This window comes from Antechinus flavipes, chromosome 4 (genome assembly GCF_016432865.1).
Source record: "Antechinus flavipes isolate AdamAnt ecotype Samford, QLD, Australia chromosome 4, AdamAnt_v2, whole genome shotgun sequence".
Classification (NCBI taxonomy): domain Eukaryota; kingdom Metazoa; phylum Chordata; class Mammalia; order Dasyuromorphia; family Dasyuridae; genus Antechinus; species Antechinus flavipes.
This window is the reverse complement of record NC_067401.1, coordinates 65,127,040-65,191,116: the sequence shown is the minus strand read 5'-3', so window position 1 is coordinate 65,191,116 and position 64,077 is coordinate 65,127,040. Positions and strand designations below refer to the sequence as shown.

Here is a 64,077-nt window from a genome sequence, read left to right as displayed (position 1 = left end):
CAAGTTATATGCATGGGTAATTTTACAGCATTGACAATTGCCAAACCTTTTGTTCCAATTTTACCCCTCCGTCCCCCTTCCCCCTCCCCTAGATGGCAGGATGACCAGTAGATGTTAAATATATTAAAGTATAAATTAAATATAAAATAAGTACATATGACCAAACCGTTATTTTGCTGTACAAAAAGAATCGGACTCTGAAATATTGTACATTTAGCCTGTGTAGGAAATCCAAAGTGCTGGCAGGCAAAAATATAGGGATTGGGAAGTCACTGTAATGGTTCTTAGTCATCTCCCAGAGTTCTTTCGCTGGGTGTAGCTGGTTCAGTTCATTACTGCTCCATTTTTCCTTTTCTTTTTATGGGGTTTTCTTTTATGTCTTACAGTGCCTTATTGTAAAATTTGGTTAACTATTTATTTGGTCATAGACTATTGTCTGCTGGCTTTTGAACATTGTCTGCAGCTTCCATAAAACTCTTCAAAAATTCCTGTTTAATTTCTTATGCCAACCATTGATATATTGAAATTGCAGTAAGGAAAGTTCTGATGTGGAAAAGAGAACTATATGTAGCATTTGAGTTGAGCTTTATAGATTGGATGGAAAAGGTAGCAGAAGAAGGGTGGGCAAAGGCTGGGATACTATGTAGGAGAGATGACAAAGAAGTCCATTTTGATGAGAATATGTGGAAGATAGCAAATTGATAAAAAAGGATTGGGAATAGAAAATGGCTAAGCAGAATTGTAGAGGACCTTGAAAGTCAGTCAACTCCCCAGCCCCCAACTCCTTTCTGGTAGATAGTCCCTATCTCTGGGGACTATTCATTTCTTATGTCTTGCCTTTGTTCCTTATAGGTTTCTTTACTTTAAATACTTTCCCCTTTTATTGGTCTAAAATATACCTATCTATTAAAGTACCACCTTGTGGTGGTGTTGGAACACTCAAGTCCACACTGATGAATTCTCTGAACCACTGTACAGTATTGTGAAAAGGAGAGGAAAGTGCTTAGATTTGGCATCTAAGAACCTGTGTTCAAATCCTGTCTTAATATTTAGTCATCCTGATTAGTGTAAGTAATGAACCATTAGAAGTGGTCACAGGTACTCAAAGTGGTAATTATGTAAAATATGATCATTGCTTCCAACCCAATGGGAATATGTAATGCAAATTATTTTCACTAATTGGAAATTAGTTGTATCTTGTATGGCCTTGACAAATCATTTAATCTCTGGACCTCAGTTCCATCATCTTTGAAATGAAGCTGTTGAATTAGAGCTGACAGAACTAAATAGGTGATTTCTATCTTGTTAGTCTTTGCATTTAAGACTATTAGTTCCCTTAGAGACTATGTCTTTTTCCTTTATTGTTTCTTTCCCACAGTATTTGATGTGATTCATCAAACGAAACAGACATTCCTAGATATGAGGGAGCAGAAAGCATTCTCTTTTTATGTTTGAATGTTCGTACACCCATTTATTTCCCTCTCCCCCTACACACCGTACTTCTTGTCCTTAAAAGTGACTCATGGTGACAACACTGAAAAGTTAGGAAATTTGCCTAACAAAATAGAGAAAAGAGGCAGGTAAGAGAATTGGAAAAGTTTTAAGTCATATCCAATTCCTCATGTGAAGAATAAATCTCTGCAGCTAGGTTGTATTAGTAACTTGGATCTCAGATGAAATCCAATCACCTTTTAAACAACTCACATATGACAATGGCAATTGTTCCCAATTACAGGCATTTTCATTTCCCAGGGTAACATTCTTTCCATACTAATTCTTTCCTTAGGACTTGCTTATAATGTTCTAATCAAGACAGATTCTGCTTTGTTTTTAAACATAAAACATAGCCAGAGATGGGTGGGCCAAAAAGGGCATCAACCAATCAAAAAGCATTTGTCAGTTGTGTAAGGCACAGTGTGTATAGGCTCAGAGGATTCAAAGGTAAAATCTTGAAAGAACTGCTGGGAGGTAATTTATTCTTTTCTAGTCTTCAAATATTGAGTTCTCACGTGGAGTATGAATTAGACATACTCTGTACAATTTCAGAAGGCAGAACTAGGAACAATGGAATGCAAAAAAGAGTTTAGCCATATTGTAAAATGGGAATCCAGAGGTCATGAATATTCATCATTGGAAATCTCTAAACAGTAATCCACTATTGGACCAGGATATCATAAATGGGATCCATATTCTAGTTACTATTTAGATATGTCAAGATTCCTTTCAGCTCCAAAGGTCTATGGGCCAATCTACATAGCATGGAAAAGTGGAAAAAATGCCCGGACTCAAAATCTGGGGTTACTCTGTGTAACTTTGGGACAAATTACTTAATTTCTGTGCCTCAACTAAGTGATTTGGACTAAATGGCTGCTGTTATTTTCCAGCTCTAAATCCTCTGTTTCTTTGTTCTGAAGAAAAACATTGATGGGATTCTATTTTATACAGGCAATCTCTGCTTATCCAAGCTTAAGACTTTTAATTTTAAAATCTTGAATCAATTTCTAGTTTCATAAATAACCCTTTCAACTTTATTCAGTCTGTATGAAAAAAAAAAAAAAGCTAATGAAAGTAACAAAGCAGGAGAGATTGCTTAGTAAGTACTATGTCATATTAGAGCACCAATTTAAGACTATTTCTTAAACTTACCTTTCCATCTCTGCTTGCCCACTTCCCTGATATTCTTGGTACAGTATTCAGCTACATTGAAAAATATTTTATTTTTGGTCACTACAGGAAACTGTTGCCAGAATAGTGCAAAAAATGCTTTTTTGGGGAGGGGGATGGGGGAAGAGGTATTTCCCAAACCAACAAACACACAAAGCAGATTTAAAGGCAACACAAAGAGGATTTACAAGATGTTTAGTGATAGTTTGGGTGTTAAGATCATAGTAACTGCAGCTCTGTTGTTTAACTTGGAAGTTTTAAAAATGTCATTATCAACTAACTTTACTTGGGCTTTCAAAGTAGCAAGTAAAATGACAGTCATTTTATGTAAATATGAGATAAAGCTCATATTTACAAGGGTTTTAACTTGTTTTGAAATGTTACAGCTGTTTAGATGTATGCCAATAATTTCCATTTTTTAAAGCAGATTTTACATGGAGTGGTTTGGTCTCTACTGGCCTTGAAAACAAGAGGAGGTATTTTCTATGTGCAAAAACACTGCTAAGTGCTGAACTTACAAATAGAAAAATAAAATAGTTTTTGCTCTCGAGCTCACATTCTAATGGAGAAAGGATATTAGTTAGGTTTTAACTACAAGTCAGAAGGAGAGGACTCAGATTGATCAGGTACAGCAACAAAGATGGTAATGTTTCTTTTAAATGCCATTTTCCACTAAAAATCATTTGAGTGCCAAATGATAGTGCCAAAGACATGGGTGACAATAACTTGCTTTCCTAAGTCTTTAGATGTGGCTGTTGCAACTCAACAATTGCCATGCTAAATTTTCAAAGGAGTTGCTGATCAAGCCAATGGCTGTGGGCATAGGCTAGATGTTTGGCCTTGAGTATTGGGGTCAGGGTCTTAAGACTATCCCCACCTCGCTGAGGGAAAATGGTCAGGGTTATGGTGGCAACCTAACACGTCTGGATCCCATCTCTCTCCCAGGGTGCTTTGCTTTTAACCCAGCCAGCTTGCTTGCCTTGTGAATGGAAATTGGTTTTCAGATGGTGAGAATGGCCAGTCTCTCCTCTACAAGCAAACGAGCTAAGTGTTGGGCCTGAAGTCAATAAGTCCCGAGTTCAAATTTGGCCTCCACTATGATTCTAGGCTAGTCCTGCAGCTTATGCATCAGTTTCCTAGATCAGCTTTATCGCAAGTATTGTACTCAATTCTGGGAACCTCTGTGGGACAATAAAAGTTTTCAGAGAAGGTTAACCTAGATGGTAAAGGGTCTTGAGTCTGGACCACTGTCAGTAAAAAAAATAGCCTGCAGCAGAGAAGGTAAAGGACAATTAATTCTGTTTCCTTCTATTTAAGGAGTTGTAACATAGAGGATTGGACTTATTTTGTGTCAGAGACCAGAACTCGGAGCATTGGCTGAAGTTGTAAAGAGGTAAACTGAAGATAGAACTCTCCAAAAGTGTAATAGGCTACTTTAAGTAGAGGTTTTCTTTTTTCTAGAGATCTGTGGTTATTGTAATGGATTCTTTTCATGATGGGTTAGAATGGATGTTTTTTGAGATTTCTTCCAAGTATTAAATTCTGTGATTGTGTCTCATTTGAGCCATTCATTTGCCATACCCAGAGCCCATATGCATGTTGTTCTGCTGCTCCAGTCCCAAGACCTACTACTCACTGTTCATGGCAGCCAAATATCAACCCAAACCTGTCTTTATGCTAAAAGCCTGTCACTGATTCTTTAGTCAACAATCACAGAGTGCAAGTCTTATTTCCTTGAGCTTTGTATTTTACAGTTAAAAAGTTTCTGGTTTCATAACAGTTAACAGTATACAATTAGTACTGACCAGTTCCCCTTCCCTCCCCCAATTCACAGTTCACAATACATTGAGAAATGACTATCACAAGAATTATGTCATCTTAAACATATACAGAATACATTTTTAATAAGTTATATCTCTAAAGAAAACTAAGCAAACCACATGCCCAGCAACAGAGATTGGATGATTTGCTCAGACCTATGAGAAGAAACATCTATCTAGCTGAATTTGCATTTACCCATAAGTTACTACACATCACATTTAATGATTGAAATTACACAAGAGCATGGAAGCTGAGGTTCATAATAAATACTACTGTCAAAACACAACAAACTTGTACATAAATGATAAGATTTAATGAGTTCCACTGAATGATGACTCTTTAAACAGACTACGGTTGTGTCTTAAGTTCCTTCTTTTTCCGTAGTCAGTCTTTTGTCAGCATAAATGAGAAATATGGTATCCATTTAAAATCCAATGGCAACTCTATATGGCTGATAAAACATTTCCAATGTAACACATAACCCACGTATTGTAGCAAGCCACATAATTAGGGTGTCAGTTTAAATGAGACAGGCCAATTCAGATGGGTGTCACTTGACATGGTATGTGCTCTTGTACTTATAGGTGAGTGGGACTCAGATGGTGATTTTTTCTCTCTAAATCTTTCTCAGAGCATTATCTTTAATTCAAGGCAGAAAAATTCATCCTATACTTGCATAAAAAGACAAGCAATTACAGTGAGTGAAATGCTAGCAATCATTTACTTAGCTTTCTTCTAACAGCTGTCATTTCTTGCCTCCAAAAATGAGAGCGAGAATTTGTCAGAATGATTCATATTCCAGCTGTCCCTCTTGTGTTTTACCCTATAATTGCAGTCAAAGCAATTTTTAACCCAATTTCTTAAGTGAAGGAAAAGTTATAAAACCACTCTGCCTATCTCTATTACTTTCCTGCTTTGTCTGTACCCTCCTGCAAGCCAAGTTATCTTACGCAGTGGTCAAGGTGACACCAATTGATATTAACCTCAGAAGGAATGATGTGGCCTCTAATGAAACTAAGTTTTGTTAGATGAATTTATCTTCACTTTTTATTCATGAGATGGATCCAAATGGTTATCCATTTGTTTTGTCTTTTGAAGGTGCACATCTTTCTATATACATCTGACACTGAATAAAGGAAAGAAGCAACAGAGGCTATTAGGGGCAGGAGCTATCAACACTCGGGGTTTCAGAGTCATCTTCTGGCATAGGAAACAGTTTTAGCATTTCTGCCTCCAGCGGATGCAAATTTCCTGTTATAATTAATGAATGCAAGGGCCCTCCCAGGTCCACAGTACACATTTGCTGTAAGGTGCCAGCAGCAATTTTCTGCTCCTCAGATCCCACCCTGGCCAGGCCCACGCAGATGGTCTCCTCGGTGATAGCTATAAAATAAGAACAAGTATTTCAAACTGAGTCAGAATCTGAATCTCTTCAATAACCTGTCTTTAATAGCTACATCAAAATACCAAAGGTATTTTGTGCACACCTTCCATTTGTGTGTTTTTAATGTTCCCTGAACACATTTTAGCTTCTCCCTCAGTAACACTAAATGCCTCTTCCTGCTCATCTGCCTCAACGCAACTGTGGCTTTCATTAACAATCATGGAAAGGCCCACCCTCCTGCAAAACGCCATTCTTTATCCCTTCTATTTATCAGAACCTCTACCCTCTTTCTTTTGGAAGAATATAAATAACTTAAGGGCGAGGACTGATTAAGTACTTATAAATACTTACTGACCTGACTGAATTAAGAAATTGTAATGATTAAACTATTGATATGCTGGGTAGTTTTGTGCAATTGTAAAAAATTTCTTTTAAAAAGTGCTTTATCATAAAGGATGCATCTGTGGGAGGGAGTAAGTGGTAGAAGGAATATGATAAAGTGATAAGAAATAATATACATAAAATCTATTTATAAAAAATTTAAATATTAGGCAAAGAACTCATAGGAGAGAATGGATAAGGTTAGGTGGCCTGAGGAAGAAAAAAAAAAAAGGCCACCATAGGGATAATGAGCTATACAGCAAAAGAACCCACAGTACAGCATACCCAATAAAAGGAGAGGATGATGTACCTAGAATAGGGTTGCACATTGATTCATTGAATCTCAGAGAAGGAAAAGTTGCTGAATGGAGGTGAGAGTAGGAGGACCTATAACTGACAAGAGGAAGTAGAAGCAAGCCTCCAGGTCTGATATAGAGGGGATACAAAAGACATATGTAGTATTAAAGAGAATGGCCATGAGAGCAACATCAGGGGAATAAATTTGTCAATGAAAAGCAGATGGAAAGAACAAGAAAGAAGTTTTATTATGAATGGCAGTTCACCCCTGCCATATCAATTTAATAAACATTTAAGTGGAAATATGAGGATGAACAATTTAATCTCTACTCTCAAAAAACTACTGCTTCTCAGGCAATATCCTTAAATATAAATCTCCAATCATCTTAATTTTTCTTTAGTAATCATTCTCAGCTTTATATATCAGCTTTATATAAATTTATCTAATTGAAGCTTGGTTTGGCATAATTTCACTCCCTTAAGCTTATTGTTTCTCTATTTTTGCTCTTAAATTTACTTTCTTTTTTTTTTTTTTTGATATTCAATCTATATTTTAAAGAATGGGTAGAGTTTCCATAGGAAAAGATACAACTCCACCAAATTGGACCCAGGTTTGCCTAATTCTAAATCACCTCTTCCTACCTCCTTTTCTTTTCTTTTTTTTTTTTTTTAATTTTTTATTTAATAATTACATTAAATTGACACTCGTTTCTGTTCCGATTTTTTTTTTCCCCTCCACCTCCTCCCCTAGATGGCAAGCAGTCCTTTATATGTTGGATATGTTATTTACTTTCTTTTCTTAAAAAAAAATTCATCTTTTTACTTTTTCAAAACATATGCGTAGTTTTCAACATTCACCTTTGAAAAACCTTGTGTTTCAATTTTTTTTCCCTCCCTCGAAAACAAGTAATCCAATATAGGTTGAACACATGCAGTTCTTCTAAACATATTTCCACCTTTCTCAGGCTATGCAAGAAAGATTAGATCAAAAAGGAAAAAGACGAGAAAGGAAAAAACAAAACAAAAACAAGCTGCGATCCACATTCAGTTTCCACAATCCTGTCTCCAGAAGTGGATGGCTCTTTGGCTCTTTCCTTCACAATTCTATTGGAACTGCCTTGAATCACTCACCTCATTGTTGAAAAGACCCAAGTCCATCACAGTTGATTATCACATAATCTTGTTATTGTTCTATACAATGTTCTCTTAGTCTGCTCATTTCACTTAAGCATCAGTTCTCTCCAGGTTCTTCTAAAATTAACCTTATTATTATTTCTTATAGAACAATAGTACTCCATAACATTCACTTACTATAACTTATTCAGCTATTCCCCAACTGATGGACATCCAGTTTCCAGTTCTTTGCCACTACAAAAAGGGCTGCCACAAACATTTTTGCACATGTGGGTGGTTTTCCTTTTATCTCTTGGGACACAGAACCAGTAGAGGCACTGCTGGATCAAAGGATATACATGGTTCCAAATTGCTTTCCAGACCGGCTGGATCAGTTCACAACTCCATCAACATTACTGTCCCAGTTTTCCTACATCCCCTCCCAACCTTTTTTCATTTCAATTTGGAACTATGCCCAAAGGGCTATCAAACTGTCTATACCCTTTGACCCAGCAATGTTTCTACTGGGCTTATATCCCAAAGAGATCTTAAAGGAGGGAAAGGGACCCACATATACAAAAAGGTTTTTAGCAGCCTTTTTCGTAGTGGCAGGGAACTGGAAATTGAGTGGATGCCCATCAGTTGGAGAATGACTGAATAAGTTTTGGTATATGAATGTGATGTAATATTATTGTTCTATAAGAAACGATCAGCAGGATGATTTCAGCAAGGCCTGGAGAAACTTACATGAGCTGATGCTAAGTGAAATGAGCAGAACCAAGAGATCATTATATACAGCAACAAGAATTTACAATGATCAATTCTGATGGATGTGGCTCTTTTCAACAATGAGATGACTGAGGCCAGTTCCAATGGTCTTGTGATGAGGAGAGCCAGCTATACCCAGAAAGAGAGAGGTCTGTGGGAACTAAATATGAATCACAACATAACGTTCTCACTCTTTTTAATGTTGTTCACTTGCATTGTTTTCATACTCATTTTCTTTTCTTAACTATCTGCTTTTTCTTGTGCAACAAAAGAATTGTATAAATATTTGTATTTGTATTTAATAAGAACCTTTAAACTTAATATAATCAAAATTATCCATTTTGTATTTCTAGTTCTTCTTTGGTCATAACTTCTTTCCTTCTCCACAGATCTGAGAAGTAAACTATCCCTTATTCTAATTTGCTTAAAAGTTCACCCTTTCTGTCTAAATCATGAACCCATTTTGACCTTATCTTGGTATACAGAGTATATAGATATCTTAGTATCTAAGTATATAGATGCCATATTATTTTCCAGTTTCCCTAGCAATTTTTGGCAAATAGTGAGTTCAGAGAGGGAGTCTTTGGATTTATCAAATCCTACATAATTATAGTCAATGAGTTTATGTCTTGTGAATCGAACCTATTCTATTGATCTACCACTATTTTTAGCCAGTATCAGATGGTTTTGATGACTGCTGCTTTATAATATAATTTTAGGTCTAGTACAGCTAGGTCACCTTCCTTTGCTTTTTTTTTTTTTTAATTCCTTTGAAATTTTTGACCTTTTGTTCAAGATCAATTTTGTTACTTTTTTCTAGCCCTAAAGAAATAATATTCTTGGCAGTTTGATTGACATGGCACTGAATAAGTAGATTAATCTAAGTAGAATTTTCATTTTTGTTATATTAACTTGTTCTACCCATAAGCACTTGGTATTCTTCCTACCTATGAGCACTTGATAGTCTTCCAATTGTTTAAATCTAACTTTATTTGTATGGAAAGTTTTTGTACTTATATTCATATAGTTCCTGGCTTTGTGTTGGCCAAAATTTACATTATTTACAGTTATTTTAAATGGAGTTTCTCTTTCTGTCTCTTGCTGTTGGATTTTGGTGATAACATAAAAATGAAGATGATTTATGTGGGTTTATTGCAGGATATAAAATAAACCCACATAAATCATCTTCATTTTTATTTTATATTTATTTTATACCCTGCAACTTTGCTAAAGTTAATTTTTTCTAGTAGTAGTTCAGTTGATTTTCTGGTATTCTCTAAGTACACCACCAAATCATCTGCAAAGAGTAATGGTTTTGTTTCCTCATTATCTGCTCTAGTTCCTTCAATTTCTTTTTCTTCTCTTATTGCTAGTTAACATTTCTAGTATAGTATTGAATAGGAATGGTGATAGGGGGCAACCTTGTTTCACTTCTAATCATATTGCATGTTTCTAGTTTATCCCCATTATATACAATACTTGTTGCAGTCTAAATTTACTTCTTTCATGCTTCAAGGGCTTCCCTTTAGACTGAATATTCCAGGACATTTATCTTTACCCAGTCTATACAAATTACAAAATATATAGATTTAATTACAATTGTTCTCAAGAGTCTGTCTTTCTAGACTGAATGGTATTTGTGTAAATGACATACTTCAACAAATAACTTTCTGAAAGTAATAGTGGCTCAGGCTGACTTGAAAAATCAGATACTTCAAACATGAGACTAGTTAATTTCAGTTCAGAATTAACTACTAAAAGTAATTAATTCAGCATGACTCACTGGTCTTTAAGTTGAAAAAAAGAGATTTTTAAATTTTGTTAGTTAAGGTACAAAATCATCTTCTGATTACCCTACCTTCAGTCCTAACCCAAACTAGGTATAGTAACCAGTGTGAATTAAGCAATTTACTAAATTTGAAGACTGACTTTGCATGGAGTGAACACATTATGTAAATTATGAATACTGGAAACCCCAGCACAATGTTTGCATCATGAGGAACTAGTAATGGGAATATACTTAGCATCACCAGTTACTGAAAAGTTTCTAAATTAATCCCTTTTTGTAAGGGTGTGTCAGGAAATGGTGGTCAAAGTCAGTCAGCCATCTTACAACAGAGGTCACTAAGGGAAGCTCAATACAATGTTACTCCTGACACCAGGTGCTAATAACAAGAAAATAAAGCAAACATAATTTATAAGAACTATTCTTTCACATTGTTCATCCTCCAATATACTGTTTTTGGTGGAATTAGTTTGTAAGATTTGCATTAGTTTATGTATTTTAAGAATAAATTAAAAAGAAATGAAGTGACTGGAGATACCTTTTCTGGGCCTCAGTTTTTTCCTCTCTAAAATGAGGGTGATAAACAAGATGTTCTACAATATTATTTTCCTATAACATTCTAAGTCTCTATGAATACTATGAACAACCCTAAGAGCCAAAGACAGAGGAACAATGAATCTAACTGAAGTAACACTCATAAGACTGAAGTTAATGGGGTCAGTGACTGGGAAGTCCTTCAAGTTGAAGCAGAGGCTGGCTGACAATCTTTCAGGGATATTGGAAGAGGGATTCAAGCTGCATACTAGCTTAAAACCTGTGAAGTCCCTTGTCAGCTTTAAAGAGATCTAAGTAAGCACCTGGTTCCTCTCCGCGAGCTCTCTGGTTTTGAACAATCTCCAGAAGCTGCTGGGCTGCTTGGTTCACAGTCATGAATCGTGGAGGTTCATAGATCTTTCTTCCCCTACAAGTACAAACCAGATTTCACTGTTCTTAACGGTCAAACCACACAATACTTCATTAATGTAATTACTCTCCCACATCTCCCCAAGCACTACCCGGCCCACATGCTATCTGAAGTCTTTTGCAAAACCTGCTCTGGGGACACAGTGAACTGGTGAGAATTTTTCAGTGTTCTTTCTTATGCCTTTCAGTTTTGTCACTGGATCTCAAATTAAGCAGAAAATTCAAAACAATTTTCAAAAAGGTAGATGTAAAGAGCAAAATCATCCAAAATAAGTGGATGAATATACCAAGCTCAGCTTTGCTAAAGATTCTGAGAAACTTAACTAGGACAGCATTGATTTTTGTGATTATTTTAAAAGTCAAAATATTTTCCTCTTTTTTACTATTTTCTTCACTGGGTTAACTTAGGAGTATACTCCTAGATAAAAACAGAGGAGGTCATCTTATTTCAATGAGTAAATTAGTTGGGAAAAACTAAGACCAATGATTAGAAAATATTTTCCTAAATAGTTTTTAACTAATGAATAATCAAGTCCATTTTTTTCTTAACCAATTTCAATGCTTAAGTCCTTTTACATAAATAATGCAGAATAGAAATATGAAGATTCAAAAGACACATTCACATTTTCAAAGCAATAACTCACCTTATTAGATTTTCCAATGATCGTTCCCTTATTTGGAGGTCTGTAGAAAGGGGGGGGGGGGAGACAAGTTTAATTATGTATTTTATTCAAACATTATTAAACTCAGTTAATGGTCACTTGATTTTTAGGGTCCTACAGAGTCCAATTTTGCATAATAATATGGTTAAATAATAAAGAATGTTCATAGAAGACCTTACACACTTGCAAATTTGCAACCTCTAAAGGGAAGTTGCATGTTTTGCAGGCAAACATGTAAATGAAAAGTTGTTCAAAAGTCACCAAATGTGACGGCACAACAATTTTAAGCTAAAGATGAAAACAAATTGTGACTGGGACTGACTTTTGAAATAGAAAATTCCTTTCCTCTGCATTCTGAAGTGAATTAAACTTAACATATTGATCTGCCCTTTACGAACAGTGAATCTAAATTACTGTATTCACATGGCTGGGAATTCAACAGACCTAAATATAACCTTTTCTCAAAGATTCTAATACATGTCTGCCATATACATAACCTAAAAAAATAGTTAAGAATTGTGCAAAGGTTTCTCCAGTCTCCAGAATTTCAGCATCAACAAATTCAAAATGATATAAAAAGCCTAAGACACTTAGCTGTGTCTAATGAATGGAAGGATATAACTAATAGTAGAATTCAAACTATCACTTATCATAAACTTATCATGAAGGCAGCCTTTCACGGTTCTAACTTGCTTTCTTATAGAAGTTTTACAGAAGCAATCAGATACAATACAAAAACCTAAAATACAGTTAACATATAAACATTTAAGTTTTATTCATTGACTTGTCAGCTAAACTATTTGGTCAAAAGGGAAAAAAGGCAGACTCATTTTTTACCCTCAAAAGAACCCAACATGAAGGATGAGCTGCTTCTTATATGCATTTCAGTGAAAATTTGCTTTCACTAAAATAAATGAAATAAAAGTTAAATGAGAGATTTTTCTGTGTCGTCTAAATCAGAAATCAAAATCTTTCCATAAAAAAAATAAGTTAGCATAAACAGACACACAGAAAATTCATTTTAAGTAATAATTTTTAAGAAGCTTAGAAAACGCAGGGTGAAAGTTACTGAAGTTCCAAGTTCTACTTGTATGGTACACTTAGTATACTTATCTTCACTAAGTGGAATTCAATTAAAAAATAAATTCACAAAGCTTTTCATAACAATCAAGCAACAAAGGGTTTGAAATGGCCATTATAAAGTATTTTAATACAGTAATAGAGTTACTCTTTACACATTCTACATGAAACTGGAATCATATTGCACTTGTACCCAGGAATCACATAGTGCTTTTACCATATTTTTAAATGTAATATGCTACTTGGCTTTAACCTACTCCTAGCCTTATTTAATATTGTTTCCAATTATACATTTTATACTTCAACCACGCTTGACAATTAGGGATAGTCCTTAGTAACTATGAAAACATACTTCTTTCCCTTTTCAAGTTCCCATTATATTTTTGTATATCCTGGATCCAGAGAGACAGATCTATTTCATTTTTCATCTCTGTATTCTCAGTGGCTTGTAATCACTCAACAAGCATTTATTAAGGGCTAGACAATTATCAGGCACTGGGGAAATACACAACAAAAACAAAAAGTCCCTACCCTCTGGGAGTTACATTTGATGAGGAAGGACTACATTTATTACCTAAATAAACATGCATTAAATAAATTCAAGGAAAAAAATGAAGAAAGGCAAGAGGGATCAGGAAGGGCTTTGGGTAGGAATCACTTTTCAAAGGAGACAAAGAAATCTAAAAAGAGGAAGTGCATTCTAGGCATGGGTGATGAGTGAAATAGACAGGTGAAGCTTTCTCAAGAAGTTTATGAGACTAGGCCTAAGTCATATGAGTCTTATTCCCAGAGCTGGAAGATCAGGTCTTGGGCCCCAGGTTGCAGGAAGTCACATGATTCTAGGCCTAGCGGTCCCTAAAGGTCAGACTCTAAGTCAGGTACAGGAAGTGACATGACCCATAGTTAACAAACAACCTTAGTGACTACTGATCAAGGATGGTCACTTCCTTTTAGTCTATCCAACGAAAGGGCTTAGGTTTGTTATTTAATCCCTTTCCTATTTCTGGTTTGTTAGGTCCCTGAGCATGTATTGGGAGCTGAGATGTCTTCCAGGTGTGTTTGGGCCTCTCTCTGCAAAGACTAAATAAATGCTTTTTCTTTGTACCTGAAGATGTCTCTGATTAGTTAATTTGGGAAAGGAGATCTAGCACTCATCCCACACAATGGGACAAAGATGTTAAGTAGAATATGGGGTAAACATTTTGAGGAAGAGAAGAGGGCAAGTGTAGCTGGGCCAGAGTGTGGGAAGAGAAAATGTTCTGAATATAGTAAGGAACTGTTATGGCTTTTTAAGTTAAAAAAAAAAAAATGATGCTATTCTGTAAGCTTAGGTAAATAGAGATAAATGACAAAAAATTCTCTTAAGTTGGTATGTTCAACAAAATATAAAACTGATGTAAATTAAAGAGTGTCCTCTTCAGGGAGCTGATCCATTAAAAAAGGAAATAGCAAAATCAGTTTAAGATCTTTGCCATGGACAGTCCCAGAATGATAAAAGAGATAACAATGGAAGAGAAGCCCCTCGGGTCAAAAGGTATCCAATATACTACTGGAGAAGAGCAGAAGACAATTGCAAAGTAGTTCCAGTACTAATGAGGCAGATGGGCCAAGCCAAAAGGAAGCTTAGCTGTGTATGAATATGCCAAGAGGAAAATCTAATGCTGCAAAGATCAGTATTGTAAAGGAATCTGGAACATAAGATTTGTGAACTGAAGCAAGTTGGACGGAGTCAAACAAGAGATGGAAAGATTATATCACCATAGCCTTAGCTTACCTAAGCCTAGAGAATAGCATAATTTTCCATTATGAAAAAAACAAAAAAAAGCTACTATACCAAAATGGCTGTCTCAAGAGGTCTTACAAATAGCTGAGGAAAGAAGAGAAACAAAAGGGAAAGGAGAAAGGAAAAGATACAGCCAACTGAATGCAGAATTCCAGAATAGCAAGGAGAGGTTTTCTCAAATGAGCAGTGAAAAGAAATAGAAGAGAAAAAAATGGAAAAGACAGATCTCTTCAAAGAAAATTAGAGATATGGCAAAGTTTCATGTAAAAATGGGCATGATAAAAATTATAAAAGAAATTAAATGGAAAGGATTTAAGAGAACTGGAAGAAATTAAGAACTGACAAGAATACACAAAATAACTATACAAAGAACATTTTAACTTGTGGTACTGAATTAGAGCCAGATATCTGGAGAATGAAGTCAAGTGGGCTTTAAGAAGCACTGCTACCAGTAAAGTTAGTTGAGGTGAAGAATTCCAACTGAGTTATTTAAAACCCTAAAAGATGATGCTGTTAAGGTGCTGCATTCTAATACACACCAGCAAATTTGGCATAAAACTCAACAGTGGTCACTGGATTGGAAATGACCAGTTTATGTCCCAATCTAAAAGAAGATTAATGCCAAAGAATGTGCACCAAATAATTACAAGTCAGCAAGGTTGGGCTTAAAATCCTGCAAGCCAGGCTTCAACAATAAGTGAACCAAGAATTACAAGAAAAACAGGCTAATTTTCAAAAAGGCAAACAACTAGAAACCAAATTGCCAACATTTGCTGGCTTATGGAGAAAGCAAAGGAGTTCCAAAAAAGTGTCTACTTCAGCTTCACTGACTACACAAAAGCCTTTTATTAAGTGTATTACAACACAATATAGCATGTCCTCAGAGAGATGGGAGGATCATCAGATCATCTTACTTGTCTCTAGAGGAACCTGTATTTGAGCCAAGAAATAACAGTTAAAATTGAGCATGGATCTGATTGGCGTAAAATTGGAAAAGGAGTATGATAAGACTACATATTGTCACTCTTATTAACTTAACTTACAAAGATAAGTACATCACGCTAAATGCCAGACTGGATGAATCAAAAGCTGGAATTAAAGTTGTTGGGAGAAATCTCAGATCTGCAGACCATACAAATCTGAAAGTGAAGTGGAATTTTAAAAAAGCCTCTTGAGAGTTAAAGAGGAGAGTATAAAAGCTGGCTTGAAGATTAACATCAAAAAAATCTAAGATCTTGGCAACTGGTCCCATCACTTCCTGGCAAACAAAAACAGAAGAAATGGGAGCAATATCAGCTTTTATATTCTAAACTTCAAAGATCACTGCAGTTAGCAATTACAGCCATGAAATTAAAGGATGCTTGCTCCTTGGAAAAAAAGCTATGGCAAATCTGGACAGCATACCAAAAAGCAGAGATATTAACTTATGACAAAGGTCTATATAGACAAAGCCATAATTTTTACAGTAGCAATGTATGGGAGAGTTGAAGTATAAGGAAAGCTAAGAGCCACAGAATCAATGCTCTTGAATTATGGTACTGGAGTAGACTTTTGAGAGTCCTTGGACAGCAAGGAATTCAATCAATCAATATTTAATGAAATTAATTCAGGCACTGGAATGACAAAGACTGAAACTTAAATACTTTGGCCACATAATGAGCAGACTGGAATCCTTGGAAAACCCCGAGTTAGGAAATACTGAAAGCAAAAGGAAAAGGCAACAGCAGAGGATGAGATAGATAGATAGTGTCATGGAAAGAAAGAACATGCACTTGAATAGATTTCATGAGATAAGTGGAGGACAGAAAGATCTTGTATGCTATGGTCCATGGGGTCACTAAGAGTTGGACACAAGATAATAATGATCAAGATTCCTCTCCACTAAATTTGTTTCCTTTTTAAAAATCACACGAGTTAGCACTGAACCCTCAATTTAAGCAACACTATTTTATTTTTGTTCCTTACATAGGAACATGAGCGCGCGCACACCCACACACACCCACCCCACAGGAGTTTCTGTCTTTATGTGCTCATTTTCCTCCTTTCATTGCGATTATCTGGGACTACAGCTAAACCCCATCCCCAATTGTCACATAATTTCTCATTCCTGTTCCTTCATATGTGCTTCTGAACAAAGGTGGAGAAAAATCACATAGCTGTTTTGACTAGGCCCACCACAAATTTGTGTTACACAATTTCAGCTGGGCCTCACTGTTGTTAAGTAATTTTACCGCCTCCCTTATCAATTAATTATTCTCACTGAATAGTATCTCTTCTAACTTTTCATCCTTCCTCAAAGCTCCCATGGTTCCCCTTACACCCTGCTCTGGCCCAGCTCATATTTTACAGAAAAAAATTGATGCCATTTGACTTGAGCTTCCTCTGCTCCCTTCTTTTTCCTTTTATATCCTTCAGATGCCTTCTATCCAAAGAGGATATAAAAGAGGTAAAAGTACCCACATGTGTAAAAATATTTGTAGCAAGAAGTTGGAAACTGGATGCCATCAGTTGGGGAATGGCTGAATAAGTTATGGTACATGAAGGTAATGGAATATTATTGTTCTATAATAAACGATGAGCAGACTGATTTTGGAAATGCACAGAACCAGGAGAACATTGTACATCATCATAGAAAGATTGTGCTCTTCTCAGGAACACAGTGATCCAAAACAATTCTAACACACTTGGTAGAGAAAATGCTATCTGCATACAGAGAGACAACTACAGAGACTGAATGCAGATTGAACCACACTATTTTCACCTTTTTTTCTGCTTTTCTTTTTCTTTCTCATGGTTTTCCCCTTTTGTTCTGAAAAAAATTTGGAATTCAAAATTTTACAAAAATGAATGTTGAAGACTACCAATGTAATTAGAAAAAATACAATATTACTGAGGAAAAAAAAGTGGACTTACTTATATTTGCAAAGTTAACTTCTCTACCCATATAAGCGATCCCATTCCATCTTGCTTCCTGTTATTCCAGATCGCCCTGTTATTCCAACTTTTTCACTTATATTTTCAAATATACCCATCTTGTCTTAATCTCTGCTGATCTACAATCTTTTACTTCTTTTCAGATATTTCAAACTGTGTGTGTCCACTAAACATCTTCCATAACCAAAACTCTTTTCCCCTAAACCCTTTAACCTCCCAACTTCTCAATTATTAGGTAACACCATTCACAAATTTTCAAACTAGATGTAATCTGTATACTCTTACTCTCCCTCACTCCTCATATCCAATCTATTGTGAAAATTTGTTAATTTCACTTCTTAAACAAAACAAATAAAAAATGTTAATATGTTATACTTTCATGCAGTCAGTCTTCATAGTTCTCTCTCTGGATTCATATAGCATTTTCCACCCCAAGACTACTGAATTGTCTTGAATCACCACATTGCTGAAAAGAGCGAAGTACACTAATAGCTGATCACTTCATATAATCTTGCTATATAACTATGTACAATGTTCTCCAGGTTCTGCTCACTTCACTCATTATCAGTTCATCTAAGTCTTGAAGCTTCCATCTTTTACCTGTCTTACCTCAAATCCTTGCAATTTGGCTTTTGACTCCGATATTATGAACCTGCTTTCATAAAGATCACCTAAGTCTGTTCAACTGCTAAATAATTGTTGATTCCAAATTCATAAGCTCTCTGCAACATCTGACACTGCTGATTATTCTCTAATTCCTAGAAACTCTTCTCCATGTACTATGATGCTGTCTTCTGATTTCATTCTTCCTATTTGCTCATTCCTTTGATGAATTGGTTGATCCCTAATTCCTATACCTTAAATATAGGCAAAAAAGCCTGACTTTAAAAAAAGATAAAAATTCTTACCCAGTAAGCATAGCGTGTGCAAGCCATTTTGTCTGTTTGTCTTCACTCTGTCAAAGAAGCTTTCTGGTTTCCAAGTCCTTGTCCAAAAAACAATGGAAGCCACTTCTCCAAAATTATATAACTACAAAAGAAACAAAAGAATGACATGCAATATGCCCTGTTACTCCCAGTAGGGACTGTTGGAAATTTACTTTTAATAAAGGAAAGAGACACAAATATCACCTCTTATCTATATTCTCTGTCTGTCATAGCTGTCACAGAATCCAAGTTTTTTTGAGGTCCAGAGAAGTTTCACTTTTGCCTTTATATTCCCCTCACTTAGCAAGTGTCCGACATACTTTATATATATATATCTTAATAAATTTCTACTGATTGAGTTTAGATTTTTCATGGGAACAACTAAATATATATATTATAATTAATTAACAACTAAAGAAACTTTTATTTATTAATTAATTATAATATATATAATAATAATATAATTATTAATTCATTAATAATTAAATTTATTAATTTCCAGTTAGGAAATGTCTGGTACATTTGAATCTGGGGGTAGGAAGGATTAATTCCTTCTTTTTTCAAATTTTTAATCAGAGTATGTATGTATGTTTGTGTGTGTGTGTGTGTGTGTGCGTGCACACATGGTGTGTGCAGTATTGGGGGGGAGGAGAGAAGTATAACCAATTGCGTGGGACTTCTGAATCAAAAGACTGAGAAGACAAATACAGATCTAAGACACTGAGCTTTAAAATATACTGTCACTATAATAAGGGCAATTCCAGAGCATTTCATTACATCCTTGCTTCTTCTTTGTCTATATCTACAAGGAGGTCTCATGGTTGAAATTGATGTTTTGATTTGTTTCCTGCTGATCCATGTTTTCTACAAGTCTTTTGGAAAGTTATAAATCCACTGTATTATCAGAAATGTTGAGTAGGAATGAGATTGGACACATGCATAACATGAAAACTTAAAAAGGATTATAGATTGTTGGTTTTTATATTGGACAGTTTATTTTTCATGTTATTTTGTTAATGAGGAGGCAAAAGTATAAACTTCAGCCTTATCTGTAATATTCTTTTTGCTGGTGCCAAGATGACCTTAATAGACCATGATGCAATCTGAATACCGAAATCTGTACTATTTAACTAGGAACCAAAAGACCTGCATTCTAATATTAGATTTACTGGTGAATTTGTATGAGCTCTGGAAAGTTACTTAGACATTACATATCTTTAGATAATACAAAAACTATTCTCTTTAATATTTAGAACACATTCAACAAAAATTTTAGGTTATTATTTCAATGTTTCAGGTCATTAAAAAAAACATTCTCACTGTCTTAATGACAAACATAATAAGGAAATAATTATTTAATCACTAGGACAAAGTAAGGCATTCATATTACTATCCATTTTAATAATAGCATTTGTTTTATTGTAAAACAAAAGGTACATCTTAAGAGAAGAAATGTAGAAAAAGCAGGTGGTGGGGAATAAATACTAACAAAAGAAGCATAATTATCCACAGTACTGAAGTTTTACTTTATAACATATGGAAAAGTATAATAAGAAGATAAGGTAGCTAAACCGTCTACAGGAAAGTCAGATTGTTTAAAATTATCTCTAATGCTTGATTAGGTATTCTTTAGGAACTACAGAACTAAGAATACTTCGGTTTAGTAAGACTTTTGAGAATAATGGACATTATTCTTAGTTTTGGCCACTTACAATGTCAAAATCTAATTCATTAATCGTGACATACCTCTTCTAGTATACTAGAACTTCTCTGACACAGATGCACCTTAATAATTGCATCATAGCTATAAGCCAAATGCTTTCCTCTTGGATTGAGCTCAAAGACCACTGTAAAATGGGACTTTCTGAAGTACCATCTCCCTGATATGTTCCATTATTCAATACAGCAGCGATTTTTATTTTTGGAGGCATCTCTAATCAAATTTCAAAATGGCATTTTTTTCTCTGTCTAAACTTACTATGGCACTATCAGAATAACAACTTTTTTTTTTTTGGGGGGGGGGGGAATAATTAATGATCAGGTACAATAAATTAAGTTTATGTATTACATTTTTTAAACGAGAGTTCTTAACCTTTTTTGTGCAAAATCCCTTTGGCAATCTGGTGAAGTCTATGGACCCCTTCTCAGAATTATGACTGTTAAATGTATAAACTAAATAGGATTATAAATATTTATCAAAATATTTTTAAAAAATTCATAGACCCCAAGTAAAGAATGCCTGTTTCAGACAATGAAAGTGAAGCATTCAAATATACAATATAATATGCAATATTTCTATTAAACAAAATGCCTGAAAATGAAGCACTTTTTCTGGGAATCAAATTTTTAAAGAAAAGCAAAGCTGATAATCCATTTATCCATAAAAAGTTACAGCATTTAAAAAAGTATACTATGAACTAAATCTGATTAAAATAGGATTGTACATTGAGGAGATATATTTCTTTGTGAAATCTAAGCCCTGGAAGTCAGAGGCATTAGTCAAGAATGCATTGATTAAGGACCAAAGATTTAAAAAAAAAAAAAAAAACTTCCTATTATAGTGACAATATTAAATTTTAAGGCTCCTATCCATAGAGCGTGATTCAAAAGTCCCATACGGTTTATTTTTGGGGATACAGCAAATGGCCTATGTGAGATTTTTCTCTCCTCTCATTTACTTTCCTTATATGGTTTAACTTCTTACCTTCCATTTCGAATGTCTTGCCTTGCTCTCCTAACTAACTTAACATATACCATTTCCAGTCTCCAGTTTAAAAAAAAAAAAATACTTTTTTAGCACTAAAACTATTTCTCCACTTGGTTATATATCTTCTAACCCTGATTGGAATAATAATAATTGGAATAATAAAAAATTATAATCTTGAGGTCAGAAACTGTGAATGCTACAAGGATAGATCGCCCAGCATTTGCTATGATAAATATTTATTGATTTGACAATCAATTATTGATTGATTAATGAATGGTGAAAAGATGATAGTTGATAAAATTATCATTCTAAAGGCTTTGAGAAGAATGGGAATTTTGGTAGCAATCAAATTTTAAAAGAGATTTCCAAGCTTTTGTGTCTCATCATTCCAAGAAAAGTAATTAGCATAGTTTTGTAAAAGTATCCATGTTAACAATATCTGTATATATAAACAGAAGTTGCCATCATAGGCTTTGGTCATTAAGTCCCACAACATGTCTAATATCAATAAACACCCTAGTTCACATCAGTTAAATGTCATATTAAATCAGGGAGGCAGCTTGCCAAGAAAGTCACCACAAAACCACACAATCAAGAATTACTAATTTTCTCTTTCTGTACCTACTACTCTAGGGGTTCTTTCAGAACTGGCAACATGTGTTTCATATATTGTAGCACTAATTTTTGCTGAACAAGTTAAGAGTGTAACTATGTGTTAAAAATATACAATTATACTAAACACTGAAGTTGTTAAAAGAGGTAAAGGAGCAAAAGACTTTTCCTATAAGTTAATCAAATGAAAAATAGAGTTCATTAACTTTTACTAACAAGACAGAGTCTGAAATATTTGATAATGATGTTATTTCCTTTAGGAAGGTCAATTATTTACAATTTTTTTTTTTTATTTCTACCTACCCAGCAAAACTGAGTATAATCCTTCAGGGGAAAAGGTGGTCACATTCAATGAAACAAAGGATTTTCAAGCATTTGTAATGAAAAGACCACAAATGAATGGAAAATGTGATTTTCAAATACAGGACTCTGGAGGAGTATTAGGAAGGAAGTTTATCTGTTTACATTTCTATAGGGAAGGAAGCTATTTGTAACTCATTAGAATGTTCTCATTATTATGGCAGGAGCAGTATATATAGGCAGAGGGCATGGGTATATATTGAATATGAAGGGATAATATCTTTTTTTAAAAAAAAGATGAAATTAAGGGGTGAGAGAAGAATGTACTGGGAGTAAGGGAAAAGGAGAAGTAGAATACTGCAAACTATCTGCCATAAAAAAGAGGCAAGAAAAAGCTTTTACAGTGGAGGGGAAAGGGGGAAGGAGAGTGGGAGTGAATGAAACTTACTCTCATCAGAATTGGCTCAAATAAGAAATAATATACATATTCATTAAGAATATAGAAATCTATCTTACCCTGCAGGGAAACAGGAGAAGAATGGGATCTGGAAAGGGAGGGTGATTGATAAAAGAGAGCACATACTGGGGGAGGGAGTGATAGTAGCAAAATACTTTTGATGAGACACAGAGTAAAGGAGAAAGAGAATAAATGGGTGGGGAGGGGAAAAGGAATACAATTAGCAATAGTAATTGTAAAAAAATCTTTGAAGCAAATTTCTCTGATGGAATATTATTGTTCTCTGGGAAATAATGAGCAGAAGACTTTCGGGGGGGGGGGGGGGGGGGGGGAACACCTGTAAAGTCCTCCATGAACAAAATGAAATATACTGTATACAAAGCAATAGCAATGTCCTGGGATGATCAGCTATAAATGATCTTATTATTCTCAGTAGTACAATCATGCATAATTACTCTGAAGGACTTATGAAGAAAAATCCTATCCATACCCAGAGATGATTGAATTTGAATACAGATTAAAGCACTATCTTAACATGTAATTTGGGAAAAAATTTAATATAAATTTAAAAAGCAACAAACCAAAAAATTCAAACTCTTTGATCCTTCATCCATCAAAAATTGCCGCCTTCCAATTTAACAGATAAAACATTTTGTACTTCCCTGTGATATATATCATATTCTATCTTTTATAAGTAATTGATATACATAACTGAACTCTCTTACATTATACACCTCTAGTAAGAAGGGCCTATGTTTGATTCCATTTAATATTCTGACATAATAGGTATTCAAAGGATATTTAAATTTCATTCAAGATCAAAATAACATTTAATGCTTAGTATGACTGAAAGATAGGTGGGTTGATGGCAAGAAGTGATAACAGCTCCTAGATGTGAAGTGACAAGAGACAGAAGATAGCATGTGCCAACCACTACTACACCTCAATAATCATCTCCATTCGGATTTGGAGGAAGACTGTCTAGGATCTTGGACCATTGGTCCTGCTTCCATCCCTAGGTCCAGAAATATTATTTAGAGAAGTATTTATTATATTACTCAATATTTGTAAAATGGACATTGACTGCTACTGATGAGCAGGTAAATTCAAAAGCTGTGAGAGTAGCATCAACCCCCAAACCATCTGTTTTCCTAACCAGCATAGCCGTCACGTTGGAAAGCAACCCCTATGGATTATATATTTATATATAATAGTGTGATAACTACTGGTGCTGCAGTGAAGATACAGTAAATAATATTCTTGTCTCCAAAATTTTTGGCATTGTCAAATGATTCAACATCAACAACTGATTCTATTTTTACCAATGGAAATTATTCTAAATAAGATTTAATATTATGTGCATTACTGTTAAACATTAAGGATCAGGGGACTTTTCCATTTGACCAGTAGCTACAACCTTTTGTGTTGTTTCCTCTCCATCACAATGGTAACTCATTTAAGTGTAGAATGGAAGGAAGGAAGAAAAGAAAGAAGTAAATAAGATTAAGTACCTACCACATGCCAAGCACTATGGTGGATAATTTTACAAATTTTGCTCTTGCTATTATCCTCATTTTCCAATTGAGGAAACAGAGGCAGATAGGGCTTAAATAATTCACCCAGAGTCAAAAAGGAATAAAGCTGAATCTCAGATCTTTCTCATTCCAGGTCTGGCACTCTATTCCCTGGGCTACCAAGTGGTCTCTAAGACTAGGAGTTTTCCCAGCGCTTTGCACATACTAATGCTCATTCATTCATATGTATACAGACAAATTAGGTTACATTTCTTCAAGGTTACTCATGATTAAACAGAATCTTGGTATCTGGAATTCTCTATATGTACGAGACTAAGCTTTCTACTTTTCTGTTCAGGGTAATGATGGACCCTGAATAACAAACAAAGCAAATGAAAAGCTTTCTAGAACAAAAAAGGTAATAAGAGTTCAGGAATGGTAATATTAATTAAAAAGAAAATTACATATATTTTTCCAATGTGGAAATATATTAAACAGTGCAACATATGAGAAGTCAGTCAGTCATGCAACAGCAGCAGCAAAAAGGGAAAGTGGAAGCACTTCTCAAAATTGAGAAATTAGTCTGTTCCCTGAAATATTACTACAATTAGCCACAATGGTGATAATGCAATGTAGCCAAAAACATATCACAATTTGAATTCATGGAATTGTCTGGTTGATTTTATCATTTTAGATGTTTGAAAAATAAAATACAAAACAAAACAAACAAATAACACTTGGGTATTATTTCTATGTAATACCCCTAAAATCAAACAGATAAGCAAAATCATACTTGCCAATTTTTTAGTTTAATTAAATGAAGAGCGCCAGTAATTGGCGTAAAAGAGGGGAAACAATAAAGAAAGGCATTTTTAAAGTCATAGCTTTGAAGGAAGCAAGGGAACTAAAAAGGATGGGAAGAACTTTATTTAAAGCATAGGAGCATTCTTGCGCAAAAGCAAAGGGTAGCAGCCGGATTGCTACAGCAGACTAGTCAGCTTGGTCTATGGAATATGGAAGGTCGAGTAACACGAAAGCAATCCAGAAAGATAAATTATCAACATGCTATGAAGAGTTTTTAATGTCAATTTAGTAGTCACTGAAACGTTTTGAGCACAGGAATGACATTGTCAGACTCGTGCTCTTGGAATATATAGTGGGTGAATTAGAGAGTGGAGACTAGAGATAGCAAGTTCAATCCGGAGGTTATTGCTAGACTGCTAGTCTAGGGAAGAGGTCAGGATTGTCTGAACTAGAGTAGAGGTTATTTTAAGTAGAGAAAAGGGAGTCAGGTCAGAAGTCAGAAAATGTTCTGACAGTAAACTCAAAAAATTCAGCAACTATATAGAAATCCAGTGAGGGCAAGTTATGATTTGAGGTTCCAAGATTATGAACATAAGTTTTAATGAAGACAACTTTAGACTTGTCAAGTTCTCTTTCTATTATAGGCATTGTAGCAAATTGCTTTTACTTAAGTGACTTAAATTTTGGGGGCTCTTAAATGTATTTTTTAATCAGTCTAACCAATTCTACAAACAAATAGTAGCAATATCTTCCTAAAAACGGCTTTCAGAATGCTATGCCCATCGCTGAAACATTTCTAACAAATCTCCCATAGCCCACAGAATAAAGTCTTAAATTCACAGCATATTTTTCAAGGTTCTCCACAATTTGCTAAATTTACCTTTAGAAAGTTACTCATCTTTTATTCCCATTGAATATACTTGAACTGACTTGTCATTTTCTAAAACTTTCCTCAGAAACTTCACCTCCCTATATATTTTTGTTGAACTCTTTTACTTTTATACCACCTGTGTTTTTCTACATTATAACATAATTGTAACTGTACATAATTACCAGAACACACTATCTTTTCTATGCTTGTAGCACCCATGACTAAACACTTAAGTGCTGCTTATCTCATTCATCTTGAAAGCATAGATTTGATTAGGCCAAGACAGTGAGCATCTACACAGAGCAGAGGCTGACAGGAAAGACTGCTACCAGACACCACAGGGGTAACAGTCACAGACTTAGACCTGTAAGGGATCTCTAAAATCCTGTCTAAACCCCTCATTTGATAAATAAGGAAACTCCCAGGCAGCCCAGAGAGGTCTGTCCAAGGATACCCTTTGCTGACATAGCTGGCAGAGTTGGAACATGAAGCTGGGCCACTCACTCTACTCTTTCCAAAGTAACACAACCCTTCTCATCCCTATCTTCTAAGTCTTCTAACAACAGAAGTCTGTTACTTGCTCAGCCTAAAAGGTCAACAAGTTTGCAGCCATTTGTGGCTCTTCCTAGGAGAGCCATTGAAAGGGCTCTGGTGCCAGAAGATGATTGCTAACAGGCAGGAAGCTGATTCCTGCTTAATTCTAAGAGACAGTAAAAGAAACCAACCTTCCTCCAAGCACAACTGAGTACAGGAACAGTAGGAATCCTACTGGTGACAGTAGGGGTGAGAATGACTTTTAATAAATTGGCTAGTGCCCAATTCTCTTTAAAAAAACACTAAAAACTAAACAAGAAGCCACACCAAGACAAATGTTATTCAACAGACTATGAAGCATAGCCCAATCCTAGGAATTAAAATCAAATGCATTTGCAAATTTGTCTAAAATCAAGTCTCAGTAGTCTATAGAATAAACACATTTTTCATGAGATTTAAGAAATTTCAGACTTGTTGAAGAATACATTAATTCATAGAAGCTAGCTCAAAGAAGGAAAGAAATGATCAGCTAATTTAAACTGGTAATCTAGGGAAATTACAGATTGGGAGGGCTAATGGCCATTCAAAAGGTCATCCAAGTCAGCCTCTGCTTTACAGAGAAGAGGAAACTAAAGTTCAGAGAGTGGGAATGACTCACAAAGTCAGGGGGAAACCCCTGGCAGACTGACATTCAAGCCCCAATCCTCTGTCTCCAAATCACAAGCCTTTTCCACTGTGTCACACATCGATCACTATATAATGATTCAGATATTTGACTTGAAGATATTATAATAGTACACATTCAAGAATAACTTAGATTCTGGAACACTTCATGAAAAGGATCAAATAGTCTTGTATACAGTGAAATATACCAGCAATTTAGTGGCAGAGAAATATTATAGAGTACTTCAATAAACAATTAAGTTTTCTGAAGACAGAATTTGGCTACTCTTTTTATGCCAGCTGCCTAACAGATGCATACTCGGTTTTTGTTGAATTGACCACACATTCATATTTCTAACATATAACTATATTCAGACTGGAACTTGAGTTCATTAATTCAAGATTAATTAAACCATGACTGTACACAAAGTATGCTGGAAGTTTAAGGAGACACAAAATTTAGATACTTAGCACAGTGTCTTCATTGATTAGTCACACAATAAATGTTTGTTGAATTTGGCGCTGAAAGAAAAAGTTATTTAGTGTTGTAAGAATTTGTCATGGCTATTTTGTACACATTTAATTGTAGGGTGAGAAGTAAATATAAAATCACACAGAATTTTATCAACAATCTGTGCTTAATTGTACATATTCAAAGGAGAAAATTCAAGTGCAATTAGAAAATGAGAATGGTAAAGAAAGGTCACTTGTTTAAAACAAGCTATATAGCATTACCTGCAAACCACAGCAGCCAACAGCACTCAAGATGGAAGCATTATGAACAATTCGATATGGGATCCCCATCTTTACTGCTCTTAGAACAAGATCACTATGTGTTGTGGCACTATGGGAAAAAAGGAATGGGTTAGATTGAAACAATAGCCAGGTTAGAGTAACAAAGACTAAACAAATATGTTTAGAAAGTAAAATTACTCTGCACCATGAGAAATGCTATCAAATAGGTCAACTCAGCAGCAACCTTTTCCAATATGTTATGTACACAGCAGAAGACTTACTGCTTCTCTATAAGAACTGAAAATATGAACAGACATACACTTCATTAACCCAAATTGCTTTCTCACAAAGCTAAAACTGAAATAAGTGGTATGTTTATTACTTCTTAAAGCAAATTTAGCAGCTATTTAAATGAGGAAAGTTCACCAGTCCTTTGCTCTGCATACACCTGCAAAAAGACATCTGTTGAACAACAAAAAATTAAGTTTTTAAACACAGCAACATAACTTCAATGTTCTCAATTAAAGGATAAGATTCTTCCTTTACTTTTTGTGCAATCTCCCAAAATACAATACAAAGCAAACATTCTTATATATTGTCATCTTTATATAACTTCAAGATGTATATATTTAAATTTGATATCTGAAAACCATCATTGTTTAATTGTAATTAGTTTTCACTGTAATATTTCAATAAGTGCTACTATATATAATACTCCTCATTGTATTCATGTCCTGCCTGTCACCATTCCTTCCTATTTCTTTATTCATATAGACCTATAACTACAATCAACCCCCTCCCCACAATCCCACAAACAAACAAATGAAAGTGTTATGTATGTGCTACAGCTATTGGAATTGTAAAATGAAAAACATCAATTTAGAATTGCATTTACAGAGCAAGCCTTTTATTTTTCATTAGATATGAACTCTAAGGCCTACTGAGCAAAGCAACATTAGCATGTATAAGTAACTACATACAAAATAAGCAGAATCTGTCAACTGGTCAATGCATACTAAGTAGCAAGATCAAGAGCTTTTACCCCATGAGGCAGGTGGAAACAGATGAACAGATACTCACTAGGGAAAAAGCCTATTTAGCCACATACATAAAGCAAAAATTAATCCAAAAAAGCAACCAATAAGTGACTTGCTTTGCCCTGAGTTTTGAAATTACACACAAGCTATTTGTAAGGAATTATTTCAGCATGAACTTCAGCAGAATCTCATTATTTCATAATGTGAAGTAGAACAAATGCCTAATAATGATTCTAAAGCAGTCAGCCGATAAAATAGAAGTGCAGCAAAACTGGCTTAAAAATAATTATATAAGTCTTTACCCCAAGATTACTTAACACATCAACTGGCTCTATTACATGGGCACTGAAAAATAACAATTTAATAATGACTTGCTAATATATAAAGTGATTTTTTTAAAAAGAAACTAAAATATGAAAGTTGAAAATTTTCTGTTATTGAAAACTGGGAATGATGTTGAATTTATTAGTTTTTGAGTTTATTAATAACTAGGTTCAAAATTCTCAAAAAAGGATGTAAATTGAGGAGTATAAGACATCTGATCAACATTAGTGATTTATCACTTTACTCCTTCACAGGACTAAGGAGACTGCTTCCATATGAGTGGTAAGGAAAATGCAAAAGCTGACTACTGTTTATGATACAGAAAAAAAAGATCCCATGGTAAAAGTAGACATGTTTTCTATAGAAAAGTAGATTTGTTTAAAAGTTTAGAGAAATTAAGGAAAATGAATGGATGCCCATCAATTGGAGAATGGCTGGGTAAATTGTGGTATATGAATGTTATGGAATATTATTGTTCTGTAAGAAATGACCAACAGGATGAATACAGAGAGGCTTGGAGAGACCTACATGGACTGATGCTAAGTGAGATGAGCAGAACCAGGAGATCATTATACACTTCGACAACGATATTGTATGAGGATGTATTCTGATGGTAGTGGATTTCTATGACAAAGAGACCTAACTTAGTTTCAATGGATAAATGATGGACAGAAACAGCTACACGCAAAGAAGGAAAACTGGGAAACGAATGTGAACTATTTGCATTTTTGATTTTCTTCCCGAGTTATTTTTACCTTCTGAATCCAATTCTCCCTCTGCAATAGGAGAACTGTTTGGTTCAGCGAATATGTATTATATCTAGGATATACTGTAACATATTTAACATATATAGGACTGCTTGCCATCTTGGGGGGGGGGGTGGAGGGAGGAAGGGGAAAAAACGAAACATAAGCGAGTGCAAGGGATAATGTTGTAAAAAATTACCCTGGCATGGATTCTGTCAATACAAAGTTATTATTAAATAAAAAAAAATAATAAATTAAAAAAAAGTTTAGAGAAATTAAGCTGTAATACATTATGACAACAAAATTGAAAATATTCAGAAAAGGAAAAAAATGGGGAAGTATCTAAAAAGAGTGAGAGCTATGCAGGGATATTGTAATTTTGATGTGCCATTAAGAGGAATTCACTTAAGAGTTCAAATTTAAAAGGATCATTCTAAAAATGGAAAGAAGGGCATATAATAAAGTTGATATAAAATAGTACTGACAGATCTGCTAAGAATACTGCCCCAAAGCCTAGAAATATGGTTAATTTGGACAAAACGCTAGGGACAATTAAAAAAAAAAACTTTTTAAAAAAGAGCAAGAACAAGGAAAAGATGGACCCACTACTTGGGACAACTAACAGAAATCAGAAGAGACATTCAGCTTTTATTTCACTTCTCTATTTAACTGACTATAGGCTATATGGAAGAGAGATAAGATTTGTGCTGTTGGTCCAGATTGTAGAAGTTGGAGAAAGGCAAATTAAGGGAAGAACATGTCCTAACAATTAAAAAAATCCCAAAGTTGAAGGGGCTAGCTTAAGAGTCAGGTCTTCAAGGAGAATCTGCATGACTGCTTTTCTGGCATTTTTAGTTCAGTTACAGATGAGTTCAACTAAATACCATGAATTACGTTTGCAACCAAAATTCTGTAACTTTGAAATTCTGCTTCTAAAGCTGGAGCTTCCAGGAATATGCAGGTGACAATTCCTCTGTCTGCTGCTCTGATCAAACCACTTCAGGAACACTGAGCATGATTTTCTAGGTATCAGAGTTAGGAGAGGATTGTTACTCTGCAAAGTAATCAGAAAATGACCACTGCTAGGAAGGTAAAGGACTCTTGACTACAATACATCTAAAAGCTTGTGAAATAACTGGCAATTGCAACAAGAAGACTATATAATGAACAATTCTGGTGGACGTGACTCTCTTCAATAATGAGATGATTCGAACCAATTTCAACTGTTCAGTGATGAAGAAAGCCATCTATATCCAAGGAGAGAACAGTAGGAGCTGAGTGTGGATCACAACATAGCATTCTCAATCTTTCTGTAGTTGTTTGCTTGCATTTTGTTTTCTTTTCCAGTTTTCTTTTCCCCTTTTGATCTGATTTTTCTTGTGCAGCAAGATAACTGTATAAATACATACATATATATATGCATATATTGGATTTAACATATATCAGACTACCTGTCATCTAGGGAAGAGGGTGGGGCAAAGGAGGGTATAATCTGCAACAGAAGGCTTTGCAAGGGTCAATGTTGAAAAATTACCCATGCTTATGTTTTGTAAATAAAAAAACAAAGAAAGAACTGTCCTTCATTTTCGAAGAGGACTTTGTAAGCAAAAGTGGCTTAAAAATAATTATATAAGTCTTTACCCCAAGGTTACTTAACACATCATTTGGCTCTATTACATGGGCACTGAAAAACAATTTAATAATGACTTGCTAATAAAGTGATTTTTAAAAAAAGAAGCTAAAATATGAGTAAAGAGTCGAGTTATGGTTATTCCAACTATGGCTGATCAGACCAATACAAGCTTGGAATACTCTGCCATAGTTGGGACACAAATCGTCCACATGATCGTTTGAAATGGCTTCTCTAACTCTGTGCATCTTGCATTTCTCCTGAGCTAATTCAATTCTGTTTTGCTCATAGAGCACACCTCCTCCTCTGATGAGGGCATGATATGGTGGGCGATCTTGTGGCAATGGTCTCCCAAGTCATACAATCAATTCTAAAGTTCTTAAGGAGACCTTGAGAGTGCCCTTGTAAGCACTTGCCCTCTGTCAGTTCTTAAAAAAATTTTTGGCAAGTATACCTTTGGCATTTGAACAATGTGGGCCCCAACAGAACTGTGCTCTCTCTCTTTTTTTTTTTTTTTTTAGTATGATGAATAGTATTCAAATTCATACTATTTGAAGTTTTTTTTTTAAATTTTAATTTATTTTATAATAACTTTTTATTGACAGGACCCATGCCAGGGTAATTTTTTTTACATTATCCCTTGCACTCGCTTTTGTTCCGATTTTTCCCTTCCCTCCTTCCACCCCCTCCTCTAGATGGCAAGCAGTCCTATATATGTTAAATATGCTGCAGTATATCCTAGATACAATATATGTTTGCAGAACCAAACAGTTCTCTTGTTGCACAGGGAGAATTGGATTCAGAAGATAAAAATAACCCGGGAAGAAAAACAAAAATGCAAATAGTTAACATTCATTTCCCAGTGTTCTTTCTTTGGGTGTAGCTGCTTCTGTCCATCACTGATCAATTCAAATTGAGTTAGGTCTCTTTGTCAAAGAAATCCACTTCCATCAGAATACATCCTCATACAATATTGTTGTTGAAGTGTATAATGATCTCCTGGTTCTGCTCATTTCACTTAGCAAGAACTGTGCTCTTTGTAACAGAGTTTGAATGCTTGGCAACTTAGTTTGAGAAAGGATCTCAGTGTCTGATATCTTATCCTGTCAGGTGATCTTCAGAAGATTCCTAAGATCTCCTACCTGGAGACATTTAGTTTAGTGAAGAGAATGTGAGAGCAATTGAGAACTATCTTTAATTATTTAAAAGGATACCATATGAAAGAGTATATGTTAGATTTGGTCTTTCTGGGCCTTTGGTTAATAGCCATGAGCAAAGGAAGTTGCAAAAAAAAAAAAAAAAAAAAAAGCAAATTTTGATTTGGTAATCTCAGGAAAAATTATTTGCTCATTATAGCTGTGCATATAAAAAACTGCTTCAAATCACTAAGTCAAAAATTCAAATAAAAAGAGCTGAAATTTCACTTCAGGTAAAGCAAACTGATGGAAACACTTAATGCAGAAGAGACTCTGGCCATATGGGCATACACTGCTGAAATTGGGAATTCAATATGGAAAAAAGCTTAGCAAATGACAAAAATATCCACTAAAATATTCTGACCCAGAACTCCCAGAGAAAGAACACTCTCTTGTCCTCCAAAATATTCAGAGGAGCCTTTTTTGTGTTAGCAAAGAAGAGGAAATAAAACGGATGTCTATCAACTAAAATATAACTAAAAAACTGTAGCACACAAAGATGATGAAATTTTACTGTTATTAGAAATGATGAATAAGATGACTTTAAAGAAGTATACAGAGAAATAAAATGATGCAGGAGATAAGTAAACAAAATCAGGAAAATATCATACATGATGATCACAATAAAGAAAATAACAAAACGAAACCTGAATAATCATAATAACCAGGAATGACCTGGAGAAGAGAGAGAACATGGATGACCAGGGGTGTGAAACACTGCATTGATAACTGCTTGAAAATGAAGCTAGATAATGAAGGGAATGAGAGAGATATTGGGAAATGGCCATATAACAAAAAATACTAACAAAATGTCTCTTATAACCAAACAGGCCAAAAATTTAATGGGGTGCATTAGGAAGTAGAGAAGCAGAGAATGAAGGACTATTTGTTGACTATGTTACAAGGGAAAGAGGGAAGATTCATTTTGGATAGAGGGTTTGACTTGATGGTGTGAATTCCCTTCTAATTCTGTAATTCCAGCTTTTAAAGTTATCAACCAGGAAAAAAAAAATCAGTGATGTACTTCATCATTCTTCGTTCCAAATTATACCTATAAACTGAAGCAAACAAGAAAGACAATATCCCGGATTTCTTTCAGCACAAGTGGTATGAATTCACATATTGTATGCTGTAGCTAGGTAGAGACATTTTTTTCACAAGAGCAAATAATAATCTGATCAGAGGTAATGGATGAAACAGAACTATTATTATTTCTTCTGACTTTCTGCAACTCCAGATCCTCATCTCTCTCCCCAGCCTTCTCCAACCAACTGTCCTTCAATATCTATTATAATCTAGACCAATCAAATAGTTTCTTCATAATTCTTAACTTCCTTGTTAGCTGCAATGAAAAGTATTACATGTTTAATGAAGTTACCTTTAGCTTCTATGAACTACACTTTTCTATTTTCCTTGTCTTTTTAAATAATCCCTTTCTTTGATCTTGTTTTTTTAATTAGAGCTAAGACTGAGTACTTTAACCATTAAATCTCTTCAATAAGCTGTATTAACTATGTTCAGGCTTTGATTGCTATTATCTTTGTTAACTCCCATAATTAAACTAGAGGTAAAAGTAACATGACTTCTACATGTCACATTTAACAAACACTATACAGATTTACAAACATTATGCATTATTTCATTTTTAATCCTCACAGAAACAGCATTAGGTACTTTATTATTTTTCCTCTAAAAACCTCTTCTTTCTTCTTACCTCAATGACCATGGCAAATTCTTCCAGTAACTCAAACTTGAAGCTAGAAGGGAGCATAGCACAACAGAAAGAGAGCTAGCCTCAAAGACTACAAAACTGAGTATTGCCTGTATTGCCTTCAGTGTATCCTGACTATGTGATCCTGAGCAAGCTAAGATCAGTGATCTGGGAAACTCTGACTTCAAGTTGTTGAGAAGAGGCTGGCTTGCATAGACAGTTTCCTCATTTGAGAGTTTGCATACAACAATTAAATCACAGGTTGAGTATCGCTATTCCTTTATCTCACAATCTAATCAGTAGATAAATAATAGAGCTCCCTATAATTGCTCACCTGTATTACTTCAACAGACATTCATCTCCTTCTCCTGTTTTATCTCACTCTAATCTTTCCTACATATTGCTGCCAGATTGATATTCCTGGAAAACCAATCTAAGCATGATAATCATCTTCTAATTCAAGTCTTCAATGGCTCCCATTATTTAGTAAATAAATCATCGTTTTTGCTCAGCTGGCTCAAATAATACCAAAACTTCAAGGGACCATATTTAAATGCCATTCATAATTTTCTCTAACCTGTTTTTCCAGTCTTATTAGTTCTCTTCTTCATAATACTTACCATGCTAAACACTAGCCAAATTATAAACTATGTTCAGTTTCCTCAACATGCCTCCTTGCTTGTTTGACTCTGGTCAGATGAAAATCAAATAAGAATATAAGGGAGGTACAGAGTCCAGGTCTAGGGAGAAAAAAAATTTTGTTTTTGAAGGTCAAAGAGGGGAAAGATATTCTCTAGCCTTCTGGCAATTTCTTTCTACAGAACTTTAAGGATGATCTCTTTCATACATTCTTCCCTGGACTCCTAGCTGTAAAGATCCATCATTTTTGTGAGTATGGGACTTTGTAACTCCTGCTACATTGCTCCTGTACTATAGTTGCATATATATCTTAGCTCTAATGAGAACTGGGCTGATGATATTATCCTTAGATGAAGGCATTATGTGAGGCCTAGCATAGTGTCCTTCAAAAACGAAGTACTCAATATTAATTGAATGACAAGAACAATTTACAAATCGTAAAACTGTAATCTGTATCTAGATTTGTAGTCAGAATGACTAAGTTCAAATCTGGTCTCCAACAATTACTAGTTATGGGAGCCTGAGTAAGTCACTTAGCCTGTTATACTTTTCCTATCAGTAAAATGGAAATAACACCTTCCTCCCAGAGCTGTTGTGAGAATCAAATGAAGTAATATTTGTAATGTGCTTTGTGAACCATGAAGCTCTATGTTAAGTACTATTATTATTTTAACTCAAAATCACCTTTTTAATATATTCATTCTTCTTGGCTTTCTTTTTGTCTATGTGGTTTATGGCTAACTTCAAAAGAAGATATTGTAGATTTGAGTAAAATTTTAATTTTACAGGCTATAAATGTCAAAAAACAATCAAAACTCTAAGCTTCCCCATGATTATTTACAACCAAGTTCAAGTATAATGATAGACCTTCCCTTGTGACTTGTATTAATGTAAATTACTCTCTTTCTGACAGACACATGCACATGTAACTCCTTTCTTTCTGAAAAACATCCTTGGTGGTAGGCTCACAGTGATTTAATTGTCCTCATGCTCCTTAAAGCTGTGACATAAATCATGGGTCGCCAGCTGGAGACAAAGAATGCTTCTGTATGGCTTGACATGGGAGATTGATGATGCTTGACTAGACAAGCAGAAGTGCATCCTTCTGGTAATAGGAAATGCCATAGCTCCCAATGGATATAAGAAATTGAAATCAGCAGCTTAGGAAGAAAATGAATCAAGAACCTTGGCAGATTCTAAATTTGCACAATTAAAAAAAGGAAGAAAACAGTTAAATATTCAGTATATGATGCAACCAGCCTAGAAAAAGGAAAGGGAAACATCTTTTTTTTTTTTTTAAATAAAATACAACAAATCTAAAATCTCTGTAAATGATAACTTAACTTTTGATTATGTAATAATCTATGTCTTCATAAAAAAGATAATTCATTTAAGATAGCAAAATGACCTTTAAAGAGAAACACTTCAGACATCAATAGATTTTAAAGCCTAATACTTAATAGCTATAGGATGAATATATGACTAATGTATGTGCTTTATTGGACACCTAAAATAAAAAAAATTAAAAAAGGTATAGATAAGAGAAACGCAAAGTAAAAGTTAAAGCAAAATTTGCAAAGCAAATTTTAATTATATCTAATTTGATGAAATGGGATCTTTAAACATAAATTACTCTGAACATATCTTGATTTTTTTTAAAAAAAAAAGATATTAAATATTAAAAAGTGGATATTAATATTTGTAACTGAAAGTTCTGATTAGTAGGGAGTGTAACAAACTAGATTCACAGTACTTAAAAAAAGATTTTTGTTTTACATGAAAATATACACATTTGCCTTGTCTTACCCAAATGGATCACCAACAACAAGGAAGGCAATATCATTGACATCAGCATCTTTTATAATTTGTTCTATTTCTTGTTCCACTGCCTGTCTGTCAGCAGTAATCAATGGTCTTCCATAAAACTGCTCCTAGAAAATTAAGCAAAATACTACCATGAGAAAGAACTAGAAATTGAAAATTAAAAAAAGCATTTCCCCTCCCCATTATCATCCCTCATTCCTTTTACCTCCAAAATAAACACATCTATAGCCACTGCTACTGAAAATCTTGGCAATCATCCAACATAGAACAGTATATAACTATACAAAGAACTTGTGTTCTATATCATGTTGCAATTAAATTCTGTCTTTAGGCCTATCTTAATATCCCAAGGGGAAGCAGACCTTTTAACATCTGATGCTTTCTTTGAATTTTAAATTTATCTCTGAATGTGCTCCTCTTAGATGAAGGAAGAACAGAAAAAAGCTAGTAGAAATAATCCTAACTTGTGAGTTGTAATTTGTAACATGCTACTGAAGAATATTAGTACTATTCAAGATTTGGTACAAACATATTTTAGTGTTTTGGTTTTATGTGCTACATCTATCAACATCATCTGTAGGAGTTTAGAAAGACCAGAGTTATCAACAAGAAACATAAAGCCCACATGTAGTCCAAGCTTTTGTAGTATATATTTCTAGGCTGTTCCAGGAAAAACTAATCTTTTATAGTTTTTGTCTCAAAAGACCTCAAAACTAGAACATATCAGAATAGAGGTAAAAATGCCATAGACAAAGATGTTCCTCACAGAAACTTTGGTCATAAATCACTTGAATTTGAGTAAAGTCTAGGTAATATCAAAATGAATTAGCTTTATAAGCAAGTAAGCTATGGGGCAACACTAATCAATTTTAGATATTCATACTAAAGTGTGAAGATATCCATGTCCTTATTTTGTGAGATTGTGAATTTTTTGCTTATTTTGTTTTTTCAATATGAGTAGCTAATTTCCTAAGCTTAAGAGATTTTAACTACATTACTCAATTTATCCTTACAATATCCGAGTTTTAAGCTGCAAGTCAAAGAGATATTGACTTACAGTGCTTAAGCTTAGATACAAACCCAGGTATTCCAATTCTAGATCCAGTTCTACTTTTACTATTTATGGATTTTACATATAAAGAAAGTGAGGCATAGATAGTTTGATTAATTTGCCATCAATCAATAAGCAAAAATTTTATTGAGGACTTTAAATGCTAATCACTATGCTAGGCCCTAGGAGTTACAAAGACAAAATGAAATTAGATTTTGCCCTCAATGAGCTTAATGTACTATTAATGGAAGGAGAGCATGGAACTAAAACTCTCACCTTGTCCAATGTTGATCCCTCTATACTATGAGAATGAAACCTAAAAAAAAATTACTTATTAAGTAAAATCTAAGATCGCAAATGATAGTAAAATATAATATACTGGGTTGTCCTTTTTCTTTAAAAAAACAAAACAGTGATACTACTGACCAACTTCATGGTGTGCTTTCTCTCCTCTACTCTAGACTGTTTTATACTGAATGAGGTATATCCTTTCCCAGTTGGGTTCCAATTCATCCTACCTATCACCAGATTAATACTTTTAATCCCTCAATGTGATCACATCCCTTTATTGATTTTGGGCTGCCTAACAAATTAAAGTTCATACTCATTAGTATGGCATTAAAGGCACTCTACAATCTGGCTCCAACTACCCTTTGTTTTCAATTTTTTCTTAAAGTAATTCCCTCTTCACTAATTCTACATTCTAGACAAAATGAAATATTTATCTAACATATTCTGTGCTTACACCTGACATTCCTCACTCCATTCTCTAAACCCAAACACCATCTTGCCCCACCCCACCTTCATTTCATTCACCATATACATTTATTAAGAGTTTATGTGCAAAGTTCTATATTAAGCAATAGAAGAGATCCAATTTAGAGAAGATGTGATTGGTCACTGTCTTCATGGGGATTATAGTCTAGTATGATTTTTAAAAATCATATAAAAAGTATATTAGTCACAAAATAAAGTGCTGATGCCTAAAGGGAAAAGTTACTACTAAGTGAGAGAAGTAAAGGAAAGATGAATTTGTTCAAAGGTCTGGCTACTACCCACTCCTATGTCTTTGGGTTAAGCTACAAAATCTCTAGGGCTTCAGTTTCTTCAGTTAAGATGAGAGTATGTGTAGCCTAGCTGACCTCAAAAGGTCCTTCTGAGATCTAAATATATGATCCCAGAAGCATTTGAATTGGACTCTAATTAATAGAAAAGGAAAGAAGGACATTCCAGGTATAAGAATCAGCAAGATCAGGGACATGAAGGGGTGAAAGTTCAGGGAGCAGAGAGTAATATAATTTGGTTAGACTTTAAAGTGAATGTAAAATAAACCCAACGACTAAAGTTTATGGAATAAGGACTTAGAATTTGACAAAAATGTCAGATAGAAATTCGGTATAGCTCTACATCTCATACCCTATGCCAAAATAAGATCAAAATGAGCACATGATTTAGGTGTAAAGGGTTATACCATAAGCAAATTAAGAGAGCAAGGGATAGTTTATCTATCAGATCTTTGGAAAAGGGAGGAATTTTTGGCAAAAGAAGAACTAGAAACATTATGAAATGCAAAATGGATAATTGTTTTTGCACAAACAAAACCAATGCAACCAGAAGGAAAAGAAGGAAAGCAGAAAACTGGGAAAATTTTTTACAGCCAATGTTTCTGATAAAAGTCTCACTTCTCAAATATAGAGAACTCACTTAAATGTACAATACAAATCACTTTTCAACTGATATATAATCAAAGAATATAAAAAGAAAATTCTCAGATGAAGAAATTAAAGCCATCTATAATCATACAAAAATGCTCTAAATCAATATTAGAGAAATGCAAATTAAAACAACTATGAAGTATCACCTTATACCTATCAAATTGGCTAGGAGGACAGGAAAAAATAATATTAAATATTGGAAATATGGGGAAAAGCAGGACACTAAATATTTTGTTGGTGGAGTTGTGAAATGATCCAATCATTCTGGAGAGCAATTTGGAATTATACTCAAATGGTTATAAAACTGTGCATACCCTTTGATCCACTAGCACTGCTACTAAGTCTCTATCCCAAACAAATTATAAAGGAGGGAAAAGTACCTTCATATGAAAAATGTCTGTGGTAGTTCTTTTTGAAGTGGCAAAGAACTGGAAATTGAGTAGATGACCATCAATTTGGGAATGGCTGAATAAGTTATGATATATGAAAGTAATGGAATATTATTGTTATACAAAAAAATGACGAATGTTTACTTTAGAAAACCCTGGCAAGATTTACAAAAACTGATGCTGAGTGAAGCAAGGACAATCAGGAAAACACCGTACACAGTAACAGTAGGATTGTGTGATGATCAACTATGACTGACTTGGTTTTTCTCTGCAGTTCAGTGATCCAAGGCAATCCCAATAAACTTTGGATGGAAAATCCCATCAATATCCAGAGAATTATTTTCACCTTTTTTTTTTCTTCCTTGTAGTTTTTCCCTTTTGTCCTGATTTTTCTCTCCCAACATGATTCATATGGAAACATGTAAAACATGAATGTACATGTATAACCTAAAAAAAAGAATTGTTTTACATGTAAATGAGGAAAATAAAAATAATATAAAAAATAAAGTGAATGTATGTAAAATCAAACTGAAAAGATTTAGAGGGATGTTAGAGCATTGCCATGTAGAAAAATTTAGACTGTGTGGCACAGTGGGAAGTGCACTTAGAGCAACACAGTCAAAGAAACCTTTTTTTAAGTACCAAGTACTGTGACATAAGTTATCTAAATTCATTGAGCTTGATTTTCCTGATCTATAAAATTAGATAGTTCTTTTCAGCTATAAATCTAAATGTTATAAAACAGAGCATTAAAGATTCTGAATAGCAGAATAACGTGATTAGGTTTATGAATATAATATTTTGGCAGTGGTATAAACCAAGAATGAATTGGGAAGGATGAATAGGAAAATCTTGTCTTCTGTATTTGTATTAGCGCTTAGTACAATATCTGGTACCTAATAGATACTTAAAAGATCTTTCTATTGTAGTGGAATGAGGAAGTTTTGAAAGTAAATCTGGACAGACGGAAATGAGAGTGTGTGCTAGAATAATATTGTAATGGGCCAGAACTCTGGAGAAGTATACTTAAAACAAGGATTCTTACAAGGTGTTAACTTAGTGGTTATCTAGTTTAGCATGATGCTTAATAGTTCTCTAGTTTAGTATAATTGAATTAATCTTATAACAAATAATGGTTCCCTAGTGATATAATGATTGGCTTATACTCAATATGATGAATGGATTTAATTGTAATAAGAATATTTAAGAATCAGATCTAGAGAGTGGATAGAACAACCTCAGAGTCAGACTCAGTGAGGACAGAGGACTGGAGGCTGGAGCTCAAGTCCTCTGACTAAGAGAGACATTCCATTTTTCGATCAGGCTCCAGGTAGCTCTCCTGCTTCCTCCACTGAGACCAAGGCCCATCTGAAGGGCCTCCAGAAAGCTAGCCCAGGCCCCAGACAAGGAGACAATGAAGACTTTTGGACTTTACCCCTGACTATTCTCGTGGTGATTACCCTGCTGAAACTAATGCTTGTCCCAAGACCTCCAGAAAGTTAACCAGAACACTACATAATATGGATAGAAAAAGAAGCCTTCCTAGTTGCTCCAGTCATTCAAGTCTTCTTCACTAAAGTTACCTTTTTACTCAATATCATTATCTATTTAGAAAATGTCTTTTCCATTATTATGTACGCTTTTAAAGCAGCCCCCTTTTTTGTAGGCCCAGACTAAGCACATCATAAGTATTTAATAAATGCTTGTTGAAGGACACATGGGAAAGATGTTACAAAGGTAGAATGAACAGTACTTGGTAAATGACTGGCTATAGAGCTAAAGGAATGGAAAGAGTCAAAAATAATTCTAACAATAAAATACAGTAAGTCACATGAAGGTGATACCACAGAAAGAAAATTAAACCATAAGAGTTATTTGCCTAGAACATTCTTTTAATGTTATCTTTGTGAGCTTCATATTGTAATTAAATAAGTATATGTTCTATCACTCTCTTTCACCTTCTTTTCTAAACTGAACATAAGATTCAAAAGGACATTATCTATCTTAAAAAAAAAATAAGCTATGTAATGTTTTATACATTATACATACATTAACAAATGCTGAATTGAAAGATAAGTTCATATTTCTGACTGAGTTGCTGGTGGGATATTCAGGAAGGGAGACATTATAGACAGTAAATATGGATTTGAAACTCCAGAAAAGTGGCCATAGATTTAGGAATCATCTGAACAGAGGTAAGCACCCAAAGCCAAGGGAATTACAGTGACTGCCACAGATGAAAGAACAGAAAGATGAAAAGAAAGCTAAGAACAGACCCTTGGGGAATACTCACATTATAGGGCTGAGAAAAGAAACCATTAAAACAAAAACAAAAGAAATGTATTTATGAAAACTAGAAGGATGTGGTATGCAAAAGATCAAAAACAAGACAGTATCCAATAGAAAAGATCATTTTACAAAACATTTACTACATATCAGACATTATATTAAGCACTAGGAATACAAATACAAGCAAACAGGATAATCTCTTATCTTTAAGGAGTTTACATTCAAAGAAAGGAGCAAGACAAGTCATTAAAAAATCATGCAAAATGAGTTGGAAAGAGTGACAAATATGAAAAACTATAGACATTAAGGATGAAAACAGAAAAAATAAAAGCCATTGGATTAGGCAATTATATTGTACTGGTAACCACAAAGCATAGGTTTCACAGAATGGTGGTGATAAAGTGGTCAACAAAAAAACAAAAGCATTAAGATACAGAACTTTTTGAGAACAGTTTAGCATAGAAAGAGAAGAAAGGTGAAGCCAGTGGATGGTAAAGGGGAAGGCTTCTTTTTTTTTTAGGATTGAGAAAATTTGGGACATGTTTGAGGAAGAAAGAAAATATCATTGGTAAAGAGGTATACAGAATAGCAAAGAAGATGAATGCTAAAAGCAAGATCACGGAGGCAGGTCTGAATAAGGTCCAAGAACTTATTCATATTAATAAGGTCTAAGGATCAGCCTTATTGAAAATTAGGAAAAAGAGAAAATGAAAAGTCTGGAGGAAAGGAGGGAATTAAGAGAATTCAAACTAAACAGTATCAATTTTCTTGGTATAGCTGCTAGTCTGTAAGAAGGGTATTAATTGGAACAGTTGGAAACAAGAGATGAAAAGTTTTAGCAGCAAGGTAGAGATGAAATTGGGTACTAATAATATGTTGTAAATGAAATCAGCTCAATATTGTGATTTTCTACAGCTATAAAGAAACCAGGTTCACAATGTGAGAATGGTACAAAATCAAGGAGTCATCTAGGATATTGGTTAGTGAAACAAAATAGGACATAAGTTGACATTCTAACCATCTCTTAAGACATAACTTAAATAACTCTTCATGTCTTCAGTTTAATGAGATCTCTTATCTGATTTCCCAGTACCACATAATTTTTGCTTATTACATTTTATTAAATATAAGCTTTTATTAAATTTATGTAAATGGCTTCTCTTCTAGGTATATATTCTCTTTGTATTTATCTTTATACCTACTATAGGACAGCGCTTTTAAAAATTTGTTCATTGCTTTCCATTGCTGACAACACTATTTGGAAGTCAATGGCATTTATTATAAAACATGAGGACCACTGGTAGACTTCCAGGCTCTTTATTCATGTCCCTATATAAGGACAAACACACCACTACCACCACCTTAATTTGCTCTGAAATGGTAGCAGAACTTCTAAGGTCCCTTCTCTTGTGATATAAAATTGTGAAAAGTATTGCCTCCTCATAGGGTTAAAAAAAAAGCACTTTGCAAATCTTAAAAACTTATATAAGCCTGATTTTTACTTACCTTTCTGATCTTTCATAACATTTGCTGATACTATTAATTTAGGAACTATCATATTAAATACATATATATGCATACATATATAAAACATGACAGTTACTAAATAGTATACAGTATATATAAAATATATATAGCTATATACTTCTTTATATCTTTAAAGATATAAAGGGATGGGGACAGCTAGTTGGTGTATTAGATAGAGCACCAGCCCTGAATTCAGGAGGACCAGATCTGGCCTCAGACACTTAACACTTCTGGTTGTGTGATCCTAGATAAGTCACTTACCCTCAATCACGTCAGCAAAAATAAATAAATAAATAAAAGAGATATATAGGGATATCTTTATATCTTAAAGAATCTTATTACTGAGTTACTACATAAAAGTCAAAATCCATTAGTAAGAAAATTCAAATCATCCAACCCCAGAAGCTAGTAATGAAAGAACAAGTCACAAAGTCATTAGTTTACAGAACCAGTAATTGAAACCAAATCTTCTATCTCCATATACATTTATTTTTATACTACAACTGGCTTCTCTGGCAGGCCTATTGTTTTAAGCCCTCCTTTCTTCCTTAAAAAACAAACAAACACTGACCTATCTACAATCCTTCTCCCCTCTCCTCTCCCCCCCAAATATCACTGCTTGTAGCTCAACCATTTCATATGTGGACCTGGACTTAAGTGCTACCTTTTATTCTCTTCAAGCCTACCTCTATTTTTTTTGCTCTATCCTTACCAGTCTGTACGTCAGCAATTCAACCAATAATTCTAAAAAACTGTTGATTTTTGATTTGATTTTTCTTGCACAGCATGATAAATGTGGAAATGTTTAGAAGAATTGCACATGTTTAACCTATATTGGATTACTTGCTGTCAAAGGGAGGCGTAAAAGGGAGAGAGAAAAATTTAGAACACAAAGGTTTTGCAAGGGTGCATGCTGAAAACTATCTTTGCAGGTATTCTGAAAAATAAAAAGCTATTATTATTATAAAAAACAATAATGTTGTCTTACTTTTAGCTTAGTTCTTTTAGCCAGCTTTTTCAATTACTGATGATTCACTAGCTCTCCTTGGTTACTACTAAAAGAGAGATATTCCTTAAAATATTTTCCCTACTGTTCTGACATTTTTTGTTATCACCTATTTTTCTCTAAGACTTGGTCCTACTGAAACAAGAAAAAGCATCAAACATCTTCTGCTTCAAGATGTCAAATTCTAATTCTGGGGCTTTCAGCCCCTTCAGCACATCTAGACATCACAGGATTTGAAAGACATCAATCTCTAAGAAGGTATGGAAGTAGGCGGCCAACTCTCTTGTTAACTTTTACCACCTTCCATTATGTTGTAGTAATTGTTAATACAAATTGTTATTTATAACTTGAAAGGCATATTTCATATAACATTTCACTTGAACCTTACAATAAGTTTGTTTGCAGGTTATTACCTGCATTTTCAATAAATAAAGCTTTTATATTAAGCACTTATTATGGGTCACTTATGCCAGGAGCCCACTACTCAAAGACATTATCTAAAAGGGAAGGGGAGGGGGCGGGGGATGGGGATGTGAGAGGAGAGTGCGGGTAAAGAGTAAGGTATAAGAGTCAAGGCTGCTGGAAGGATGTGGAGATATCTGGAGAAGGGAGCCAGAAATGAAGAGAACATCATTTTCAGTCCTCACAAAATAGTCTTGTGAACTAAAGATTCAATATATCATGAGAGTAGGCTCCAAGGCAGAGTTACCTCCAGTGTGGAATGACTGATAACCTGGAATAGAAAAAATGGGGGAACTAAGGGGCCTCATAACTCCTAAGTGTCTGAGGTATGATACAATTTCATTTCATCTTCTTGATCCCAAGTCCTGCTTGATGCTCCCAACATATATTAGGCCCACTAGATCTCTTTCTCAAATAATTTCTGGCCTTTTCTAGATAAAGGGTGTTTGACAGTAAACCAACCATATTTTCAAAGTGAAGGAAGATTTCATAGTTTGCATAGTACACTACGACATAACCTATGGAAATTTATTCCTGTCCTTACTAACTACACAAATGTGGCTTGGGTTAAATCCCAGTGGGGTATATGAGCTTAAATAGGTAAGATCTGTCTGGATATAATTCAGCCAGAAAAGATTAATACTCCCCAAGGAGTACTTCAAAGGGGTAAACCTTATTGCTTGCTATTTGAATATGTAACCCCCTGATTAAGCCTGTTTTAGCTCCTCATTAGCAGACAGCTCAGATTTTTAAGCCAGTATCTTAAAACAAAAGAGTCCCAGGATAGAGAATAATTTTCCTTTTCTTTTTTTTTTTTTTTAATTGAAGACTTTCAGAATTGGGTTTGTATAGCAGGACAAAGCACCTTTTCATTTTGTGGGTCACAGGGTTATGTCACTTGGGACTAAAACCCAAACCCCCTACATGATTTCTATTCTTATATTACTCAAGCCTTTAATGAATGCAGAATGCGTTTTTACAGACTCCATGGAGCAAAAATTAAAACCGTGTTCAATTTAACTTAGCGAAAAGCAGATGGATGGAAGCAGCTTTCTTCCCACGGGTAGGTGGGTGGAGGAGGACGCGGGATGAACCTACCAGCCTTTCCTTTTCCACCGTCAAGATGGAGGTGTACGACTCCAGGTACACTCGGCTACATTTCTTGACAATCTCCAGCCCTTTCACGGTGATGTCCGCGGCATCCCCCAGGCCCAGGCCAATCAGGTACAGCATGGTCAGCACCCACGGACGCAGATGAGGCGAAGAAGCAGAGAACGGGTCTGGGGACAAAATCACAAGGGGGGCTAGCGGGAAGGAGAGGCAATGCTAACAGACAATGCAAGATTCAAAGGGGGAGGCCCTGGGTTGGAATCCTGGCGTTGCTTCGAAGTGTGGAGAAGTCAGAGGATGACGTCATCTCTTTAGGCCTCGACTAAATGACCTCGGGGCTCAATCTCCTCCCCAGACTCGATGATCCCCGGGGGCCCTTTCAGCTCTAAGGGTAGAAGACGCTAGAACTACATGCCTGGGTCTCAGCGCGCGGCCCGGGCTTTAAGCAACGTATGCGTCATCCATTAAAAAGACCCCTATTCATTGTTCAGCCTCCTTCCCCCCCACATCTTTAGAAGCTAGAGCACTCGACCCTCCACCCTCCTAAGTCGGAGAAGTAAACAAAGACGCCGAGATTCAGGATGCCCAGCGGGGAGGAGGGGGGGAGGGGAAATGGGGAGGGAAGGGCAACGGCGAAGCCACGGCTCGAACCCGGGATCTCCGACTCCGAATATCTCTCTCTATACTCCCCCCCGTCCCTCCCGTTTCTCTAACCAATGTCTTGGCACCCTCTCCCTCCCCAGATTGCTCAGAAATGGAGTGGGTTACCCGCTGACGGATTCACAAAGACCAGGCCTCAGGAACTGCGACAACTTGTTTTAGGAAAAGGCTTCAGATACGACCCCACCTCCTCACGCAGCCCGATTCTGATTTACGGCGCCGCAAAGCGACAGGCATTTTGCAGCGCTTTTACGTCTCAAGGGCGGGGAGAGGAGTGGAGATTGAAGGAGGAGAGAAGGACGCGGATGGTTTATAAATTGGGACTAGACAGTAAAGGAGAGGGCCGAGGAAAAAGCGGTGTATCCTTTCTGAGCGGCTTCCCCCTATATCTACCACTCCCTTCCTGCCTCCATTAGTCCCATTTGCTAACGGTTTAAATATCCCCGTCTTAGGCTTAGGAGAGCGAAGGCGCCGCCGTACCGAGCCGAGCGCGGGAGCCATTAGCCCGGGCCACCAGTAGAGGAAGGCCGCGTAACCCTGGGGGCGGGGCTCAGAACTTCCCCAGCCTCTCTCCCACGTGGGGGTGCAGTCGCGCCTCGGTTCCAGAGGTTCCAGGCATTCCTGGCGTACTAGGGTCTGTCCCGGGGCTACCCCTTCTCTCCGCCTTTTAGGTACCTCCTCTTTTTAGACTTCGAGGCGGTGGGGTGACTCACCTCCCCTTTCCCCTTCAGGACATCAATGACCTGGTTTCATTTGCCGGGGCAGAAAAGGGAGTGCCCCGTTGCAGTCATCCCTCAATTTCTGGACGTCCCCATGTGTTCCTGTTTTGGGGAAGCGACCCGTATTTCCCCTCTACCTTCACTCACTCAGGGATTCCCCACTTAGATGATGGTCTCCGATATCACAAAATTTACTTTTAGCTTTAAAAAATTCCTCGATTCAAATCGTCTGCAGCAGAAACTAGACTCTTGGTCATAGGTTGTGGTGGCCAGGGAAACTGATCCTTAAACAGCTGTTGATGTAAGAGAATATATTTTACAAAGTAGCACTGTAGAACAGAATTATGAAGGACAAACTTAACTGATCACTTTTTGTGGTTTCAGCTTTTAGAGTTTTTTAGGTGTAGAATCTCTGGCTAAGAAAAATTTGTTTAAAAAAAAAAAAGTAATACACAACCAGCTTTCCAGAGAAAGTACAGAAGGAAAAGTTTTTTCACTCTTTTCGAAATGGCAACTTTCTCCCAATGTCCTTTTTATTTTATTTATTTAGAGAGAGCAAAACATTTATTCAATTGTTTCAGACATTGTGACTCCATTTTCTTGGCAAAGAAAAGAGTGGTTTGGCATTTCCTTCTCTAGTTCACTTTACAGATGAGGAAACTGAGATAAACAGAGTTAAAAGCTATGGGTCATTCAGATGTTAAATATTGGAGATCTCAAGAAGATGAGGCTTCTTGACACTTTGCCACTTATATTCTCCTTCATCCCTCACTGATATCCTTCATTTTCTTTCAGAAGCATTGGGGAACAGTAGATAAGAGAAAGGTGCTTGGGAGAGCCTATCTACTTGATCTCCCCAATATTTTTTAATAAAATTTGACACAGATGGGCAAATATTTTGTCCAGTATTTATTTGCAGATTTATTGGATGTGGTCATTTTTTTTTCTTAATAATTTAAAAGTTTTAGTTTTCCTATCTGTAAAATGGGGTTATTAGACTATTGACTTTTCAGCTCTAAATCTTTAATCCTATTATCCCATGATAATTGCATTTTGCAATTATGCCACAATCCCTAACCACACACACACACACATATATATATATATGAATGATTAAGTAAAATAATTGTTTCCCTTCCCTAAGGTTCTACAAGTTTTCATTCTGGCTTGAAGGTAACTCCATCCTGGGTTTTCTAAAATTACACAAATAGATTGTAAAAGGATGAAGTGAAAGCTACTCATTTTAGATTTTCTTTCTGTCTTCCTGTCAAGTAGATGATCATTAGGCTGGAAAGAACAGAATCAATGTAGCTACTAAGGAGTTCAATCAAGCAATACTTACTAAGAACCTAGTGTGCTCAATATACAAAAAGAAGCAAAGGATTGTCACTGATTTCAAGAAGTTTACCATCTAATAAATGAGTTGATGAGTAAGGTGATTATAAGATCCATTCAGCAAGTATTTAAGTGTTTACTTTGTACTAGACCCTATAATTAACAAGGGATATAAAGAGATGCCAAAAGAACCCCTACTTTTTGGGAACAGAGGAGAACATGTGAATAACTAAGTATATGCAAGATATACACAAAATATATGGAAGGCTATCTCTGAGAGGAAGAAAGAAGAGGCTGCAATAGCAGCTTCAAGGAACTTTGGAAAGGCTTCTTACAGAAGCTAGAATTTAAACTGAATCTTGAAGGAAACCAAGGAAACAGGCAGAGGTCTTGAAGTAAAGATTGGGAGAGCACTTGTCAGGCGTGTTATGGAGGAAATTCTTTTTCAGCAACAAGTCAGATAAGATGACCATTGTGATTAATTCCTTCCAGTTCTTGGGATTTGGGATAACACGTTAGACCCATAGTATATAACATATAATAATATTGCAGAGACTTGATGTATTGTTGGAGGTAGCATGGTACAATGGAAAGAACAATGAACTTGTAGTCATAGAACTTGAGTTCAAATATTGGTTCCTTTGCTGTGTGGCCTTGGGCAATTACCAGATTTATTTGGGATTTAAGGTTTGAAAAGAACTTTGCCTGGATTCTATAATTTGATTATCTTGGTGACTTCTAGAGGTAGGTGCTATTATCATCATTGTTTTTTATTTTAGTTTGCTGAGGCAATAGGGGTTAAATGATTTGCCCAAAGTCACACAGCTAGGAAATGTTAAGTGTCTGAGGCCATATTTGAACTCAGGATGTCCTGACTTCAGGGCTGTTGCTCTATCCACTCCCTATTTTATAGGTAAGATTGAGGGAGAATAGATAATTTATCTACAGACAGATAGCTAGTAAATTTCTGAGGTAGGATTTTGAGTCCAGGTCTTAATAATTCCAAGTCTAGTATTTTATCCTCTATGCCACATTGCCTCACTGAGCCTCAGTTTCCTAATCTGTAAAATGAGATTGTACTAGAGGAACTTTAATATGCTTATCTACCTCTTAGGATATTTTCATCCAATTTAGATTGATTTTGAGAATTTTATTTTCAAATGATTCCAAAGGGAATTTTAAACAAATATAATAATGATGATCATATGATTTATTTGCCAAAATGGTTATAGAAAATTAAAATGTACAAAGCAGATCTATAGAAATGGTGGCATCAATAAAATACATTACCTGGCTTAGCTAAGTTTAACAAATAAAACCATTAACTAATAGAATGACAAGGAATGAACCTTAAACTCATCTATCATACGTTTAAACTAAATAAAGCATTTATTAAGCACCTATTGTATGTCAGACAATGTACATCATGCTAGGAAAGTGTAAAGAATAAAACAATCTCTCCTGGCAAAGAGCTTACATTGTAATGGGAAGACAATACACAGAGATATACAAATCACCGTAGACTTGGAAGAATTGATGCTTTTTAAAAAAAATTTTTGAAGCAATTTTTTACTAATTTAGCCAGTAACTCATTTTAAATATTTAATATCTACACTATTGAAAATTTATTTCTTTTATCTGATCAGATCCCTTATAATCATATGTAAGGAGATATGCAAATAGTTGAGATGTTAATGCTTATTAAAGTGAATTTGATGGCTTTTCCTCCATTTCAACCACACAAAAGTGTTATGTTGTACTATAAAATGGAATAGCACAGCATAACAGAGCATTGAAATCACATTCCAGTGAGAAAGTTGTCTTTCAATACTTCTATCTGAGATTATTATTGGTCTATTAAAAGGATGTCAGTGTGTTCATCTAAGCTTTCTATGACCTGTGTATGAATAGAGAATATAATTTTCTTATGTAGCTGGCCCCTTAACCTTCAAATTCACAGTGAGTCATTTTTTTAGGAGAAATAATGATTTATATTTTTAGTTCTCACATTGATATTCAGTACAATTTCATCAAGAAGTCATAATTAAAGTATGATGTTGCTTTAACATTCCTCAAGAATTTAGAGAAATGTTAAAATTGCTATATCATATTTTCATTAAATAAAAGCATAATTTTCATTAAAAGTTAGTGTTCTAGGGGCAGCTAGGTGGTGCAGTGGATAGAACACAAGCCCTGAAGTCAGGAGGACCTGAGTTCAAATATGACCTCAGACACTTAACACTTCTTAGCTGTGTGATCCTGGGCAAGTCACTTAATCCCAATTGCCTCAGGAAAAAAGAAAGAAGCTGGTGGTTTCATCTCATTAGCATATTATATGGAAACGTGAAATGTATACAGACAAAATAAAGTATAATGTGATTATTTTCCTTCAAGAATAAAAGATTTGTCTACCTTAAAGTTTGAAATGATTAATACAATAAATATAATCCTTACATTAACATTAACATAAGCACAGAATTATGGAGTTATATGAAATTCTAAATGTTATTATTCCTTTAACTAAATTTAGGAACAAAAGACTATATTTTCTAATTCTCTTTTTTCATTCTGTGTTATATAGTGTAATATTCTCCACATAGTGGCCAATAAGGAAATGTTGACTGGTTGATATTAAAATCCAAATACAAAAATTGGCCTATTTCCAAATGAGCTTTTTCCTATCTCTTTGGCAATCAAAGTTGACTAACTACAGAGATAAAGTTTATTTGGGACTTAAATTTTTAATGATAAATTCTTAGTGAACACAGGAAGATTTATAGTAATGTTTGTCACTTTTTATTCCATTGAACAAAATTGGAATCAACATCTATGTCATTAATTTAAAAAAGAAATAAAGTTCTTTCTTTCTGAATTCAATAAAAATACTTTTTCATCTGCTACTCTTGTGTTATTTAAGCCTTAATGGGTATGTATATACACAAACATATATATAGATGTATATGTGTGTGTGTGTGTGTGTGTGTGTGTGTGTATGATGGGATTTCTTTACCAAAAATTGGGTTGGGGGAGTAAGTATATTGGGGTTATGGGCCAGTGTCAGAAAGTGTCTCAAAAAATTTTATATGCTTAACAGGAGAGGGGAATGTTCAGCCCTTGGCCTGTTTAAAGCAAATTGTTAAAACAACCAAGGTAATGATAAAAGGCACAGCAACCACTGAGTTCTAGAACTTGATAATTTTGTATGGTCCAAGAATGATATTAAAAATATCCAAATGGCCCTTGGCAGATCATCCCTGGCTTAGATCATCTCCAAATCAAGAGGTGACGATTTTATTATGTAGCTAACCCTGAGCTAATTCCAGTGGGAAGATTCCATTAAGGTACAGCAAGTTCCTAATGAACCCTCAATTCCATAGGGGGGGTTGCTAAATTCCTAAAGAAGTTTAGCACCCTAAAAAGAGTTAGCCAGTTAGCAAGTGTATTAACCCTAAAAAGGAGTATGGGAGGAAGGATGGTAGGTTTGTTGTTTTTTTTAAGTAGGGGAAATATAACCTCAGGGATTGACATCACAACTTGGATTTCTGATTGGATAGAGTAACTGTGGAGTTTTAATGGTTTTGTTAATGCAAAGAATTGGCTAATTCAGTCCTACAACCTGGGGTGGGACTGTATTAAAGATCCACTTAAAGATAATAACAGGCTCATTTAATATCAAAAGGTCAAGATAATTAGTGCTCCTCCCTGCTTGCCTTAGGGAATATCTTGGGCTGTAAAATTCTGACTTTTTATAGATTTTACAATTGAGGAAACTGAGGCAGACAAAATTTAAATTATTTGGCCAGGGTCATATATCTATAAGTGTCTGAAGACTATTTTGAGCCTGATTTCAAGCCTAGCATTTTATCATCTGGGCCACCTAGGTACTGTTAATTTAAAAAAAAAATTATTCCCATTGTTATAGCAAATAATTTTTTCCATTTAACTGAGAAAATTGAGCACATCCGTCCTGAATTCTATATTTTCTGCTTGCTATACCTCAAAAGTCCTCTATATCTTAATTTATCTCTTTATAAAGATTAAGCCTATTTTTGGAATCTTAATTCCATTTTTTCTTATTTGACTTGGAAGTTTGTCTAATAAGTTCCTCTCTTTTAGTCATTATTTTCTCCCCACCTACACAGTACAAACATACCATGGTCTTCCATCCTTAAAAAAACAACAACAACAACAAAACAACTTTCACTTAACAATTCCAATTCAACAACAATCATCCTATATCCCTCTTCTCATTTGCTCTTAAAACTAGTAGTAAGAGTTTTATTTCCTTAATTTTTTTCCCCATTATTTACTCACTTCTTATATCCTCCTACTATCTGGATAATGATTTTACCAACCTACAAAAACAACTTTTTCAAAGATTATCAATCATTTCTTACCTAATAGACCTTATGGTCTTTTCTCAGTTCTTTGTTGATTTCTGTGGATTTTTCCACTGTTGATCTCACATAATTTTAAAGTTCAAAAGGAAAATCAGTGGCCAACCACTTCAGTGGTATACTGATAAATGTTCAATAAATGATTTTCCAGGGAAAAAATGTATCCACAATATATTTTTTAAGTTTGATATATATACATTATTATTATTAACATTTTTCTATACTACTTTCTTAAATTTAGACAATGAAAAAACCCTCAATAAATTAAGCCCTGATTTGTAGCATTTGCCAATTTCTGATATTCATAATGCTTTTCTCAATAAGCAGTAATCTAGCCTCTCCTTGAAGATCTCCAATGAGGGGGAAAACTACCACTTTCTAATGCATCCCATTATACAGTTCTGAATGTTAGAAATTTTTTTCTGACATTAAACCTAAATTTATTGCTTTGCGACTTTTACCCATTACTTCTTTCTTCATTCTTTAGATTTCATAATCATAATTCAGTTATTTTCATCCCCTGTTCCAGCAGTCCCTTTCTCCTATTAATAGAGTTCTTCTCAAAGCAGCCATTTTTCCTTCTCTGACATGTACCACAAAGTGGTAAAATAGAAATATATTGCAGTATGCTGAGAGAGAATAAAGTGGATAAGGCTTCACTCTCAACTCCTTCCACTTTATTTTTTAGGTCCTTTTTATGGGTTGCTTTTCCCGTTAGAATGTAATGCTTTTGAAATTCTGGGAGTGACTGTCTTTCTTTTTTCTTGTGCTTAAGCATAGTGTCTGTCACATAGTACATAGATGCTTAGTAAATGCTTTTTGACTTAACTTGCCCTATGAGATCAAATATAATGTCTTTTCTGTTTGAAAGAGTTCTTCAAACCTTTGAACACATCTATTATATATCCTGAGTCTTTTCTTCTTCAAATAAACATTCTATTTTCTTCTATTTTTCCTCCTATGACATGAATTCAAGGCCTTTTGCTACTCTAGTATACAAACTCCCTTTGTATACCCTCCAACTTAGTGGCATTCTTCTAAAACTATCATATGAAGAACTCAATTCCATACTACATTTATTTTTTTTTCTTTATTTTTTTATTAAAGCTTTTTATTTACAAAACACATGCATAAGTAATTTTTCAACAATGACCCTTGCAAAGCCTTCTGTTCCAAATTAACTCCTCCTCCCCACTCCCTCCCCTAGATGGCAGGTAATCCAATACTTGTTAAATATGTTAAAATATGTTAAATCCAATATATGTATACATATTTATACAGAAAAATCGGATCAAGAAAGGAAAAAAAAAAAACAAAGAAAACAAAATGCAAGTAAACAACAACAGAAAGAGTGAAAATGCTATGTTGTGGTCCACACTCAGTTTCCACAGTCCTCTCTCTGGGAGTAGATGGCTCTCTTCCATCACAAAATCATTGGAATTGGCATCAATCAAATCATTGTTGGAAAGAGCCCATCTATCAGAATAATCTTCCATAACATTCATATATTATAACTTATTCAGCCATTCCCCAGATGATGGGCATCCATTCAGTTTCTGGTTTCTAGCCACTACAAAAAGGGCTGCCACAAACATTTTTGCACATGTGGGTCCTTTTCCCTGCTTTAAGATCTCCCTGGGATATAAACCCAACTATATCTATTTCTAAGACAATATAAACTTACCATGTCTCAATGCCTGAAAGCTATGTTTCTGGCTGCCATGGTACTAATATTGAACTTACAGTTCACTAAAATTCATATCTTTTTTTTAAACTGATGTCTAACAATCAAGCAAAAATCATTAAGCATCTGCTATTCTGCTATGGACCAGGCACTATGTTACCTTCTGGGGGTCCAAAGTCTAAAACTGAAACAGTCTCAATTATCAAGAAGTTTATGTTCTAAAAAGGATGACAACATACACATATATGTATAGAAACCCCATACTAAGCAAGTACATGATAACCTTGAGAGGAGGAGTCACTAGAAACTGGAGAGAAGAGGGAACCAGGAAGGCCCTAATCCAAAAGACAATATTTGAGTTGAATCTTGAAGGAAACCAGGGATTCAAGAGACAGAGATTAGGGGTGAGAGTGTACATTTCAAGCCTAGAGAGCAGCCAATGCTGTTTCCCACATGAACTTGATTTTTTTTTTTTTTTTTTAGCCAAAGTATAAGAAATTATTCCTATTGAATTTCATTTTATTAGATTCATGACACTGCTATCAGGGTAAGATTTTTTTTTTTTTTTTTTTTTTTTTTTTTGGTATCCTAGCTGTCATTCAGTCTGTTTACTGTCACCTTCTGGATATTCTCTTGGACTTTTTGTCTTTCCTGGGTTTTCTCTTGCCTGTCTGATGTTTCTTCAGTTTTCTTTGTTGGCTCATGTCCAATTCCCTAAGGAAAGGTATGATCCAAGGTTCTGTCTCTGGCTGTCTTGCTATCCCTAGATGAGCTCATCAACTCCTACAGATTCAATCATTATCTCTGTGCAGATGACTTCCAAATCTATATATCCAGCCCTAAATTCTCTTTTAATTGTCACTTGCACTTATTCAGCTATCTTCTGGATATTTCTATTATTTGTTCTGTTGGCATCTAAGCTCAACAGGCCCCAAACAACACATTCAGAAGTTAGAAGTGTATCTAGTTACATTTTTCAATTCTATCCCCCAGTCATACAAAGGTTTTTTGATTTTTTTTTTTTTGGTGGAAATTCAGCTAGTAAATTTCTATCTTCCCTGATGTCAATCAGTTCTTCCAAACTAATTGGAAAATGTTGCTTTTTTATGTTTTTAAAAAAATTTTTTAAAATAAAATCTACTGATTCAAAACCTACTGTAACTCTATTTGGTAATTTCAAAAAAAGATTATTAAATTCTGTATCTAAGTCTTTACATACATTTAATAGGGCACAAGAAAACAGAAATATATTGTAGTTTGCTGAAATATATTAAATATTAGTAGAGTTTAATATTCTTTTTAATTAAAAAAAAGAAGTGGAAGTTCTGTCTTCTTCTTCTTCTTCTTCTTCTTCTTCTTCTTCTTCTTCTTCTTCTTCTTCTTCTTCTTCTTCTTCTTCTTCTTCTTCTTCTTCTTCTTCTTCTTTTTTCTTCTTAATCCAGCCTATTTTCCTGCATTCTATTGGTTTGTACTGTGCTATACATTTGGATGGACAACCCATTTGCTTGTCCATCAATACATGTATCTTGGAAAGACACTACAAAAGAAGAATAAAATGGGTCCAGAATTGAGTGGGATTCAGAGAAACAAATGATTTGCCTTTGGGAAATTCTTCAAAATAATTTAAATGTTGAGATATATCTCATTTCTTCAGTAATTGGGTATACTCAATTTCTCTGTAATTAAATGCTGAAATTTCCTAGCATAAAAGCAGTGGATAAGAGAAGAATTTGATTCTAATCCTAGTCTTATCTACTACCTATGTGACCACAGGTAAGTCATTTAACATACCTTGAGCTTCTATTTTCCCATTTGTAAAATGGGAAGAATAATCATAGTTTAATTTCCTAATTCATCAGATTGTGAGGAATGTATTTTGTAAATGTTAAAGATCTGTATAAGAGATGAAGCATTGTTATTATATTCCCTATGAGTTATCCTCATAATCTCAGTAAATATAGTATACCTTTTATTCAGTGCTCCCAAGGTACTGAATTCTCATCTAATACTCCATCTTTATTGAGTAGATTTTTTTCTGGTATACCAGAGACTATTTTCTGCCCTAGAATCCCTCTTCCCTTTTTCCTGAAAACTGGATCCTTAACATGCATTGCCATTTAAGACCATTAATATGTGATGATGATATTGATTCTACCAACTGTCCAGCTGATTGGATAGAGATCATGGATTTTAAAATGATTCTGGATGTTGTGCTAACAAGTCTTAAGTCTCTTTATTCTTTTTCTGCAGTGACTTAATTCTTAAGTTTTTTTGAGACAACATACTACAGTAAAAAAAAAAAAAAAAAAAAAGGTAGCTCAGAGAAAAGAAAGACTTGGGTTTAGATTCTGAATTTGGGGATAGCAAGGTGACTCAAAGGCCAGGGTGCTGGAACTGGAGTCAGGAAGATGGAAATTCAAATTCAACTTCATATACTTCATAGCTGAGTGACCTGGGATAAGTAATTTACCTGCTCTCTACCTCAGTTTCTTTAATTGTAAAATGGGAATAATAATAGCCCTATAGGGTAAGCATATTGTGAGGATCAAATGAGATAATACTTGTAAAGGTACACAATGCTTGGCACAAGGGAGGTAGTATATAAATGCTTATTCTCTTCCTTTCTCTGTCTTTGATGCTTAAAAAACATGTAATTATAGGAAATACTTTTAATAACAGCTACAGTTTCCCAATCTATAAAATAAATATGATAACATCTGTATTTCTTACTTTGTAAACATAAAACTCTCTACTCTTATCTGCCTAAACTTAGGTGTTTGCATGCTTTACCATACTTGGGCCTTGCTTTTGCTTCCATGTTTAGATGTCCAGTCTTCATCTGACTCATTGATCCTGCATAGATTTCTCTCTATCTTGATCTGCTACTATCTGATTATTTAATGATAAACAGCTAGGGCTTGAGAAAAATCAGATTTTATCAGAATTTTGAAGGGATGGATACCCATCAATAGGGGAATGGCTGAACACATGTTATACAAATATAATGGAATAATACTATTGTGCTGTAAGAAATGATAAGCAGGCAGATTTCAGGAAAAACCTGAAAAATCTTACATGAACTGATGCTGAGTGAAGTGAGCAGAGCCAGGAAAACATCAAACACAGTAACAGCAACATTGTACAATGATTATCTATGATTGACTTAGCTCTTCTCAGCAAAACAATGATCCAAAACAATTCCAAAAGACTCCTGATACAAAATGTTATCAATATTCAGAGAAAGAACTGATGGCGTTTGCATACTATTTTCAATTTCTTTGGGTTTTTTTTGTGTGCTTTCCCCCCTTTTGTTCTGTTTCTTCTTTCATGAGTTGGGCTTCTTGACCTCTCCAATTGGATGCTTCAGTGTTCTTAGGAAGATCTTACCTCTAGGGAAGTTTGCCCGTGAGGGAGCACAAAAAAAATCTCTGAGGTTCTAGCAATACTTGGTTTAAGGCAGAGGATTTTCTTTCTATAGTGGAAGTTACCTGTCTTCACTAAGGGGTAAAGATTACATGAGGCAGGTGAAATCTCAGACTTTAGATTAGGGGTTGGGGGAAGGGAAGAATTATAATGATCACTCCTTCCTCAATAAGGGAAGAAAACTTGTAGAGAGAGAAGTTTGAAGAAAGGAATGACACTTTCTTTCTCCCTTCCTAAGACTAATTAGATAGAGGACTAGATTGAATGAGGGTGATTTAAGCAAATCCTCCCCTTCCTACTCAAATACATGCCCTCTAGTACATTCTGAAATGCCAATCTTTAGAGCTGCTTTTAGGTTAGAAAACAAGTACCTAATGGTATTTTAAGGTGATTAATCTGGCAGTGATATACAGAATAGACTAGTGGGAAGAAAAAATGGAAGCAAGTAGATTAATTAAGACATTATCGAAGAAAACTAGGTGTTAACTGATAGTGAATACAGTGAATAAATTAAAACAGATAAACCCATTTGAATTGCAATTTAATTCAATCCTATATTAAATACATTTTAGGAAAATATATCTAACTGTGTTTATGAATAACACTACAATTTATTTCATACTTTTAGAGTTTTATTAACAGATAAAAATCTCAAATTAAGTTCATATTATATTTCAGAGTTGGGACCTAGGGATCCATCTCAGTTAAGAGTATTCCACAGCTCCACTATTAAAGTTTAAAACAATAAACAATTGACCCAAGAAAACCTCTGGCTGAGTCTTCTGAAGGCTGTCAAAACATTTGGCTTACGTACATGTGGACTCTGTTTAGACTCCCTTTTTTTTTTTGAGAAGTTTCAACAAAACTTATATGAGTGTTGGGATTTTTCTTCCCTCAACTAATCAGATAGACAGTGGAATGAATATGTACAGCAAGGATATAGACTACTCACGTCTTCAAATTATTTGAAATACTGCCATAACTTAGTCTTTATTTAATGCTCTAGTAACAAATTCTGTTTGGGGAATGTGTTTTTGATAGACTGCTGAACTTGCATGAGTAGTAGGAGACTTAGGAATCGTCTAATCCAACCTCCTCCTTTTACAAAATGGGGAAACTGAGGCCCATAGACATTAAATGACTTGCCCAAAGTTACACAGGCAATAAATGGGAGAATTGGGATTTGAACTCAAGTCCTATGACTTGAAGTCCAATGCCTTTCTACTTAATCATATGAAAATATTTTGACATTGCAAGAAAATCAGCTACAAATTTGGATTCTAATTTATTACTATGACTTCAAATGTCTATATAACATTTTGCAGTCAGTTAATAATATTTAAGAATCAAATACAGTGCTAAGTGCTGGAGATACAAAGAAAGGCAAAAGATAGCTTCTGCTTTTATAGAACTCACAGTTTATTGGGGGAGACAACATAAAAAAAAACTGTAGCTCAAGATATAGAAATCTAGGAGATAATCAATAGTGGGAAGGTATTAGCATTGAGGGTCAAGGATAGGTAGAGAAGTCAGGGAAGGATCTGAAAAGCTTTCTTGTAGAAGACTGGATTTTAGCTGGAACCTGAAGGAACCTAGAGATGAGGAGAGAGAGAGGCTGCTTGGGGGACAGCCAATGGAAATGTTGAGAGATGGAGAATCTTGTTTGAGGAATTTAGGAGGCCATTGTTACTGGATTACAGAAGGTAAGGAGGAGGATTAATAAAGAATAAGAAGACTGAAAAGGTAGGAGGGGTTCAGCTTGTAAAGAACTTTGGATGCCAAACAGAAGATTAAACAAAGAAAACTTTAGCTATTGATAGAAGCAGAAGCAGGTAAAAGGTATCTTAAAAGAATAAATCAGAATTGGTAAAATGGAACTTAACAATAGAAGGTTGTTATGGGCCAGACCTCTGAACTTGAAACAAAGGATTTTTACAAGGTACTAAGTCAGTTGAATTGATAGAAACAATAGTTATCTAATTTAGCATGGTTCAGTATGATTGATCTGATCCTACAAGGAGATGTTATGGGCCAGAACTTGAAACAAGGTACTAAGTGGAATTGAGGAGACAATGGTTAAATCTAGTTTAGCATTGATTTAATCCTACCACAAATAATGGTTTCCTAGTGATATAATGATTGGTTTGTATTCAGTGTGGGATATATAAGCTAGAAGCTCTCAGAGGCTGAGACAGATTCATTCCATCGTCTACCTTTGGGTGGCTGAAGGCTGAAGCCTGGAGTTGGGGAGATTCAGAAGCCAGAGAAGGCAGCAAGAGCTCAAGCTCTCAGAACCAAGGGGAGAGATAGACCTCCAGAAAAACTAGCTGAGCCCCAAGTGAAGGAGACAAGACTTTGAAGGAGACAATAAAGGATTTGTACTTTATCCCCTGGCTGCATGTGTGGTGATTACTGAACTGAAATGAAGGCTGCTCCCAGAGACCCAAGAAAGTCTCAACAGAGAACATTACATTTTAAAGAGAATATTACAAAAGGTTATTCCATAAAAAAACTCATAAAAGTTGTAAAGTAATACTATATAACAAAAAGACATAGACTTTGTGTAAATCTAAAATTTGAAGGAAGCACACATACTTTTGAAGGAGGATAAAGCCAGAGAAAAACAGAAATGATGTATGTGTATGTGTGTACACACTTATTCAGTTCAATTAGAGATCTAGATTGTTCAGTCAAATAGAGATCTAGATAACATTCTTCAGCTAGAAACTGAAAAACTGAATTAAAGTTAAGATATAGGAGTGATGGAGAAACTGCCATTATCTGGACAAATAACAAAGGTCTCATTCCACTAAAAGCATCAATTGAAACTCTTGATTTGCATTTCTGACTGTAATTGTTCAAAAGACAAACATAATAATGAGGACTGCTGTTCTCTTTTCTGAACTCCAAACACAGTGAATAAGTTATTATTAACATTTCTGAGGTTGGGGTAAAGATCTGAGAATTCATCAATGTGTGGGGTGGACTGGATAGAGTGAGACTTGATGCAAGAAAACCAATTAGGTCACCATTGCAATAAGTAAAGTAAGAAACAGTAAGACCCTGAACTAAAAGTGGTGGGCAGAGAAAAGGAGTAAGATGCAGGAGATCTTATAGATATAGAAATGACCTAATGATTACATAGGGAGAGTCTTGAGTTGAGGCTAATATCTTGTTGACAGATCTAGAGATGAGAAGGAGAATGACTTTTATATTGGAAATTACAGAACAGAAACCACTAAACAGTGGTTAATACTCAAGAAAAGTAAAGAAATAATAAGAGTACATTTAAGTTATTTAATTCAAGGTATTTGGACAAGACAACCAATATCCTGAGTGTTGAATCACTATTAGTAATATTTGAAAGATTTTTGAAGAATGGCTGAAGTACCACAAGATTGTAAAAAGGCAGATGATGTTGCAATTTTGAAAAAAATGGAAGAGGGTAGATTATACAAACTATAGATCAGTAACCTTCAATTGCTAGAAAAATTATGTAATAAATTATTTAAAGAAGTGCTTGGCAAACTTCTAGAAAGACCATAGCTAGAAAGAATTCTAGCTTCACTAAGAACATGCTAAACTCATCTTATTTCTTTTTGTGACAAGATTGTAAAACTTATAAATAAGGGCAATGTGAATGATATAATTTACTTAGATTTTTGCAAAACTTTTGATTTTGTACCTCAAACTATTTTTGTGGAGAAATTGAAAAGATGTGTGCTAGATTTTAATACAATGAGATGAATGCAGAACTGGCTGGAAGCCCAGACTCAAAAGTAGTTGTTAATGGTTCCATGTCAACATGTCTCCATGTCTTAGGAGAATACTCTAAGGGTCTGTGCTCTAACCTTATGCTATTTAACATTTTTATCATTTATGATATGCTCATCAAATTTGTAAATAACACAAAACTAGAAGGCATAGCTTACAAAGATCATAGAATTAGGATCCAAAAACATCTTGACACACTAAATCTAAGAAAATGGAATTCCCTAAGAACAAAAGTAAAGTTTTACATAAAATGAAAAAGATAATCTTAACAAATATAAAATTCAGGAGACTTAGATAGGCAGCAGTTGTTCTAAAAGATTTGGTGTTTTTAGTGTATAGCAAGAACCGTGGAGCATGTATAGAGCTGACTTGCCTGCTCTTGACCTGCTTTCCTAGTTAAATATTTGCAGTTCTCAGCAAATACGGTGGACATAGAAGAGATGTACTGTGGGTCTGAGCAGGATGCTTCAATAGTAGGAAAAAAAAAAAACTTCATAGGAAGAATGCGATGAAAGATGTCATCATAAGATGCATATGCAGAAGAGGATGTATATATAACGAGAGCATGAGACAACTAATAAAAAGATTATGTGCTCTGTTACTATTCTCTAAATGTCAAGAAATCCAGAAAAAGGCTCTGAGACAATGAATAAATCCCCTTTCTGTAGAAAGTTAAAGTGAGGAAATAATAGTATGGGATTAAAAACAGATGAATTGGTTACCAGAAACTTTCCCACAACAAAGCAATTGCAGATCAATCAAGGTATCTTAGGAAACTTATTATTAAAGGAAGACCAAACTGTTTAAAAATATTTATTCAAGTAGTAGTATGTAATTGCAAAAAACTTGAAACAACCTAGATAGCTAACAATTGGGGAAATGACTAAACAAAATGTATTTTGTTGATTTAATAGGATATATAATGCAATTAAGAATAATTGATATGACAAATTCAAAGAATGTTATTACATGAAATAATGTGGAAATTAAGAAATATATATATATATCATTGCAGCTATTCAAAAGGGCAATATCTATATCTATACACCCCCCTTCCAAGAATGCATGGACAAAAGACTATAATAGAAGAGAGGTCCTTAGGCTAACTGAGAAGTTTTAAAAAATGTATCTATTGAAAGCCTTTTAAAAATACTTAAATTAGTTGTCAAGATACATTTAACTGGTTTGTTATTATTTATAATATGTTTCTTATTTTGAAAATATACACACCAAAATAAAGCAACAATTAGAATTAAATAAGTTGACTTGAATATAATTTAAATATAAACTAATATGAAAGACATCGTACCATAGTACTTTCTAAAATCTTGTCACACTATTGTGAGTATTCCCACTATCAATATCAATTGCAATTTTTTCACTCTCTAGTTGACTGTATTCATGAGATTATAGGACCAAAACTTTATTTGATGATCTTTTCTGAACTAGCCTGATACACAGCCATCTTCTTTACTTGAAATCTTTCTAGGTTACCTGGATCTTCCAGAGGATGCATTGTGTTAGAATAGCCTTTTGAACAGCTATATTCTCCTTTATCCACTATGAGGCATCAGTATCCATTGAACATATCTGAATACTAACCAGCACTCTGTTGTACAGGAAATAGTTATGATCAGGGTCACTAATGTTTTTATTTCTTTCTTGATTGC

General features: G+C 34.7%; 1 protein-coding gene and 1 long non-coding RNA gene across 3 annotated transcripts; one reads left to right on the top strand and one right to left on the bottom strand.

Moving 5' to 3' along the window:
• Positions 1–4,390: 4,390 nt before the first annotated feature.
• Positions 4,391–47,298, bottom strand: DPH5 (diphthamide biosynthesis 5). Of its 2 annotated transcripts, none has more exons than XM_051993231.1 (8): positions 47,184–47,298; positions 46,404–46,585; positions 36,849–36,973; positions 27,760–27,868; positions 18,545–18,665; positions 11,822–11,861; positions 11,072–11,175; positions 4,391–5,868 (listed from the first exon to the last, which is right to left on the bottom strand). In XM_051993231.1, exons 2-8 carry the CDS (start codon positions 46,536–46,538, stop codon positions 5,642–5,644), a joined length of 861 nt encoding a protein of 286 aa, XP_051849191.1. In that variant the 5' UTR covers positions 46,539–46,585; positions 47,184–47,298; the 3' UTR covers positions 4,391–5,641. The 2 variants fall into 2 exon arrangements, with proteins under 2 accessions (XP_051849191.1, XP_051849192.1); XM_051993232.1 differs by lacking the exon at positions 47,184–47,298 and adding an exon at positions 40,368–40,468 and having other exon boundaries at positions 46,404–46,502.
• LOC127559448 (uncharacterized) lies at positions 46,592–52,027 on the top strand. The gene is made up of 2 exons (XR_007953133.1): positions 46,592–46,865; positions 47,159–52,027. It is a non-coding gene; the product is annotated as an uncharacterized LOC127559448 (long non-coding RNA).
• Positions 52,028–64,077: the final 12,050 nt, after the last annotated feature.

Excerpts from the sequence above, each read along its gene's own strand:
- DPH5 (XM_051993231.1), bottom strand. The coding sequence starts at position 46,538 with ATGCTGTACCTGATTGGCCTGGGCCTGGGGGATGCCGCGGACATCACC. Across the intron at positions 11,862-18,544 it reads GCACACGCTATGCTTACTGG|ACCTCCAAATAAGGGAACGA; the intron begins GTAAGAATTTTT and ends CCCTTTCTACAG. Across the intron at positions 11,176-11,821 it reads TCATTGGAAAATCTAATAAG|GGGAAGAAAGATCTATGAAC; the intron begins GTGAGTTATTGC and ends TTGTACTTGTAG.